General features: G+C 41.5%; 2 long non-coding RNA genes across 7 annotated transcripts; one reads left to right on the forward strand and one right to left on the reverse strand.

Moving 5' to 3' along the window:
• Nucleotides 1–2,763: 2,763 nt before the first annotated feature.
• On the reverse strand, nt 2,764–55,935 carry LOC111929056 (uncharacterized). 6 transcript variants are annotated; one of them, XR_015287312.1, is made up of 7 exons: nt 55,631–55,794; nt 54,791–54,916; nt 54,179–54,275; nt 52,825–52,903; nt 52,517–52,607; nt 52,223–52,399; nt 40,413–41,469 (listed from the first exon to the last, which is right to left on the reverse strand). It is a non-coding gene; the product is annotated as an uncharacterized LOC111929056 (long non-coding RNA). The 6 variants fall into 6 exon arrangements; XR_015287313.1 differs by lacking the exons at nt 40,413–41,469; nt 55,631–55,794 and adding exons at nt 49,063–49,283; nt 55,860–55,935; XR_015287311.1 differs by lacking the exon at nt 52,517–52,607.
• Nucleotides 55,936–58,322: 2,387 nt separating this feature from the next.
• LOC111929057 (uncharacterized) lies at nt 58,323–59,992 on the forward strand. Its single transcript, XR_002864491.2, has 3 exons — nt 58,323–58,401; nt 59,758–59,818; nt 59,921–59,992. It is a non-coding gene; the product is annotated as an uncharacterized LOC111929057 (long non-coding RNA).
• Nucleotides 59,993–72,089: the final 12,097 nt, after the last annotated feature.

The following is a 72,089-nucleotide window of genomic DNA, read 5'->3' on the forward strand; positions in this document are numbered from 1 at the left end:
AACTGGCACGCCGCTGCCTCGGACTTCCTCCACTCCCCGGCCCGAGAGGAAAAGGCGGCCAAGTCTGCGTGTTTCCCACAGGCTCCAGTAAGCGCATCCTGTGCGCATCCTGTTCCTCAGTGCTGCCCGAAATCCCATTCTTCTGCCTGTGCACACACCAGGGATTTTGGATTCCCGATGTTGTCGAGGGGCTCTTGAAGCTGGGAGCTGTTACTCATGCAAAAGTTTTTGTCCTGAAACTTGAAACCAGGTGAAACCTCCTCGTTGCCTCCTTACCTCCCTTCCTCCAGGCAGCCTTGCAGAAGCCTTTGCCAAGTTTCGGGAGCATCTGAGCACACCTGGGTTGAGCCTCAAAAGCTGAGGAAGGATGTGAAGACATTGATGGAAATCATGCAAAGCAACACCAAACCCCCCCCCAAGAGATTTCACGCAGCCTCTGATGTGTTCCTAGGCTACTAAAGCAAATATAAGTGATATAACTTCCCAGGTTGTACAAATGTTGCTCTCAAAACTGCATTTTGGGCCACTTCTGCTGCTAGCTAGAAACGCATCCAAAACACACCTGTATTCCTCTATTTGCAAATTGTGTCATTAAACTGTAATTTGTTGTATTAAGCACAAGATCAGGTCATAATATCTTTTTCTGGGAACCCCTGCACTTGAGGCCCACAGCAGAGTCCACGTGCCCTGGGCCTAATCCTTTAATTTTCTGTCTGATTCCATCCCAGAATACTGACTGCATCCTCTAACTCTTGCCTGAAACCTATAGATCCTGCTTAACCTAGAGTATTTTTTCTTTCACCTTTTTTTAAATTATTATTCTTTTGTTTTGTAGTCATTAAGTGATAAGAGGTACAAACCCACATTAAAAAGGGAATTATCTAAACAGAAATTATACCCTCAATCATAACCATGGCCAAGGTGTGGGTGGTCAGCTCATTTCTCGCTCTTTCAGAACAAACCACATGTCCTGAGAAGGGCAAAGGAGCTACACAAGTCTAAATAAGAGAGGAAACTCTGTGTAGTGAACAGAATTTCCTCAGGTTATTAGTCATTTATTGAATAATTAGCATTATATATATGCTATTTCTATAACATTGAACACAAGCACAGGGATTAATTCTTGTCTGTCTTTATTACAGGATATTTAACCAGAAAAGAAAAAAGTATAAGAAATTTGAAAACTTGTTTTTCAGCACTAAAAATCCCACCTGCCTAGTTCATTGCCAGCTGAGCTACAGCAATCCAAGTCAAGCCAGATTCCTTCTCTAAGAGTAAAGCTGGGATTTTTCACAGTCCACTTTCTTCTTTTTTTTGTTTTCTTTTTTTTACACCAGTAATTGATTTTACAGAAGGAAAGAGTTGACCATCATCAATCACCGCTTCACACTTTGGGCAGGGAGAGCAGTTCAGACCCATCACTTCCTTTACCTTTGTCTGTTTGTGGCCTTCCTTCAACATCACACATCTTCACTCACCCTCCTGACAGCATCAGCGCTCATCTTTCTCCCTCAGGATCGGTGCCTACATGTTCTGTGACACCAAGGGGGGACACTTTTTTCACTCCAGAGTCCCATAGTGCCACAGCACAGAGGTTCAGCCAACCAAAGAAGCTGCTATGGGGCAGATCCCCAGGGAAAGTCCCATAGAGAAAACGTGGAATTTTAATCCATCTCTGACTCATATCCATACTGTAACTCCAAGTCCCTCAGTCTCCTTGCACTGCTAAATCTGCTTTAGCTTGCTGTCTCTGAAAAAACAGGGATGGGACACACTTGTGCTCAAAAAGTGATGCTCACTTAGACAACAGCACAGCTGATGACAACTGACCCAGAGCCGCAGAGATCTGCTGTGAATTGTAGTTTTTGAGGGTTTCCTGGCATAATCTCAACTCCATTACAAGCACATGTGTGCATCTCTTCCCGTGTCACTAAGAGTGGCTCGGTCTGGGAAAGCCAGGTTGTAAATGGCATCCCACTGGGAGCCAGAGCTCGCTTGCTTGCTTTCCAACACAATAAGAATGGGTCAGACAAAGCATCCTGATTTACTCAGGTGGAAGGACTTTTTCAGAGAGGAATGGAAAAGGAGTGGGTGCGGTGGCTTATGCTAATTATCATCTATTTATTTTGGGAGATAAGCTACTTATACATGGTATGTTTGGTTTGGATTAACTTGGGCAGACACAGAATGACTGTCCACAATTTGACCTTGACATGAGTAACTGGCCTTTGGCAGAAAGGGGGGACATTGACAGATACTGCCTGAAGAAAGGGATCAGTCACAACCCAAGTGCTGCACAAGTTGCTCCGGGCAACAACTCAGAGCTGGGAAACACTGGCTGGAAATGGCAAAGGGAGGAGGGGGAAAAAATATGAACTGTGGTCGGAAAAATCGGAAAGCAGAGGAGCGAGGTTGACCAGGGGTACAGACACCTCCTGTTAATGTAATTTGTTTTGGAATGACAATGTTTGTACCGAGCTGAACTCGAGGACAGGAAAAGGCAGACAATAGCACAAAGCTGCTGCATTGTTCGCCCCATGTGCTCTTTTCTTTCCCCTTGGCTTACCCAGCTGATCATTATGTAACCAATCAACTGGGCTAATTTTCAACCTGTCCAGGATATTCTCAATTATGTATTCTTCATAGAATGTCATGGTTTATTTTTAAAAGGCCCAGAATATTTCCTGTGATTAATGTCTGGATTAGTCGTTGTTTTACAGGGTATATAGACTTGGGTAACAAATCTTAATCCTGACTGAAAGAGCAGTTCAACACGAGCAAGCTTTTAATTTAAGTATCTTAACAAAGGGATTATATATTCTTCCCCTTCCTTACAAGTCTTCAGAGGAAAAATACAGCAATGGCAGATGAAGTGGGGCATGAAGCACATTGTTTTCTGTTCTGGGAAGGTTTGCTTAAAACCAAGCAGATTTCAAAATGACAAAACAATTTTTCCTGGCAAGTTTGGTATCAGGCTTTGTTTTGCTAAACCTGATTATGTACTTTGGCTGCTCAGCACAGGCATACGTTCCAAACCAATTTAGTCCCTGCTCAGAATGAGTCTCCTTATTTGTCCAACAGCTTCGGAAATAATTTTTTCATGCTGACATTGAGTGACTGTTTAGCACACACTGCAAAGGTATTCCAGGGACAACAGACCTCTGCAGCAACTGAAGGTCCAATTCAAAACTTTTATTGTTTTTCTTCCTTTTTTTTTTTTTTTTTTTGTTTTACTCTTCTGTTCAAGCTGCATTAATAAAGCTCATCTCTTTGTTTTTAAACCTGCTGGCCACATTGCACACGTTCCAAGGGAAGAAATGTCAATCAGAGGTTGCAAAATAGCACAAAGGCGGACAAAAGGGTTAAAATTATTTGAAAAAAAATACAACCCTCATTTCCATGAATTAGTACAACATAAAAGTCTTCATATGTGCAAAACTCACAATTTAAGGCGGGAAAGATGCCCAGATCCACATAAAGTCTTCCACATCCTCTTATAAGAATTTGATTGTTCTGTTTAGACACTTTTAGTGGTCTGTCCAGTTTCTAATCCTGAATGGGAATATTTCTAATGTTGACTTCACACATGCTGGACTGGTGGGGAAGAATGATGCATAGGTCTCAATAGCCAGAACCTCCTCTTCATATTTAGCAGAAAACTTTCTCAGACTCAGGACATTCTCATGTTGGCAAAACTACCAAAATCTTGACAGACAGCACTGTATCTTTTACAAACACCCCTCCACTAGCACTAAATACTCCCCCTCACTGGCATTCATACAATTCCCTTACAGTAAATATTTAGTGGACATCCTCTTCCATTCCTCCTGAGAGAAATCTGCAAGAACACAACACAATTGTATCTGACATGAGAGCAATGCATCTAAACATGGAGGAAATGAAAAACAAACAAGAAAAAATAATAGCCACCAAAACTATAGCCTGGTTTGAACTAGAGGTAAGGAAACCAGTTTCTCTGGGGCCAGTGAACTGGCGCTAGAGGAGCTGGGTCTCCCCATGATGAGGAAATTACGGGTTGCCAAACTGCTCAGCTCTCCACCTCTGCTGTGCTCCCCAGCCACAGAGAACACATTTATTAGCCTAGGAAAAGCTAGGCTGGGCACATTTCTAGACACCAAAGACTCAGCTCAACTAACGACCCCTTCCCTGGCAATTTCATTGTCACAGCAGTCACCATCGGGCCTTATCAATGGGTTGGACAGGCCACCCAAGATAACCCATAATAGGTAGGCAGAAGCAGTGCATACCAATGCTTTTAGCTATGCACAGTGACAGTGAGCAAACAAACTCTATTGAACATTTTGGCCAGTGCTAATATGACTCGGCTAATGTGACAGGTTAACCTCTCTCTGCACAGAATCACCCTTCCTTGTAAATGAAAATAAGTACACCAACCTGCATGCCTCAAGGAAAAACTTTAGCCAATAATGATTGTTGACAGATTGGCACTAGAAAGTAGCACACTCTGCTTTTCCTCACTCAGTGGGAATGATAGATATTTCAGAGGTTCTGATTGTTTTTCACCCTCATGAAGCAGAGAGGACAGGCAGCCCCAGCACAAATAAAATTGCTCCCTTTGCTTTCAGACACCTTAGATCTGTTTCTAAATGGGAAGTTAGGTTTCTAATTTCTTTGATTTCCATGACAAGTGGACTGAAAGTTCTCTTAAAAGTGAAATGAACACAAATCTTTCCCAGGATACTGGGAAGTCCCCCCACAACAGAAGGGTGGGGAGTCAGACATCTGCTATGAAGAGCAATAAGAAAACTTCCCTCCTTAACTTGTACCAAACTATCTGTTGCTGAAGGATGAAGACAGTGCAAAAGACGTCCTACTATCCTTAGCTCTACAAACTGGTCTCTTAAAGAGCAACCTCCAGAGATTTACAGCAAAGCTGTGCAGTTTTACATGGGTCTTCTGCAATAGGAAAATCACTCTCAGCCTATTTTCATGAAAGCCATTTACTAAACTGTGTCACATTTACATTCCTCTCTTCTCTCCAGAGCCATAGAGGGCAGAGTAAAGAGATCAGAATAAAAGGTGTCTAAAACAACAATCTTCAGCAGCAGTGCCTACACATGTCTTTGTAGGAGATTACAGGTTTGATTAATATTTGAGGCCTCCCCTCATTAACCACGGTGCCTTCTGCCTCCAGGTACTGAGCTGAGGGGAGCAGGCCAGTCACACTGACACACAGTTTCTCAGATGTGACAGGTTTCTGCTGCTCATGTGTGAACTCACTCCAGGATCTTGTAACGCAATCAGGCTGAAATAAACTCCTTCCATCCGAAGTAATGGATTGTGTTTCTGCAGGCTTAGGAAGGAGAAACCTGGAACAGATAATCTTCTGTTGCTATCACAGCAATCCCACCCTGGGCACCCTCAGGGGATATGACAGGGCTTCACTCTCCATCAGCTCCTGGTTTACAAAGGCTGGGTGGTCAGCCACAGCACCTGCTGCCCAATGCTCAGCATTTCCTCTGCTCCAGGGAAGATCATCCCCAGGCTATGTCTTCTTCTCCCAAAAGACAGCACTTGACCAGGCCAAGTCCAAACTGATGTCTTGAGGGCAGCTATCCAAGGACAGAGGACTGACAAACTTAACTTTTAACTCTTAACTTTTCATTACATCAATAGCTCCTTGACATCTTCCAGGATGAGTTGGAAATTGCAGTGAACTACAGATAACACCTTGTGTTACATCCAAGTGCTCCAGAACAACTGTTGTCACCCAGGATACCTGCTACAGTGCAGTACATTTATCTTAGTTTATCTTCAATGTGATGTAGGGAGGGACATTTCACTAGCAAGTGATGAAATTCGTCAAGCCTTTGTGTAAAAGCCTTTCAACCACATGCCCTACAAACTTGAGAGAGATTTTACTTTCTGCTTGCTTTAATGATTTTGCCGTGTTGCTAATAGTTATCAGTAAATTGCTTCCTCAAAAACAATTGGGTTCAGCCAGCAGGAATTGAAAATGCTGCTGTAAGGTGCAAGATGCTGCCTGTCTGAATACAAGCAGCCAAACTGTGAGAAGACATTCAGCAGGACTGGAAATTTTTGCTTAAGCAGGACCATACACAAGAAACTCACCAAACTGCAAGGGCTGCTTGTGAAGATGAACAGGATGGGCTTGCACAACCTTGCAATAATTTTCCATTTTCTCCTGGTGCAGCACTTGGGCTCAAGGCTGCCTTGTTAATTAAACACAATTCCACTCCACACCAAACACATATTTTCTTCTAAGTATTTGTTTTTAAGCAACTCCAGAGCTTGGGGCCTGGGGAGGCGAGCCTTGCAGAGACCTTTTGTTGATCCCCAGGTAGGATGTTTAGCTCTCCATCCATGCAGCCTGAATTCCTTTCTCACCACACCCAAGGTCATTTTAATGAAAATTCCTAAACCCATGCCAGGGGGATAGAATTGCTCCTAATCCTTCAGCAACACGTCATTTGATCCCCGGGCCCACTGGGGTTATTATTGTGTGTCTGCAGAGCACAGCAAAGCAGACAGGAGTAGAAAAATGGCAACCACTGCAGGAGATCCCCTTCCCTTCCCCAACCTTTCTTTCAGATCCCCTATTTTTTTCTTTTCTTCCACCAGAGCACATTCACTGCCTGCCAGTTTTCAAGGGATAATGCCATGTTTTAAGTCACCCTCTGCCATTCCCTAGAAGCTGCACGCGTTTTTAATGAAATTAATGAGGAAGTTTAATTTTAAAGGCAGATTGTTTCCTCTGGTTTGCATTTTGAAAGGAACTGCATGTCTGTGTGGTCCATGCCTTAAAGTATTGTACTGATGGTTTACATCTGTGTTCAAGCAATGTTTCAGCATCATGAAAAACAACAAAACCAAAATTAAAGTAAAATTGCATTTTTGGCAGGATGCAGAGGAGGGGAAGAGAGCTAGTGAATCCAGTACAACTTCATCCGTTTTTCCGGACTTTTTTCCATGATGCCACAGAGGCCTGTATTCTATAGAGGAAGCTTTTGGTGGGTAAGGTTTATTTTTTCTCATGTAGTTGCCTCCTCATAGCCTATCTGGGCATTGATTCCCTTTCCCTATCATGGTGAGATCTGGAAATCCACTGTGTCCTTGCCTTAGTACGCCCCAGGCCTCACACAAATCTGCCTGCCTTTTCCTGTTAGCATTCCTTGCTTTCCTGGCACAGACATTTCAGAGCTTTCCAGCCCAGCCAAGTAAGATGAACACTTAGAAATTAGCAAATTTCCTCCCCAGTATTTAAGTATGTGTAGGACTGGGCTCACAAGCTATTTCCTTACTCTCTCATCTCTTCCCCAAACATGATAATTTCTGCCTGGTTCCTGTCTACCACCTTTTCACTAGCAGAACTCAGAGTGGGGCATAGCAGAGAAGAGCATTCCTATCTCCAAGGAGAAATTTGGCTGAGCTCACTGGGCATACAACAGCTGAGACAGCAACAGAAAGGAAAATCTTCGGTCCAGGCCAGGAATACATCCCAGCTTGCTCTAGATCTGATCTGGACAACAAAGGACCAGGGCCACAGAGCATCTCCACTCTTCCAAAGAGCTGCCTAACTCACACTACTATGGGGTGAGAGTATTGACAGCATTTAGAGTATTTTCCAAGATACAAAAGTGTTGCCAAAAAAATACTTTAAAAATTGTTGGTACAAATTACAGGGAAGCAAGACAGTGCAGCAAAAAAAAGTATATATATGTATATATATATATATATATATATAGTCTATGCACACACAAACCTGCAAATTTTATATTGATAAAAAAATTGAAATGTACTCATTTCTGCCTAAATTGGTGGGGTGGGAATGTGCAGCAGTTAGGAACCAGGTGAATACCCAAGAACTACCAGCCCCATGTGTATTACCATGCCCTCTCTCTAATTTAGCTGCAGTCACTCTGAACAATTATTATCCTGTAAATCATTCTTCATTTATATGATATACTTCATCACTAGCTACAAAGATAAGTAAATAGGACCAAATCTACTGATAAATCAAGCTAGAGCCAGGGATGATGTAAACACACTTGCTGTGCCAATCCACCTTCTTCCATCCTGATCTGCCATACTTTTGTTATTCTAGGCCTGGGCCTGATCAAAGATGCTTCCTTGTGCCAAAAGATTAGGTAATAACACACAGATACATATAAAATTTTGGGGGGAAAAAAGAATCATAGTCAAAAACATTAATCAGAATTATGTTTAGGAAAAAAAAAAAAAAAAAATATCAGAAAAGTGTTGGGGATATCACTTTGGACAATATATAAAAAATAGATTTATATATTTTTAAGGCCATTTTATTTAACTTTTTTCAGGGGGTGGGTTGCATTTGTTTTTTTAGGATGGGGCAGTCTAGCTTGTATTATCCTGCAGCCATTGTGCAGCATGATAGGAGACTGATTGATTGATCACAACTCAGCTTGTCAATGACCAGCATCATAAAGGCAGAGGTATCCCCTGCAGAGGAACTGTGCAGGCAGACTTGACTGATGGATTGAGTACAACAGAGTCCCACACTGGTCTGAATTGTAAAAGTTAATGCCACACCATGCAGGGGTCCTGCTGATTGATAGGATGTTTGACTGGCTGCAGCCCAATCCCACAAGGATCACAATTCTGGGGGTTTATGGAGCACTGAATTCCCCAACCTGACAGAAAGCTGGGCTGCAGCTCATGTGCCTCCCTCACACCCAAATCCCAAACATCAATTTGTGGCAGGTGAGCATTGGCCAGCTTTCTACTGGAGAAGTAAAATGAAGAGATGTCTTCATGTGGCACCTGTCTGGGGGGTGGTTGTACAGCCTTGGGGACAATGTCCTGCTAATATCACATGTGCAATGTCACTGCTTTGTTCACAAAGGTGCGTTAGAGAAGAACTCAGAACTTTGAGATGCCACCCTTTTCCTCTCTGTTGAGTGAGTCCTTAGCCTTCAGACCACATTTGCCTCAGTATAAAGACTTTTATTGTGGTAGAATTAGGGTAGCCTTGAGCCTTCCTGCCCTGCTGCATTCATACCAAAATAAAACATGAAACTGCAGTGGGCAGGAAATACCTGTGTGTACACACTGACCAAGATCTGGTACGGTTTTAGTCTGAGGAAATTCTACATCATCCAGTGACAATGCAGAGGAAATTTCCAAAATTATCTGAAGCATGGGCTCTACAGCAAGGAGACATGTTTTGAAGCACAAGGTGCTTTCAGGTTTGATTTGGGATCCAAAAAATCTTGGGTCCATTAAATCTCATAGTTTATTGCTGCTACTATGCTGTTATTGTGAAAAGTGATTATTTCAATCTTATTGGGATCTTTTCAATCTCTTTCAGTTTTAATGTTAACTTTCTATGTATGCAGTCAAGAAACATCTAGACCTTTGCTCCTTTTCAGTAATTCCCTTATCAATTAGTGGTAGCTTAATAAAAAATTATGCAACCAATTTATTCACTCAAATTTGGGACAGGTAAACTTACCTGCTAATAAGAAAATAGTCTGTACTATTTATAGTCTTAGACTTATTTATAAGTCTACAGACTAATAAGTAAGTCTGTCATCTTCCTTTGGTACTTGTTTTGCATGGAGAAAGGAAAGTTCTCAGGTGTGATATGTGGGAGCCTTTAAATATTTGGAAGTGGAAGTACAGGGCCCAGAAGACTTTCACTTTTCTACTCACAGCTAATATCAACTCAAGTCTCACAAAGTCTCTGCACTAAATTTGCTGATGTGCCAGATGTACTTTATAGTCATACCTTCCAAAAACCCAAAAAGCAGAAAAATTACATGTGTCAGTTCTGCTCATTTTTGGCAAGGAAGTGGTGCAGGACAAAAACAGATATTGCATATGTATAGTGCAAGTACAGCAATACATGGCTGGAAACCCTTCAAAGTAAGAAAGAAATAAATGAAAGAGGCAAATGCAGGCTGAAATTAGAGCTAAACCCTACGAAGCCTCTGAGATTGCCTGAAGTCACAGAGATCATGCTGCTGGTGGGGCCACTGGAGAAGGAACATGAGGAAATCCCCAGCTGGATTTTTTGGGCCATTCCATTACATCCCCAAAAAGCCAGGCAAAATCCCGAAGAATGGCAAGTTGGAAGCCACAACCATTCATTCCCCCACGGGGTAACATGCTCCACTTGGCAAAGGAACAACAGCTGCACAAGCAGCAGAGGGAATGGCTCTGCTCCAAAAGAGCAAAGCACCTCAGGCCATTTTGAAGAACTGGGATGAGCGAGATCCTCAGAAGATCTCACAAGGAAGCCATGACAACACGCCCCTGTCACCAGGTAAACAAAGACAAGCTGCAGTTGGAAAGGTTACAGGAGTTAGATGGAAACAAGAAAAGTCAAAAGGACCAGACCAACAGGCAGCCTCCCTTCCTCTGGGATAGGAGGTCATGGCCAGGACCATGGAAAAGCAGCAGCTGGTGGAAGGAGGAGAGGTCTTCATGGAAGGCAGCAAGAAGGAAAACCATGCCTACAGTAAGAGCTCCTGGTGGGGTAGAAACACCCATATCCAGTTCTGGCTTAGTGCTGGGACAGGAACAAAGCGCTGCTATGGCACTGCCCAACTCCTGCTACATGAGAGAGCACTGCCCACCTTAACCAGCCCACAGGATGCTCCCCATGCCAACACTTTTTGCACAGATCTCTTAAATTTGGCAGAAGCAGCCCTTTACCACATGTAAGGATTTTCTGTTCTGGGGAAATTCCTCCCTGGACACAGGAGAGGTCTCCACCTGGCTGTTTGCTGCTTGCAGAGACACATTTTAATGATGAATTAGGATTAGTGGGATCGCTACAGATATTTTCAGATATTTACCTCAGAGTTATCTAGTATTGACACTTTTTAATTTAATATGCAAAAGACATAGCATAGCTCTGGCTGGCATCCTCTAGGATCCCACTTGTAGGAAAAAATTATTAGTTGCCTTTCAGAGACAAACAACAGCACAACCACTGTTGTTCCTCAGCATGCTGCAGTGGCACACAGGCAGCCAGACAGGCACAGCACATTGCTTTCCCACCCATTCCAAACACGGGAGGATAGGAGTTTTTGTCGGAGGGATTACAGTTTAAACATCTGGAAGTTAAACATTTCCTTACTCAGTTAAATCTATCCTTTTTGTTTAGTTACATCCCCTCCTCAGCAGCCTCATCCAGTTGACTGCTACATCACGAGTTCCAGCTGTTGCCTGAGCTCATGATTCCTGTACTGCTCATCACCCACAGGAAAAAAATCACCCCACCTCCAAAAAGACACTACAGCCTCTGGGTACTGCAAGTCTGACACAACTTAAATGGGGAGACAACATGTTCAGTTGGAGCCAGCAGGTCTCAGCTGGCAAAAGTACCTCCACAAAAGTAATAAGGAACCACACATTTGCTGCAGGACAAGCAGTCAGTGGTAACCTACTAGTAGAGTATACAGGTGCCATGGCAGCCTCTGAGTTGCAATAAGTTTGTGAGTTCCACCTATAATACCAGTAAACCCTGATGATATCCTAGAACTCCATGTCTTTCATCATTTTAATAGCTGGAGGGGGAATTCACTTTCATTTGTCTGGAGCAGAGGTTGGACCACATGCACCTGTTTTCAGGGTTAAGAAACTCAGCTAGGATCTCTTACTATACAGATACATGTTTCTGTTCTATTAAAAGTTCACACAAATTCTAATAACACATGGTGCATGGAAAACTCCTTAGGGCAATTTTCCAACTTATTTATTTCCACTGACCCTTGCCTGTGAAACACAAAACAGCAAAGACTGTATGGAGGGGAATGAATCAGGGTGCTAAAATACTTGCTATTGTCATGGAAAGATGCACATATTTCAAGCTCTGATGCCTGGAAAAATAACCGTTCATTTTGAAGTCATCGCCCTTCAAACCCTTCAATTACTGTCACTGACAATCATGATTTATGTAACCTCACTGAAGTGGTTTAGATGCCTGCATGTTTAGGAACTTGCATGGTTTAAAGAGAGAAAAATACATACTTAAGTATTAGAGCCTTTACAGCAAAAGCAAAACTTAGACTTTAATTTTTCAGGCAATTTTTCTGGAAACATTTTTGCCTTTACAACCAAAAGGTACCAAAACAACCTTACTTCAAAGTCCATGTTCCAACACGTGTCATGCAGAATCACTTTTTTGGACATGGAGAAAACTGTGGGCAGTTTTACATTATTGCACTGAACATTCACAAAGGAAATGTGACAGAATCTACCCAGCTGATGGGCAACTTCTTTGGCATGAGTCAGATGCACTCTTACCTCCATGCTTGTATTCCATTCCTCCCACTGGCAAGAGAAAAAAAAAAACTTTCTCCATTTGTGTATGGACACACACATTGGTTCCACCCTTGACTCATGCATTGCTCTCGACTCCTCCCAGCCCAGCTGTCCAAAGGTGCACACAACAAAGCCCAACTAATTGCAAAGATTCGTTTTGCCAGAGTAGCTCAGCCCAACACTTAACCAACACACTTTGCATCATTCCCTTGTTACAGATACTGCTGTTCTCTCCTACACAATAATGTTTCCCACCAAGCTTTGGTTTTGTAGCTGTTATTTTCCTCAGTGGAAGATCTGAGATAGCATGGCAAGCTCTTGTTTCACATACTACTAGATGGTCCTGAAACAACCAGAGGCTTTTGGCTTTCAACAAGAAGCTTACAAACCCTTTTCTTCCCCAGTAAATCAGGTTTCTCATGCAAACCCTAGCAGTTGCAGGGCTAAATATATATTCTTCCTCTCAGCTAACATGCCACATAGTCTAGGAAAACTGCATTCCCCAAATTGGGAGTTAAATATAATCAATTATTCTGGCTACCCATGACAGTTGGAAAAGCTTGTTTCTGTATCTCTTACCCAGTTCTGAGCCAGGACTTCAATCTACACCCCTAGATGATTGATCATGTCTGCCTGGTTCTAAAATCTGTTTCTTCTCCTCTGATGGTTCTGCACTGTACAAATATCCCAGCATTCCATGGACACCCAGATACCACATGAATACCTTCATGGTGTCTCCCTTACTCCCTCCCTTTGGCCTAAGCCCATGTCTTTATCCTGGACATCTCCAACTACCTCTTTTGTCAGCAAGTTATTTTCCTTGTAGCTGGATCCATCCGAACCCCAGCCTCAAGGTGATTAGAAGCCTGGATATCTTATTTAGAGACACAGACTCCTTGGGTAGCAGGACACCCAAAAACTGGGCTATTTAACCTCTTCTGTCTGTCTGTTCTGTAGCTTCATTTCCTTCCAGCCCTGCTCCCTTTCTAGCAGAGAAAGGAAGACCTATGATAAAAGTCCAGGAAGAAAATCGATGAAATTAACGATTGAAACCTGCTTTCTTGTTAACTGCAGGCCCATAAAAGCAAAAGAGGTATTTCAGCAACTAATATATTGTTGGAGCACCCAACACTTCCTTTCACAAATGCCAGACAAAAAAAATAAAAAAGCTTTCAATCTTGCTGAAAAGAAAATAAAACCAATATTATTAAAATGAAATCAAGAATGCTTTACCACATCTTCTGACACTGTTTAGTGAAGAGCTTTATGCTGGCTATGTAGAGCAAAGGGGGCTTCCCTGAATGGCATTCAGAAAGAATGTCACCAACACCTGGGTGGGGCATGGGTGGCCTCCCCTGAAGATATTTTCCTTCTCTATTCACGTAGCTCCTCTGTGTTCTTCATTCCTGTAATTTAATCATTAAACAAACATCAGAGACTTCCTACTCTACCCCAATGCATCACAAGGCTGACCCTTCCAAGAGATGTTACTAGCCAAATTACGTTTTTCCTCATCAGGTTCATTTCCAGTACAATCATGGGGGTGGGGAGATCAGCACTTAAAAGCAACTGGTAAAGTCAGACTTTTAGCCAAGATGTGCTGCCAGCAGGTGCCATTGGCAACTTCCACATCAGTGGAACTTGCAGTTGTTTCATTTTTTCCAAAGGAAGTACTTGAGAGAAGGAAAGGAAGGAAGGGTGACATTCTGTTAACCAAATAAACACTGAAGGACAATGACAGAGCTTGAGAGACAGAAAAAGGGAAGTGATTCAAGGATATGACACTCCTACCTTTTTTCCCACACCTTTGGCTTGCATTTGACAAAAGCTAATTTAATGGAGATCACAAGTTCTGATTTTGATAACTGACACAAAATAAGGTAAGTGATGGATTGCAGTCACATTTGGATGCTTCTACATAACCAAAAATCACCACTTTAATTGCACAAACAGCAACATCATCAACAGTGTTACTAGAAGGATCAAGTGCCAGCCAGCCTTCAACACTATACAGTAAATTCTCAGAACAACAGATGTCAGGTAAAAAAAAATTAAATGCATTTTTCTGAAGATCTTGAGGTTCAACTTCTTTCTAATTTAGGAAGGAAAAAATCCATAAAAATAGATTTGAAGACAAAAGTTTAACTCAATACATATGAGCTTTCTTTTTCCAACTGCCTAAACACCACAAGGATTCCACACTTCAAAAATATTCTGAAATTATTTTGCTTCCTAGTGATAAAAAGGCACTTCCTCTGTGTCTGCTGAACACTTCAGTGGAAACAGTTTCATAACCCTCCCCTGTTTCACCAAAATGGAATTTTCTGCAAGAATGATCCTAAGGGAAAACAAGTGAAAAAGAGCATGTAAACTGTATTTCTAAGTTGCAATGCCATCTGTCAGTAACAGCAGGATCTGAGGGAAATTGTTTGCTGAATATTCTGGCAAGCTTGCTCCTGCCCATTCTGGGAACACAGTCCTTTATAGCTGCTGTGCATGTAATGAATCTCTGTGGTCATTCTGTAGGCATCAGCTAAACAAGAGCACCAGTGGGAAGGGAAAAGATGGAAAATGCTTGGGGCAAAGACCAAATGATCTCGACACAACCACTTTCCACAATTGCTTTAGCAAATGAGTTTATTCAAAGGCATGGTAGTAGGAAAGGAAACTTTTATACAAGTATTTTTTTATATGTTAGCTAAAATTGAACTAAATCATTCACCTCAAAGACAGGACTTCAATCATTCAGTTACACTCAGATAATCAACACAAGGATATGATACCACAGAGTCATAAATTTCATAGCCTCAAAAACTTGGAACAGCTTGGAACAGATATTTCAGCCTGAGAAGACATTGAAGATTTCTTGAACAACATACATCATAAAAAATATTCTCCTAGATAATTTTCTAAATAACTTCAAAAAAAAAAAAAAAGAACTGTAATTCTTAATAGCTCATATTCTGAATCATAATTGTCCTCTTCTGAACTACTTGTTCACCAAACATTACTTTCAATACCTAAGAGAACATCAATGAGAAGGGCAATAAAGAAGGAGAGGAACATAACACAAATATTCTCAAATTAGAAGATGCCAAATTATACCCAAGGCAACAGTGCAAGGTACTGAACTATCTTTATGAGTAATTCCACCCACTCAACTCCCTCACTGGCAGGCTCCCTATTTCTGAAGGAAGTCTGTGTTTTCTGTATTTTCCTAGAAGTGATAAGAAGTAAGAGCAGGATTTGCTGTAATCAGAGGTAAACTGCACATGTTCCACATCAATACTCTCTAAGACAGAAAAACACCACCATTGTTAGATGCATCTTTCAAGTGACAAGAGCTCATTTATTCCCTTTTCAGTGCAGGTTTTCTCTGAGGAGAGAAAACCCAAAACAAAGGCACAGCTCTTATGCAGAGCTGTTATTGGGAATGCTCATCTGAGAGAAAGTCACACAGTCCCATGGAGGATAATTCTGCACAGTCCCAGACCATTTCTATCTACCAGGGAGAATCACTGCACCTTCTCTTCATATGACAACAACACACAAGGAACTAGACCCAAGAGTAGGAGCAGATTCTGTCACTAGGCTGACATACAGCAATACTGTCACAATAATTTCACCCCCCTGCATGATTGTTTTCCCCGTAATCAATAGCTGAATTCTCTGTGCTCAAATAGCCTTTTCAGAAGCCTTCTACTGTAAGCTCCTCTCCTCAGAAAGTGTCCTGAACTTTCAGGAGTCATTTGGCCAGCAGAAAAAGAAAACTGGGTTCAAAGCTGTAAAACAGCAAGTGCCATGTCAAGAACAAGAATCTGTAGCAGGTACTGTGACCTGACTGGTTTACTTATCAGTATCAAGTGCAACTACTAGTCCCAGAGATAACATTATTGAAATTCCAGCAGTGAATGAACAACATGCTGAAACTTGTTTCCTCACACAGTTTATCACTAAGTAATTCTTACAAGAAATTCAACATGCTTCTGTTCAGAATTGGAGTGTTTTTACTTCGTAGGCTAAGAATTTATTGTTCCAGAAGCAAAGTGCAAGCCAGCATCTGCAGGGAAAATAAGCTTCTCCAGTTTTGCAGGACAGAAAATCCCCATGAGTGGAACCTCTGTATTTCCAGTTTCACAAGTGGCTGGAGCAAAAAGAAACAGTACAGATTTTCAATTGATTTGAGAGAAACACTTCTGATGATAGCCATTCATTTTTACCTTCCATATAATGAGCCGTAATTTGCCTTGAATTCACAATTGGAACTTTAAAACAAAACACCCAGAGTTCAAACATCTTTACTTTCTCTGCCAAGAGATGGTTTAGACCATTACAGATGGTCCCAAGAAGGAGCATGTCTGCAACAGTATTTCCCCTGTCAATAACTGCATCTCTTAAAGGAATTCAATAAAAAGCAAAGGAGAATGAAAATTAAAACTGGGGAAAGCGAGTCTCCTGGGAGGGGAAGTGAGAACAAAACCATGCAGGCTTATGCAGCCAGCCATCTGCAAAGCTGAAGGTTTCACAAAGAAAAAAAGCCTCTACTGTTCCTGGATCAATGACTTCCCATTTACAAGCGAGCTCACTCTGAAAGACATTCAAAATGGCTCTCAAGGAATCCATGCCAACTGTGGGGTCTGTTTTCTCGGCTCTGTCCCCCTCCCCTCTTTCTTTCCCAGTCTCAAGGATGTAAGCATTTATCAGTCCTGTACCCCTGCCAGCATACACTGGAACGAGTCAAAGGGACCTGGCACTGAATCACAGGGATTTGTGTTGCTAATAAATACAGCAGGCCCCATCCATTGTTGATTAATTTTGACTGAAATCTAAACAGCAAACAACAAACACTCTTCTGAACTGCTTTGGTACCCATTAGTTTGATGTGTTTATTAGACAAGACTGTATTCTTTCAAGTTTATTAACAACAGATTAGAGTATCTGCAAACAAATATAGGAGTTTTATTATTTAAAGGTGTGGGCAGTGTATCATCTTTAGGATTTGACAATAAATATGCTTTTTGTTTCTGTCCTAAATTTGATTTTACTTGTTCTTCTTCAAACATTCACAGGCCTTTGAGTTAAGATGACAATAAATTAAAACGCATCATTATTACTTAGATGGATGACAACGCTAAATTTAAAACAATCAAGGTTCAAACCAAGGGCAGTTCAAAAGGAATAAAACAAAACCTTCCTTGTTTGGTGCACTGAAGTTAAATAATAATTTCTGCCTCAAGGGAAATATGATTCATAACCAGTAGCTGACAATATCACGAAAACCCATACTATTAGATTTTGCATCTTAAAGTTTTCCAACCCAACAAAATTCCAGCCTACTAATAACTATGCACTCCCAAGAGATTGGGATGCAAAGATACAACTTCAGTTGCTGAGATTTTAGCGTGGAAGGTCAGTGTGAGGTGCCAGAGCAACTGCAGGAGCCAACAGTTCAGACTCAGCCCCGACTTAGACTTTGGGAATAGAATTCTGCATCAAAACCCTCCATATTTGAGGAGAAATTAATACTGAAGTAGTGCTAAGCTCACCAGTATTTTCCATAACACATTATTATTATTCATAATAATAATAGTAATAATAATAATAATAATAACAACAACAACAACAATATTCTTTATCCTTTTTTTTACCAAGGCCAACATTTTTCTTTTCTACTGATTGCTACCGTACATCAGTCAGATGTGTGCAGTGAGGGGGCTCTCATACCTAAGTCTTATGTTACTCCAGTTAATTCAAAACTCAGTAATAAATAAGACTAAATAACTAAGAAAAATAGTCAGTGTTTTCCAATAGAAGCAATCTTATGCTTCTAACAGAAAATTTAGTTTCTCATCATGCTGTTCTGTTACTAGTTTTATTAGAAATTTCTGACTCCCCAATAAATAATCCTCAGTGATAAACAGTGATGAAAAGTTTGCTCCACAGATCAAAAAGTCAAGTACCCAAATAGCTTTTCAATTTAACGGGCTCTTTCAAGCATTATTTCAATGTGCTGTGTTGTCATAACAATATTACCAGTGCCTGTTACTTGACCATAAACTCATTCAAGAGGAAAAGTCATGCTGATCTTACCAGGGCTTAGTAGCCTGCATTGTAGATTCAAATTTCAGAATTTATTCATCTAAAGAAGAATACCTAATAGAAACTTTATGGGACTGAGGAGTTGTCTATTCTATGTTGTCCAAAATGTTTGGAATTTTTTTGGCAGAAAAATCTTTCTATATTTTGGAAAAACCTATCTTCACAAGCAGATGTGAATGTCATTACAGACAAGAGCTCATAGGAGGGCTTTACATTACAGGATTATTTAGTAGGGAATTTTGCCACCATCTCCACTCTGGCTTTTATTTCATACAAATCATTTCATGTGTTCCCATTTAAGAAAGTTGAAAACAAGCATTCATCCAACTTTTCTTTAGCTCCTTTCTATGCTCTACTACCAAAGCCTATAATTGCCATAAATCTGGTTGAATTGCACTGGAAAATAATCTTTTCACATTTTGACTGGCACACAAAGACAAACTACCAACCAAAGCTCACCAAATATTTGTTAGATGTATCCAAACAGCTGTAAATCTAATTTTAATGTTTTATATCTCTCCCTGATCTCAAATGAAATATTTTCACTGCTTTTTCCCATATTATTTTAACATATTTATGTCCTATGAGCCAGGCCACTCAGAATCATTGGTCAATGTCAGTTTTTCCATGAGTTGGTAGAACTCGAGCCTATAGGAAAGCTCTCCAGACAGATTTCAGAAATCCTGCAGACTACATCAGTCCTACTGATTTGAAGGACTGCATCTTAAAAAATACATCTTCTGAAGTTCTTTTGTTCAGCTGTGTTCCAGGACCTGCTGCAAGGTCCAAGAGAAAGCAATATATTAAAAGCCAAGCACCTCACTGGGTTTTTCAAGGAATTTCCAAACCAGATATCTTGTCTTTAACTTGCCTTCTTCCTAAAGCCAATACAGTCACAGAAGAAAGGAGGATCAATAATCAAGTCATGAGATATTGATTGGTTAATTACAACAAAATACCTGGAAGATGATAGTCACATATCGACAGTTTCATGGTGGGGAGGGGGGACAGGTTCACATGAAGGATTTTGATTGCTCAAGGAACCCAACTGCCTTGATAATAGCAACAGCTTGGTTTAACATTATCTCTGGTTCTGTATTACATCTCCTTTCCTAAATCCTCACCCAGCCTCCTGACTTCTTCATGCACTGCTTTGATTTTCTTCGTAATAAATCAGCGAAGACCTCAGACTAACCTTGAACAGAAGGTGTCTAATAGTCTCCTCTCAAATGGATCAGAAAGATATTAACAGGTTAAGCCTAAGATAGTGCCATGAAGCAGAAGAATTCCCACTCCTTTTAGCTTTAAAGAGGGAATTTTATGGGGTTTTTTCATGTGTAGGTCAATTTGGTGTGCACAGCATTAATTTTGAAGGAAGCTAACACTGCTAATGAAGGATTTTCCAAATAGCACAAAGGAAGCATTTAATTACTTTTGGGCCTGTTGAGCCCAAAGCCTAGTAAAACAAGTCAAAAGTGAGTTGAGAATACTAAAACAGCATCTGTGTTTCACTCTGATACCCTTAGTGAGATGGGGAATTTGCATAACATTTTAATGTAGAGTAAAACTGCAACTCTTGAGGTTAAGTTCTTTCAGCAACACACTGAGACAAACACCTTACAGTTAACCCTACTAATGATCCTACGTAAAAATTTAAATAGGGATAGGATTAGACAGGAAATTCCTCTTTTGCATGGTGAATTAGGAAGATCTAAAAAGATCTGCAGTGCCTGCAGAGGCATTGAAATTACAGCTCAGATACAAGAAATACTGAGCTCATTATGTCCCTGAGATGGTTACTGTGGTGCTTCATTCAATGCCTGGGTTCTAAATGTCCATTTTTACACTCTTGTTTGCAGGGATAATTCACATGCCACTTGTTTCATATGGCTGTATTTCCACGTGTTCTGTTCTCAGACTAATATATCAATGCCTGCAACTTTATATCCTTTTATTCCTCTGTTTACTAAACCCAGAAAAAAAAAAAACCTCCAATATGTCCCATAAAGTCTTATGTTGGTTTCTAAGCCACTTGACAGAAATTTGTAGTTATAGAAAAGGCATTTACATCATCCAGCATTCTCATGGTAACTAGTGAGAAATAATTGACTTAACCTGGTTATTTGGGGGTCTGTTCACAAAATTATCCCAGTTTTTGTTTGTTTGCTGAGATCAACATTTGGTAGGAACCAGTTCTAAAACTAACATGCAATTTTTTTACTTGCTCTCAGATCAAAAATATACTGTTAATTTTAATTACTACCTTTATAAATATTTTCCTGAATCAGAAACTGTGGCACAGCTGAATAACGTCAAGCTCATTTTATCTGGCACTTCTTTGCTCAAAATGGGATTTGAGCAAATCTCAAATCTGTCTTGGTGTACCCCTAACCAAAGAATTTGAGGATTTGGTATGTTTAAAACCTATCATGGGTACTTTTACCCTGAAAATGTGATTTAATAGGCAATAATGAACAACCAGACATTTACAGGGCAACTGTATGACAACCTATTTTATACTTTAATTCAGGAGCTTGCATTTCCTGTACAGTCAGTGGAGAAAAAAATTCTTCAAAAAAAGGGACTGAATGCCTTTTTCTTTGTTTAAAGATAGACTACCATTCCCCATTACTTCACAAACCCTCTTCCTGAGAACAAATTTTTACCTTTTTGTGTTCCAGCTGACCACTGGGTTTTTTGTTTTGGTTTTTTAGTGCTGATTACGTTATTTCATAAAGAGTATTTCATTTAAGTATCAGCATCCTCAGCTTCAAATTAATAAATGTCTCTTTTGCTATCTGTGCAACCCTCTTCATATTATCCTACGGTGTTGTTCCCATGAGGAATTCCTTGGGGCTAATAGCTGGGTTGTCAAACCTCTTCTCCTGTACACGTTCTACAAATTCTTGCAATATAATATTGATGTTCACTTATCTTTTTCTCCAAATATCAGGCATTGTCTTGCATAGATTATCAGAGCTGGCACTGTTCCATGGGCTATCCTACAAGCTGCAGTTTTACAAGGTATCTGTCCTTTTGTATCCCTACTTTTAGTATCAGGGATTTTTCTGTCAAGCCCTGGCACATTTATCTTTCTCTAGGTTTAAAGCCCTTAGTGTTTATCAGCAACTTGAGGGAAGTTCTTAATGGCTCTGCCCATCCAGTTGCTTTCAGACAACCCTTTCCATCTTCTCTGATCTTTAAAAAGAATAGTTAGGTTCAGTATTCACATTAAGCCTGACTAGTTGCCTGCAGTGGTACAGAAAAGGAATAAAAGTATCCATTAGATTTTCATACACAGGGGAGATCTATAACACCTGCAATAATTGCAATGGTACAAAAGGGGCCTCAGATTGGCTTAAAAGCAGCAGCAAAATCAGTTTCAAGACTTCAGTTGCAGGTCCCAAATATCTTATTTCTATCTTATTGAAGATAATTTCAGGATTTGGGAATGACTGTTCTAGGTTCTGTACAAACCACAATTATGGATACTGCTCCCACTGCAGATTACATAAGGCAATAAAAAAATTTAAAAATAAAGAAAAAACCAGACACCTTACCAGACCGAAAAATCCCATACTCTCATTATAGGCTTATTTGGAAGTAGGGTTAATCAAGGTTTAATCAAATTCTGAATCTCTCCCACCGAACTGTGCAGAACCTGAGAGGAAAAGGACTTGAAGTTGGTTCCTGGTCACCAAGCACCTCCCTCTACAGAACATTCCCACCATGGTGTCACAGACCTGACTGCAGGGGGATGGACTCAATAGCCAAAAGCACGGAACAAAACCAGAAACCCCTCACAGGGACTGAAGTACATGTACCTATGAAATAATTTCAGCCACAACTTACATACTGCTTACATGTGCTACCCAGGCAAGCCCACAAAGGAACGATACAGCAAAGACTTTATTATGGAAGCACAGATTTTATTTTAAATCAAAAATTTTTTCCACTGCTTCTGTCTGCCTGTAAAAACAGGCAAGGTAGCAGTACAATCTGCTACCTCATTCTGGAAGGAAGAAAGGAAAACTTAGAATTTCGTTCAGCAGTGATCTGTCATTTATATGGTCTCCCTCTGGGTGTAATACTCTAATGACAATCAGAAAGACAGTTCAATAAAGAAATGGAAGCTGAGGCTGTATCACAAACTGTACTTCATAAGCTATCAAACTTCAGACCTCTATATTTCAATTAATCACCATCCATCATATCATATGTACATTGGAAAAGGCATTTTAGACTTCATATCAGTCACCATAATTAATTTAAAGAATTAGAGTCATGACATGCAATATAATTAAAAGAAGCAGGCTTAAAAAGAGTTGAAGGGGAAGGTTGTTGGGTTTGAGTTTAGGGGGTTTTGTTGGGTTTTTTTTTAACAATGTCATATTCCAGTAACTTTCCTGTTTCATCCTATTCCATCTCAGCCTTGGAGGTTACAGACTTTGCTTCAAAGAATTTCTTGGCACTCTCATAGTCATAAAACAAATATTCTATAACTTCCAAGATCAAACACACTTTGGCGGGATGCAAAATAGCTACCTCTGCTCCAGTTTGGGCAGACACGCTAGTAAAGGATTGAATTTTTGCCTCTGCACCTGAGCAGCACATGATGTATCATGAAATATGCAGGTCTTCATTATGCCTGCCTCTCAGACAGACTGCGTGTCCTTTCCTAGAACTGGAGTTAACATCTATTGGAATGTGTTTTTTCCAAGAAGACTCAAACTTGTCACAGGATCCATAAGAACCACTTGTACTGCTGGAACTCACAGAATGCTCCATTTTAATATTGTAAACTTTGATTTTAATGAGTTCCACTCTCACAAGCAGAGAGTGTCTGCTAAGGATTATGTGCCAAAATGCTGTAATTTTTTGAAGGAAGAACTTCTTATCTGGAAAACTCTTTTAGATTTAGGAAAGAACAATAGTTGTGGATTTGTGGCCAGAGTCAAGGGGACTGAAGTGATACCAGCAGAAAAAAAAAAAAAAAAGCAGATATGAATAAAGCTTGTATATCTTCAAGTACAAATGTCTCCTATCCTCACTCTTCTTCACTGTTTCCTCAGTAAAAGTGGACAGACAAGAGTGTTAGGATGAAAGACAGTTAGAAACCTTAATATAATAAAATAATGTAATATAGTAGAGCACAGCATAATATATTATAGTATAATATAACGTGTGTGTATAAACACATAGAAACACATCTCTTCTAGTGCTTCCAAAATACAAATTCAGAATTTTGTTCTATATAAAATGGCGACAGGAACAGAAGCAGTTTTTAAGTTTCCAAACTGAAAATTCAAATACTGGTTCCCAGCACAGTTCCTGCAGGAGTGAGTGCCATGGGGAAAAAAAAAAAAAAAAAACCAAAAAAATTCACAAGTTAGTATTCAAAGCAGGGCTTGAAAAACACACAGCAAATGAGTCACAGGCCATGTTAAGGACAAAACAATAGCAAACAATATAGAATTCAGTAAGCACTGATATTCTTAATGATGTTGGAATTAAGTAATTTCTAGGGGGAAAGCGTGGGCTAACAGTTTTGGCATTCTGCAAATTGTTGCAAAATAAAGCAGTCAAATGTTCTTAAATACTGTTTTGGAGCAAGAACACAGAAAGAGAAAACAGATTGATGCTCTACTGACCAGTTTATTCTCTGACTTCTATCACTTTCCAACATAATTTAAAACAATGCAACTACAACATGACTTCCTCTCTATATTATCAAGACAACCAAGTACAGTTTGATATAGATTATTAACCTGTCTTTACAGAAAAATTGCTATAAAGAGGTAAAGCAAGCTGCCTAATAAGGCTCAGAGAAACTGAGCAAGCAAGAGCAGAAAATATCCAGTTTTCCTGAAAGCAGAGATCCTTAATGAGATTTAGTGCTTTGCCACTTATTAGTCACATAAATATACAAATTCTGGTTTTCCCCCATGGTTACTGCTTCACTTATCCATACACCATGCTAATAAATAGGTTTTACATGTCAGGAGGAGCTCTAGGATTGCCAAAGGGAATGATAACTTTAATGATAACTAGACACCATTAGGTGAGGAGACAGGATGAGACAGGGCTGGATGAGAGGTGTCAGTGCTCAGGTGAACTTGCTCTCCTACATAACTTCCAGGCTTTCTTTAGAGTTCACTTTCTTTAGAGGGAAAATCATAAGGTGATTTTAAAAAGAACCCAAACCCCAACAAAACCAGCCTACTCTCTATGAGCAAATATTATCATCTTTCTTTATTACAGTAACCATTAACAAAGACCATGGTGGATCTGTTTTACTGAGTATCCAGTAAGAAAGGTGGTCTTTTCCCCAAAAAACTTTATAACCCACATAGACCAGAGACATCTGGACAGGCAGGGCAGGTTCAGAACATTTTTCATCCTATCAACAGCTCTCAGCATCTGAGGGCCACAATCTCACCTTTTCTGCTGAAAGCAAGCATCTTCTTTAACACTTTACTTATTTTATGGAACCACACTGTTCTGCACAGATGTTCAAAAGACCACAGGTAGAGAGCTGCTGACCCTCAGCCCACCCTCATTGCAATTTCTCTGAGACCTTTTATCAGAATGATATCCTTCATATCTTGTGATGTAGAACAATGGATCTTGCTCCTGTTTCTCCTCAGCACTCTACACTTCCCCACAGCCTTACTCTTTGCAGAAGCTCTTAAGAGGTGACTGGCATTTAGATGGCAGAAAAGGTCAGGGCTGTACCACACAATGCAGCCATGCACGGGGCACACCAGCTATTGAAACATCATTGCCATAAATCAAACACCAGCACAGCTTGTTCCAGGAGGCCGTGGAAACTCTGTGCTTGAAGGAGTTTGAGGTCTGACTGAGCAAGGCTGGGCTGGACATCCCCCTAAAATGCCAGGTTATGAATCCATGATACCTGCTACTTTCCAGCTTTCAGCAGTATCCTGATCCTGAATGCTTCACAAGCAACAGCCCTGATTTTACAAGATCACATCAAAGTCAATGTGGTCCCTGGATGGTGATTTACTCATACTGAGCCAATAGAATTGAGACAAGATCTAGAAATAATAAGAGCTTACATAGAGATCATTCCACCTGCATTGAATATTACTATCTCTGGGGTTCTGAAAAATAAGATTAATATTTTCCAATTGAAATTTACAATGGGAGCTTAGCAAGCCATCAGCCTTGGATTTAAGCAGGTTATATGACAAGATAGTTATTCACATGAGTTCTGTCACTATCTTTGTTGTACACTTTGTACGTTTTTTCTTCAATCTCTTACAAAATGGACTGAATAAACATACTTCTATAGACAAACAAACTCCAAGGAACACAAAACATACTCCCCATTCATCTCTTCTCACTCTTTAACCAGTCCTTTTTCTTCACTGATTAACAGCAGTCATGCACATGCATCTTCCACCACCCCTTCCCCTCACTCTTTGCCTTTTCTCACCTCTCTTGGTCTATTTTCTGCCCAACTGTCAGGGATAAAATTATCTCTATAATTCTCTCTGCCTTAACCATTTTCCAGTTGTTTTCCAGCAATAGTTTCTTCCCTTGCCTGTCCCTTTTGAGTTCTCTTGCCATATGGTACTCATCTGGAATGTCTTCAGAATTTTTTTTCATTATATATAGTCTCCTTTTTTCCGCTATTTTGGAATTTAGACCACGTAACACTGGCAGTTATTTAACTCTTGCAAAGCATATACAGCAAATACAGGGCTTGTAAAAGACAGTAAACATGACAAAGTAGTATTTTACTTTTAATCACAACATTGCTACTCTGTGGGTACATATAATACCATTTGCAGCTGTCAGATTTGCAAGCTGAGGCAGGTGAGGCAGAGGTAAAAGGTCAGTGCTCCTTATTTTGATAGAAGCAGAGGGAGCCTGACTTCTTTTATAGATTTTATGGGACTGTCATTCGTAATTCCATTGAACATGACATTTATCTGTCTGTTTCCCCATTTCACATCCTCACTGTGCTGGCTTTGTAAAACAGACCTGTCAAATTCTCTCCTCACCTTCAACCTTCCTCCAGTTGTAAACTGTGCAGCTGTACTGCACAAAACCCTTCTAAATAAAGCTAGAGCTTATTCAGTAGAAAGAGCCATGACCAATTGGAACACTTTGCATTTCCCTTAGCTTACATGAGTAGCAAAATGAGAAAAACAAACAGAAAAGATAACTGTGCTCTGTTAAAAGATAATCCCTAAGTATAATAATTGTCTAGCAAGTTGGAGTGCCATGGCAAGCAGAAACCCAATCAGCATTTAGTAATTATGTCCCCATTTATCTATGAGAATTATGTTCTGCCATCGCTTCAGGGCCTTTAGAAACACTCTTATTCCCCAAGGCTTCAGCTATATTTATAATGCAGTATCCCCTACTATTTTCCCAGTGTTATGGCAACAAAGAATACAATATTCAGAGTGATCTCAAGTTCTGACCAGGCCAGGCAGCAGGCTTTGAGTGGCCCTGTTGCACTCGGAGGGCGCAGGCCGGGTGTGCGCGTGTCTCTCGTTGTGCATGGGCACACGTCGCCCAGCCGGCAGGAATAGCCTGCACAGAAAAGGCTCCACAGGATGGAGGAAGGGAACTAACAAAACTGTGTTTGTTTCTTCTCTAAACCTCCTGGCTAGAGGCACTTAATCATAGTATAGATTAGACTGTGCTGACTCATTCAAAAAAGAACCTGAAATTCAGGAAAGCTCACTTCCTTCCTACTTTTTTTTTTTTTTAAATAATAGAGTGAAGCTTGACTCACAAGGTCATTGAAAGCTACAGAAATATTTCTTTCCACCTCAATAACCAAGAGACTCCTATGCAAGCTTCCACATTTTTTAATGATTTTTTTGCACATCAGTAAACACAGCAAGGTTGGGACCCACCAGAGCAGGCTCCATGTTCCTAACAAATATGTTTTTATCTAAATGGACATTCAGCTCTTGCAGTGACTGCAGTTTTCCATCACATTCACTTTGCACCAGCCAGCAGAGCAGAGCCCTTTCTCACATTGCCATAGTCCTGGTCAGGAGACTGCAAGGTTTTGTTTTCTCACTCAAGATAACTTCTGGAAGTAATTACTAATAGATGAAACCAAAGTTCAGCTGAGCTGTTAAGTGCTCCACTGAAAGTTTTCCAAAATTAGCAACTGTCATGAGTCCTAAGACTTAATAAGGATTCTCTGAGATTGTGCTTCCACAACCGTGCTGCTCAGCTACTGTCTTGTCAGCAGTACCACAAATGTGTTGCCACCTTGTCATTTCTAAAACCTACTAGAAGTGGGTGAGGGAGGAATTTATCTTCCTTTTTGTGTGTTGCACATATATGCACATGTCAAAAAGTCATTGGGCCATACCAGCACTTACTATAGACAAGGAGGGAAACAGACCAGCAGCATCAGGGCCATTCTGTGTTCACATCCCACCTCTCCTTTAAATGTTCACACTGCCTCCATCTCTGGCAAAAATAAGCTGTTCCACCTTCATAGGCAAAGGAAATTCACATAATTTAGTCAGAATATAAACTTCTACTCTTGCCCAGCAACGTATCTCGTTGTGTTTACCTCTATTCATCCAATACAGCGCACATAAAGAAAGGGAAAATATTACTTTGGTAGGGAGTATTGAAATACAAAATGTCTGTACACTTCTTGAATAATTTTTCCTGGATAATCATAAACCAAATTTCAGAATCTACATTTCAAACCATTTCAAAACACTTTGTTCACACCTTAAAAGGAAAGGGGAAAAAAAGGGAGGGGAAGGAAAGAAGGAGGAGAAGAAGAGGGATATATCAATGGAATTGTGCAGCTAGGTAAGTAGTTCTCATCTGGATCTGAGTACATCCAGATACACTCCAAGTGCCAATTATGCAGTAAGCTTGATAGTAAATCTTGCACAGGAGTGTAAGAGCCACATACAAGAACTAAGACTTCTTCCCTTAAGAAGTGGACTATAAGCATAAACAAGTTTCCTAAAACCACCAAGCAAATAACAAGCACACAGCTCTATGAGCAAGACCTGAGCATGGCTCTTGCAGGTTATATCTCTCTGCTTTCACCCAACTGGCTTTTTTTAAATTACTTTCTACCATTGTCTGAGGGACTTAGCTGAATTATCTGGAGCCGGGGCGGCGGGGGGGTTGTTACATCCCGCTTGTATAAAAGACCCATTGCCCTCTTGTGGCTCCCCCACATGGGAGTAGACTGTGTCCACAAGGAAACTGAGAACAGCCCAACACAGTCTTTTTGTACCTTTTGAGATTTGCCTCACGGAAGGAAACGTTGGCTTACATCCAGGCCCATGATTTACTGTAACCTTCCAAAGGAACATCCAGTTGACTGGAGCGATTTATTAGCCCTGCCAAAAAAACAAAGGCAGGCAATATTTCTGGCATGTTCTGTTTCCAAAGGCCCAAGCATAATAGAAGGGATTACGTCTCTGTTTGCTATTTCTACATTCAGAACCTTAGATATGTTGTTCAGTTCTCTTAAGCTTATTTGTAGTTCAACATTTTTGATGTGACTCGCTGATGTGTCAGAAATTGAAACCCCATCATTGGAAGGAAATTGTTGTTATCCTCCCAAGTAAGAAATGCAACTACGTTTGGTCATACAAGCCTTATTATACACACCTTCTCAAATACAGAAATCATACTATACTTCTGTAGAACCAAACATGAAGCCTCCAAAGACTGAGAAAGTTACCTCTTAAAACCAAATCAGAATACGTTAAAATACTCACTAATTCAGTATACAGGCACATGTGTAAGTGGCATGAAATGGGCAGCATCATGAGACACTGGAATCTCCCTTTTAAGTAACTCAGTGTGATTTTCAGTTCTGTGGGCTCTGATCAGCACAAAGATTTGTGTCAACAGGTGTGAAAAGTTGTTTCTGTTTATCTCTTCCCTCCTCATATCTCATCAAGGAACTCTTGATACTTCTCTTGGCACACCTAGCTTCTCTGCAGCTGTCCCTCACACAGAATCATCCACCTTGCAAAAGTGTTTTCCAAGTGATAGCCATAAAACAGCAAGATAAAGTGAAAAACAGCAACATGAAGACAATCAAACATTTTTTTCCATACCAATGCTGAATTCACACAGTAGACACATATAACTAAGAATTACTTTATGTTATCTCCATAGTAAAATTTCACAAAATATTGTCACACCAAACACATTGTTCATCAGATTTCATGTCATCTTATTCAGCTGCAAGTTGGTCACACTTAATCACCATGACCTTCCGGAGGATCAGAACTTACTCATCTCAGTTGCTTCACTTCCATTAGCTGACCATATTAACAATATGTACAAAAGCACCATTGAAATGCCTGGATTAATCTGTGGGGCCAAGCTAAAAACATTTCAAGTCCACCCTCTTACATCAACTGAAAAGTCTGATCTGAAAAATAAAAAAGCTTGGAGTTTACAATGTGTCAAAAGAATCAACAATTAATTTTTGCTTCTTAAATTTCTACTCATCACTGCCCCAAAACTTTAGACACAGAACTCTGTAAGATGAAAGAAAGATTGTATTTAGACATACTGAGTTCAAAAATGCAAAAAACAAGCACAAAGTAAGAAACAAAAATAACAACAAAACAAAACCAAAAAACCCACCAAACAACAATTAAAAAATTTTGAAAAGAGATAGACAGTTGATGAGCATACAAGTCAGGCTTGGTTAGCAAGGTACTTAGGATACAGCATGCTGCTGGTCAATCTCACTGTGATTACAAACCTCAACATCTGACTCTCAGAGTAGATGCAAATTTGGTGGCAGATGTTTGCAAGAATTACAGAGGATTGTTTCTGTAGTTAAAAGTGATTAAGGCAAGTTGTTCATTTTGCCACATTTCTGTCACCCTTCCATTTTGAACCATCACCTTTCTACCTCTTATCTGTCAGTCTTGGACAAGACAAGCCATTTGGCAATGGCTTACCCAGTTAAACCTACTTCAAATGTGCCCTCATCATCCCAAATTCCTGATCCTTCTATCCATTCTCCACTTCCAATTCAGAGGTCACAGAGTTTAGCCAAGGCTGCCTCACGTATTTTGCTTGTCTAGGCTCAACCCAGATATGACCATGGAGACTGAACCTCCACATGGCGTTTTGCCTTCCTATTTTGCCCTGGTGGCTGCCTCCAGCCCTGCAGAGTGATCCCAAACGAGCATTGCACCTCTCCAGCACACCTTAATACCATCCAGAGCCCACAAAATGGGAACCTGCTAAAGCTTAGTTGAGAAGAAGGGTATCAATAATGCCTTCTCTATTCCTATCCCAATGAATCCACACCCAGGATATAAACCACTCACAGTGACATTTCCTATGCCGTTCTGTCGGTGTTAATGTTACCTCCTTCCTTGTTCTGGGAACACAGCCTTTGGAGAGAGAGTCTCTGCAATCAAAAGTCAGTTGCTAACACCACAACTTTCTTCCAGCCTCAACACTCCTTTCATTTATGAATATTCATCTGTTTCTAGACAGGAAAAAGTTTAATTTTGCACAGTATAAAATAGACCAAGGCAAGGTTGGATGGGGCATTAAACAACCTGGTCTAGCAGAAGGTGTCCCTGCCCATGGCAGAGGACTGGAAACAGATTCTTAAGGCCCATCCCAACCCAAACCATTCCGTGATTCATTCTATGACCAAGAGCTTGTCTCAATTTTAAGAGCCTGATTACATCCATTCCCACATTCCAGCCTTAAAGAAGAGAAAGAGCACACTTTGTGCTAAAAATGTCTCAGCTCATACATTTCACTCTTGAATGAAGCTTTTGACAAAGGAATCAAGGATGCTAGGCGCTAGTTGGTGCTAGTAAATCGAGACAACCTCTTTCCCCATCCTTTATTATTCTTCTTTTTTTTTTTGTTTTTGCTTGTTTTTGTACGAGAGTCCACCTTCATTCCCTAAACAAACAAACCAATTTGCAAAACACTCTGTACCAAAGGGGCTGCAGACAACCATGAATTTAAGCCAGCTTAACATCCTGAGCCACACTTGAATTCATAACCTACAGGCAGATGACTTCATACGCTTTACCAACCCCGCACGCCATCTGGTCCCCGCTTGGCACTGCCTTCTAGGAGCTCCCTGCCCTGTGGCTCTCGCACAGCTGTTGTGTTTCACAGCCTCAGAACTAAACAGAATTTCTGCTGTGATTACCCCTAACTTTCTGTTGCTACTCAATACGCCTCCTGACATTTCCAGGCACCATGACTCAGTCGGTTTCAACAATGTCCTATAGACATATGGCAATAAATAGCAAATTTTTCCAGAAAGTAACAAAGAGCACCCAGATTCCCGAATGCCCTTTTCAGCTGCAACTAGAAATGAGCACTGTTCAAAAGACTCTTAATTTTGTGGAAACATGCATTGAAGTTCTCTGGATTTCAGATCTGGCCAAGCTGTCTCTAAAGTGCTCACCACTGAGCTTCGCAGGAGCATCTCCCAGGCTAAAATCAAAAGACCCTTTTCCTTTAGCAGGACGCTGACACAGCTCTTGTTCCCCCCCATAAAATGGCCTGAGGCACATCTTGGAGCAGTACCTGTTCCATGCAGGAGAGGGCAGCGATATACACGTGTGCACGCTTGGCAAATAAGTTGACAGGCATTTGGACACACTTCCTTTGAGTGTCTGACTCCCCTGGAGGTTCATGATCACACCGTTAAGACAAGGAAAAATTCCATTATGCCATAGGACAACCCCAAAATGAATGCAGGTTGATTGATGCTAAATTAAAGGAATCAAAAGTGTGAGATGGAAAAACAATTGTAAAAGGCACAGGATACGCTGGTGGAAGAAACAGGTTGAGGTTGGGAGAAAGCTGAGATCCACAGCAATTAATCCCTCCTTTAAGAGCTGACAGTACAAAATTATTTAAATATAAGCACCCACAAACGTTAGATAGGAGAAGGGGGAAAAAAAAGGAGGTTCCAAAAGCATCTAAAGCTGAAATCTGCCAGCCACTCTGTCATTGAACTCTGTAGCACTTTGACATCTAAACACCAGCATGTGTTCAGATCTGGAGTATGTTTCAATAGGAAGTTAGTGACACTCGGAAAACCTGAAAAGATTTCCTCCTAAAGCTCTGTTTACTAAACTTTTGTGAACACCTTTACTTCTACTTTTGGAAAATATCCCAACTTCTTCCCATAGCAGAATCATTTCCTGGAGACATTCATGTGGATTATGGATTTTTTTAACTTTTTGCATGGAATTCACAGAGAAAACTTGAAGACAAAAATAATACTCTTCAATATAAACCACCAGAAATTTAACAAGCATGATTTCAAGTGGACTACTTCACAAATTGAAAGGAGCCAAGATGAACTAAAACCAAGGAAACACTCTCCAGGCACCTCTGGTGTGCCCAGTGCAAGCACCACCAAGATATATTTAATACACAACTTACAGAAAATTTAATAACAAATTGATTTAATAACAAATTTCTACTCAGACAGTTTATAGGGGAACCTTCACAGGTGCACCAGGAAACCCTGCACATCCCACAAAACCTTCTTAAAGGTGAATTTTAACAGCTGAGGGAGGCAGGAAAACCCAGAATCCAGGAGTGCTGGCCTCACTGCTAGGACAAATGCAGCCCTTGAGGCAAATGTGTTCTGCACAACTCCAAAAATTGTCACTCAGAAGTAAAGGAAGGAAAACTGGAGCTGTCTTGATGTTCACCTGCCTTGTACATGGGCATGAAGCTGAATGGCACAAAGCTAAGTGAATGTTTAAGCTAATGTTAACAGCCTACCCATTTAAAACAAAAATACAGTAAAACAAAAGCCAAAAACAACCACCAGCAAAAGGATACAGTGAAAGAGCAGCTGAAATATGCAAAGAGTATACAAAAAGATCTCTATTTCAGCAACTAAACTGTGGTAACTAGAGCTGTATCAACAGTACCTCTTAGTGGCCACAGTAATCTGCAACCAAAAAGAGGGAGGGAAGGGAGGAAGGAAAAAAAAAAAAAGCAAGTCATGAGTAGAAACATAAAGGAGATCAAGAAAAAAATAGAAGGAACTGGTACCCTATCCTGGAGTAATGCTGCAGACATTGATCCAAAGATAGTGGATTTTCCCTTCATCTTTCAAAGAGGATATCACTCAGCCTGTGTTCTGTGTGCCACATGCCTGCACTTTCCTGAAGCCCTGCTAGCAAAACTCACCCTGGCCTTGAAAACTCATATTTAATATGCTTAAAAGTGTAAAATCCACTGGAAACATTTCAGATATGTAAAGTGAGATCCAAACTAAGGTAAATAAACTTCATGTTTCCTTCCATGTGGGCTAGGGAAGGGGAAAATGGGGAATGGGATAAATCTATCCATTTACAGTGTACTTAGACACTTAAAAATAACAAAGCATATTTTTGACATCCCTCGTGCTTCACTTCTGCAAGCTGTGAAGGATTGCCAGAGAGCTGGAGCAATGACTTGTGGCCAGAAAAAGATGGAATCTGAAGATGACAGAGGCAGGGGTAAGGGAACACTTTTCCTTGTCCTGCCTGGGCCATCAGTACATGGATCAAGAAGCAGGAGGCACGGCCTCCAGAGCACGCTGCTAAGGCAGAGCCTGTAGGCACGGGAGATAAAGAATACAGTGGCTATTTTGGGAAGATCACAAGTGTACACTACATTACAATTAAAGTAATGAAGAGGGGGAACAGTGAGAACCCTAAGTAAAATCTTCCCAGCAGATGTAGCCACATAATTAGTGAAAGATATGGAATTAAAATCAAGCCTGCTTCCACTCTTCACCTCAACAAGACAACCCAGGATACCCTTTCCCAAGGTCAATGTTATCGTGTAACATCTTCCTAACTTGATAAGTTTGGAATTTAAATTGAACAAATTTGGATTTCCTCAGTTTAATACAGAAATAAACAAGCTGACCACTAGCAAAGTTTAAATTAGTATTTCTTTGGAAAATAGGAGAATTTGAATGTCCTCTACCTATCATTTAACTGCAGGCTAGAGTGCTAAATTTCCTCTGACTCTACCTCATGCCTGTAAATCTTCCAGCCAGTCATTAACTGCCTGGTAAAGGACTGGCACCTCATATATTGTCACTTAATTATGCTATGCTACATTGGGCTTCCTAGGAGGCACTCATTTAGCACAAAAACACCTCTAAAGAAAACGATGTAGACAGACTGCCCGAGCCAGAGACGATGAAGAATGCTGCTGACAGGGGAATAGAAATGACAACTAAAACAGCCTTTGGAACGGAAGGAGAAACCGTAGCGACAGGGAAAAAGAAACCAAGCATGGACATTTGAACCATCAGATAAACAGCAGCTGACAGGACATTTTAGATCTGGAAGGAGGGGGCAGAGGAGAAGGAGGAGAAGTGCACCAAAGTGGAAATAGAAAATTACCCTCCTGAATGAACGAGATGTGTTTGGAATGAGTCACAGGGGAAGGCGAGTGCAAGCATCAGCAAGTTGAGAAGCTGACTGCGCGGTACCTTGCTCCTGAACCCGGTCCTGAGAAACGAGAGACGGCTGAATAAACACAATGAGAAAAACAGCCTGTTCTCACTTCCTACCTTTGCCACGCTGAAATGAAAATGTTCTCTGGGCACAGCCCAGAGCACAAGGAAGGCACCACCACCGCTGACTTCAACACTGGACATTCAGCACCTCAGAATTGCCCTTCCTTCTTCTCACTCCAAAGGGATGCCTGGGTCCTTCCTGCTGTGGAAGGAAAACTAGCCCTGCTCTTGCACCATACACATTGGCTTCAGGACCTATTGCCAAAAAAACCCGGACCAGAACTGAACATAAAGGAGCCAGATCGGCCAAGGATGTGAAACAATACCAATGCTGCCACGTGGCAGTAACACACACACACAACTTCCCTTAGCCACTAGAACCACTGTGGATGCTGCCATGGATGGGGCATTTACAAAGAAGTCTGTGGGAAGGCAGAATTGTATCTTTGGCTGCTCCACAGCCGAGAAGGATTTGGAGTATTTATGTTAACAAATGGCTGCAGCAGAAGCTTTCCTCCCCTCCCACCTGGCTGAAGTTTATTTCCCCTCCCCTTGGTAAGCATCAGAATTTCTCAGTCCCAGTGACATCTACCAAACTGGAAACCACCACCCTTCAAAGCACAGTTGCAACTGCTGTGCTTGGCAGCTTTACACTTAACTCTGGCGTCACTCAGCTACATCAAGCCATGGGACACAGTCAGGAATTACGTGGAAATTGCCAGTGATGGCTAACATTGAAGTAAGATCTTTTTCCCCCACAAAACCAAGTTTTCATATGATATTACCAAATTTAGGGTGGTGCAAATCAAGGTGGAAATTCAGGTTCAGAACCTAAGGTGCATATACTCATAGCCCTAATTGGACTGAAGAAATGGTCTCATTTTTTTCCCCCCTATTTGTTATTGATTGATAGTTTCTACTTAGGAAGAAATCCCACTGCCTAAGAAAAACACAAATAATGTGGCAAGCAGTGAGAAACTTGGTTTGGTCCACATCTTTGATTCATCTCTTGAAGACTGATCAGGAAAAGCCTGCCTTGAATCCATGGATAGTAAGGAATTAGGGATGCAGCCTGTCTGCATAAAACTGTATGTTTGCTACCATCACTGCAGACGAGGAGCCTCCTCAGTGCTGAAGGTGTTTGCTGAATGACTTTGTGTTGGTACCTGTGCAATGAGGCAGGCACTGTTAGACAAGCAATTGCCTTGCCTTATGTGCTACTGAAATAATTGCTACAAATGGCGCTTAAAGGATTTCTAAAGCAAGAGGCAGCACTGGTGTGCGTTCCTCTGAGCTGAAGAAGTGACTTGAAATCTATCCTTTCCCTTTCCTTATCTCCACATCACTTTGCCAGCAAAGGTCAATTACATGCTCACAAACAACCAGCTCATAGAATTTGCACTATTAGCGAAACCTTAGTCACCAGTTCCTGCTGCCTGCAAGTATAAAAAGCAGCAGCACTGCAAGGCTGTGTTAGAGCTGGTCAGGAAATTATACCCCCACTTCCCAACCCACACAAAAGCATTTTAGGAAAATGAACAATTTCCAATTTAATCGAAGTTTCCAGTTTACATGCAGAGTTAAATTTTGCTTGGTTTTGGCAAATAAGCCCTTTCCTCAGTTCAGTAAGTTTTAGTGTTTTTTGAAGACAGCCTAGAAATTCAACCCAAGTGGAAAGTTTTCATTTAGGTTTTTCATTTCATCAGAAAGTTTTGTTTCTCCCATTCCACAGACTTTTGACCAAATTAACCAACCAGCCTCACAGGAAGTCTCTTTCAATACACAGGACTTCTACCTTCTTATTTATTATGACACACTCGGTTCACACTGTACTGCTCACAATCAAGAATCAACATCCTAAATATTTATCCTGGGCTTTTTTTCACAGTATTACTTGTAAAGGTTGATATCAACTTGTAAAGCTTATTCTAAAACACTGCAAATAGGCTTTGAAACTTTCATTGTACATGTCATGGAACAATGCTGATACCAACATTTTGGACAGCTTTTTACATGTACTAACAGTACACAAAATCTGAAGAGATTAGCATCTCGCTGCAAAACTAAAGGCAGATGACAAGGCTTCAAATAAATTACAGCAGCATAAATCTGTTCTGTTTTCAGGTCACTGAGATCTCTGGACACACCCAAGGGCTGTCTTTGTTTTTTTTTATTATAGGGAAAGAGAAGAAAAATTCACACAAAGGTGCTGCATACAAGGAGTTTCCAGATCTTAGAGTAGTTCCACTTTTAAAGAAGGTGAATATATATATATACTTTTTTTTACATACATACATATATATATATAGGATGCAAACACAGTAATTGCCAGTCAGACTTTGTGTCTATCAGAAGATATTTGTGTTACTTCAGGGGACAGAAATGTCCTTTAGTACCTGGTAGTTTTCAAACATAACTGTCAGAAAATGTGCAAATCAGAATCTACAAGTTTTAGCAATTCAGAATTAGATTTGTCTGATCTCCTCAGTGCAACTTTTACCTCCATTTTGCTTGTAACCCCAGTCCACAAACCTCTGTCAAAACTACCAAACTGAAAATGGAGTAAGATAACAAAAATCAGAGCAATAAACTGTTCTGTGTCTACTCCCTAACATGGATCCTAATGTCATGGATCCCTATCCTTTTTCCATAAATTAATGTCCAAGACACCCCAAACTGCAGCTGAGTGTTGGAGGTAGGCAAATGTGTTGGCCCAGCAACTTCACAGCAGGATGGGATCTTCAGAGCAAACACATGCTGGGCTGGAACTTACTGTTAATGGGACAAATTCTCAGTGGGAAAATCCCACCAGCTCTAATGGAGCTACATCACATGGGGATTTGGCCACATTGTTTTTATGTTCTTTCCTCTGCTGCTTCCTTAACCACAGTTTAAGTCTCAACTTTTACTAGAAAATTTCCACTTGGAGAAAATCCAGGCCCTGTTTCTAAGGAAAGATAAGGACTGTGGCATTAAATGGTGTGAAAATAAATCATCTTCCACAGTACTTCCCTCAAAGTCTCACTGTGCCCATTAGAAGACCAAATGATACCTGTGGTAAATATCTGAACTTAACTATTGCCTGTGATGGATACACATAAAGCAGTTTCTGCAGTTTTTATAGAAGGCAAAAAAATATATATTTAAAAGAGATTTAACAGTTGCATGCCAAGTTATATGTTCTGTAAAATACTGTTTTATGGAATATGCTCAGGTCATCCCAATAGGGGAGAAAAATCATAACTATTTTTCCTTGCTTTGTTTTGAAACAGTAAATATTGTCACCCTGAAGGCCATTAAAGTGCTCACTATATAGAGACTACTTATTTCAGCAGCCATAGTTAAGCTGCACATATATACTGTGCTTTCTCCTTGTATTTATCAATATCCTACAGAAAGCTGCATGTTCCTATGTAAGAGCACATTTTATTAATCTATGCTGAAAAATACACACCTCATGTTTGGCAAAAAATTAGCCAGGTAATCATTTAACAAACTGCACCATATTTCAGAATGGTCCACAGATACAAAAAATACACTTTATCCCTAAACATGGTTTAGCCCAAGTCTCCTCGTCTCAGCAATAAGAGATTTATTAGGTATTTCCAAAAAGGTTTCTCTATCACAATTCCTAGTCAAACACACCAGGAGGATAACACATTTAATGTTATCACTCAGGAAATATCATGCCTTATACCAATAAACCAGGACTTTCAGGGACAAAAGGAAGGGGGGAAGATAGACCTTTTTAAGCCTTTAAAGATTTGTCAAATAAATCTCATTATTATAAGAAACTTGACATTATAAATGAGCTTTTGATAGAATATCTCACTGGGTACTTGCAAACTCTGTAATAAAAATCAATTTAGACTTTCCAAAAGACTACTATAAAGTGGATATGAATGAGAATTAAGGACAAAAGACAATTAAATCCTGTCTCTAATACATTCTAAAGAGCAGAGTGCTGTAAATTGAGTGTAAAGCAAGTTGATAATGGATTTATCATGCTTACCTACTCATAACATCAAACTGGTTGAAGAAGAAGTCCTCTTGGAACCCAGATCAACCAAGAAAACTGCACAAGTAGGAGTATTTTAGTGAAATGACAGAGTAATTACACTGCATTTTTCCAGAAATCAAAGTGGCACTTGGGCAACAGAGATTTTTACAGCATATATTCAGTGGTCTCAGAATAGACATGCTAACCCAGGTTCTTTATTCGGTTTGAGGAGTCTTTGTTTTGTCATCAAAATAAAAATAGTAGTAATAAGCCATTGTTTTGTGGCAATATTCCTATTTGTTCATAGCTGAGGATGTTTTTATCTGGTAAAAAAACTAAAATAACCTCACAGTGAGTAGAATGTATAGGCTTGTACAAAAGTATCACCTCACAAAAGCAGAGATGTCTCTGTGCTCAGGTTCAAACTGAACCTCTGTGGGAGTTCAAGTGCAAATTATGTAAAACTCGTTGGTTAAAGTCTGCATTCCCACATTACTACACAAAGCACAAGCGAAAACAAACTTGCACTACAATTCAGCACCACAATATTCCGAGACTGGCCAGTCCTGGGGTCCTCCTCACTCTTTGCATCAGGAACTATAGGAAACAACAAGGTACTGTGGGTTATGGAACCATTCTCCTAGAACAGTCTGATTGGAAAATACTGTGCTTCAGCTAAGCTCTTGCCAAACCCCAGACTGACACATGCCCCAGGGGCTAGATCAGTAGCACAGACTTAGCAAACCACCTGGAGACATCTTCATGACTATGGATTTTTTTCTTCAGAAACCACCAAGGCCACATTTGAAAGATCCCTACCGTGATTAAACTCCATGGTGCAACCCAGACCAACAGAATTTGAACATGTGCAAGCAGATATTTCTGCTCTGGTTTTCCCTTACCCATTCCTCTGGTATCAAGTATCATGCCTTGCTTTGTGCCTCAAGGCTTCAGGTAAAGTTAAAAATCTAGCCTGAGGATCAGTCTTTCCACTGATAAGAGAAATTTCAGAGCCTGTATTTGCATACCACCTGGAAGAATACAGTCCAGACCAGGGTATCCTCACAGCATCCCCTTCTACAAGATGTATGCTAGACCTTCCCTGAGACCAAGAGCCAGGAGATAACCTTGGAAAATATTTCGGAAGGAATTTGGTACCCGAGTCCCTTTTGGGGAAGGAGCAACCCAGGGGACTTGCTGCAGATCAAAGCTTCCAGCCATGATTGCTCTAAGTCCAGGATATGCAACAAAGAGCACAAAAAAAGTGCTCTCATATGAAGTTTGTAGAAAGAGGGGTGTTTGAAAAGCTCAGGTCAAAATCAAAACCAAGCTGAACTTATCTAGTTTAAAGCTCTTCTCCACAGTCAAATAGAAATATAAGCCTATCATGTGTGAATGAATTCTGAATTATTTAAGCTGCCTAACAAATTTAAAATGAAAATCAAGCACCCCTGCGAAAAAACTAAGAATAGTGTCTGAAGTTTCACAGGAGAAAAAACTTTACTTCCGAAACTTGGAAACAGCCTTCGGTATTTTTGGTTCTTTTTATCACCTCACAACAAACAAATCCCTTTGATTTTTAATAAACCCAGTTGTATTTTCTACAATTTGCATGACTGACAATTCTTAAAGCAAACAACACCAAAAAAACAAAAAAAAAAAATCATCAACTTCAAATACACCAAGCTCAAAATAGAATTTTGGAGAAGATCATTTTTATATGGAAGTCATCAAATCACAGAGAAGACTGTTTTTGCAGCCTGTTGTTCTCCAGGGCTTGTTCTTTGAGCAACTTTTCCAAGAACAACATTGGTTCTGTTTGCAATTCATCTCTCCAGTGAGCATTTTTAAACTTGAAGAAGTGGCAGTGGGGAAAAAAAAAATAAAAAAAAAAGGAGAGGCCAAAAGACAAAAATGTGGACATATTTAAAGCAGGGGTCCTACAGGAACGAGAGGGTTCAGCTTTGCGTGCATGTGAATGTATTTTAGATTTGAAGGAAGTCTCGCTTACAAGGCAAAACCGCTGGCGGTGTGAATTATATGAGTCCAACTTCCTCCAGTTTGGCAGGGTGGTGAGAGCCCTGCGGAAGGCAGCCACTGTGGTTTGACTCTCACTGATAATAGCCGACCCTCCCCTCCACCCCCTGAAAACTCAGCTCTCTAAAAATAAGAAGGAAGCAAAAGGAGAGCATTTCCTTGCCAACGCCAGTAGCTGGGAGGCCTGGAATGATGCCATTAGATACCCTGCTATTTATTGCCCATTTCCACCCCATAGGAAGCTTGGGGAAGTAGTTGCCAAATGAAAAAAAGAAGGGAGAAAAATAAACCTTCCTGTTTGGCTTAACATTTGACAGGACAAAGATAATTCTAGCTCTACATTTTGCACGTTCTTGCCCACAGTTGTCTTCCTCCAGAGGTTCCTTCTGAAAACAAACAAGGATTTTTATACATCACTGCTTTCAAAGCAAATACAGGAAGTATCTTCTCCAGTCTCCTTTGCTGCTTCACTCCCTCTTCTCTGGGCACTTTCATTCTGGACAGCATAAAACCAGAAGCATTAAAATATATATGCTCATTAGTTCAGTTTCCTTGAGAAATTACTTTTTCATCAATACCAAAAGTTTTGCAAGTTAGTTGTAGTTTTAACAAGTTGTCTTAAATCAAAGACACATCTCTGGGGGAAGCAGTGGGAAAAGAGCAATTAAATGAAGATAACATTATTTGTTATGTCCTCTCTGTCCAGACCAGAGAGGATTCAAATTGGTTTCCTGTCTGTCCAAGGAAGGCCATACCCGCGAGGTTAAAAAGGTACTTCAACACCTTCTCCTGAAGCTGTTCCACTTTATTTTAATTGAGGATTAATTAAAAGGATCAAGACAAACTATCACCTGGTGGAGCTAAGCTAGTCACCTAACCCAGGCTCTCCAAAGCCTGCTCCTTTGAGGAGTTACAACTTACATCAGAAATGACAATAAAACAGAAAAACTTTCAAAGCTGAGATTAGCTGAGTGTCTGGAGACCTATTTTAAGTGTCTGGTCCGAACTGAAGCTGGCTAAGAAATGGTCCTGGTAGAACTTAATTCCAGTGCAGAAGCAGTCCAAGCATTGATGTGGAAGAGTAACCACCCACCTACTCCAGCCAGGCCACCAGTCTGAGCGATCAGGACTGGGCAGATTGAATCCTGCCTGATCCACAGCCTACAAACATGCCACAGGACAATAGAAACTGCATATGGTGGGAAACATGTGAAAATGCAGCACCCCAGGACAGGGTGGGAAGCTTGTTTCTTGTCCTGCTAACATTTTTAGGATTACGACAACAAATTCTTCTGCACCAGGACACAAAAGAGGAGACAGAGTGGGAGATGTACCCTCCAACCCCTCCTCTGAAAAAGAGGCATCCACACAGGACAGCCAAAAAGCCCAGTAGTCAGAGCTTGTAACACTGAAGGAACAGGAACCTGAGAATCAAGACCTCATGTTTGGCAGGCACATCTCCTGCATTCCCAGGAAAAGCTTTACCCTCCAGGGTATTGGCTATTCTGAGCTCTCTGCTCTGGCTTTCTGCAGGAACTCAGTGCCAGATCACAGAAATTTTTCCACGCAAAAGTTTCATCCAAAGTGACAAGTTTCCATGAAAAGTTTTGATGAAAAAAATGTTTTCTTGGAAAATTCCTAGCAAGCTCTAATCTTCATGTTAAATCATGGCCATGGATTTACAGCAGTGTGCTGCACACATGCTGACTGCAGCCTAGTAAAACTGCACTGAGTTCTGGTTCCTCCTCCACCCCTCCTTTGGGACATGTAAAATCTTGCAGCCTCTGGGTCCTATATAACCTCCTGGTCAAAAATGTAATAAGTTTTTTTTTTTCTTTATTGTTATTAATCAAACTCCTGTTATTTCTCAGGAGCAAAGCATCAAGACCTGCGTTTTGTAACTTTCCCTCTTGTTTTCACCTAGTCACACCAAGACATTCCCCCAGCAGGGATCATCTCAGATATCTTCCCTGAATGGTGTGGCACAGATTTTACAGGCACAGAAGGCTTTCTGTTACTTGCAAAGGATTACAAGCAGCTGAAAATTCTTCCCTTGCTCCCTGCTGTTTTGGAAGCACAGTGCCATCTTTCAAAATACGCAGGGACAGTTGAAAACAGTGATGAATTTCCCTCCAATGCAGTGCACAATATCATGGAAGCTGCTTCTGTAAATACAAGTGTTTGAATTGCAATTCTCAGCTTTAATAGGATTTCTGCTTGCATAGAAATTAAATTATACTCTCTTGGCAGCTTTCCATTTCAAGGGGAAATGACATCTTTCTTTCACAAGCAATAAAGATCAGGAGGCTGTTTAGCCCCCCACACTTCAGGTTTTTAGATGGATGGTTTCCAGTTTTTTCCAAAAAGTCCAAAACCTTGCCACTCGCGTTCCCATTATTTCCTCCTTTCAAAGGACAGCACTGAAGACTCAGCACAAAGCTACCTCTGATTGCGTGTTATACATACTAGAAACTCCAGATCCATGTTAAATTTGGGCTGAAGCACAACACAGTTGTCATACTGACAACTAAAAACTTATGAAACTCATACATTTCTACATGCAACAGACAAAGAACAGACACTGATGGCTAATCTGTCTTGAATTATCTCATATTTGATGTAGGCCAAGTGCAAGCACGTGGACAGTTCCCCTGGAGCAAGTGTTGTGCAGTAATGTTGTTTCACAGCAACTCATCTGCATGCTAAACCTTTTCACTTGGAGCTATGGCTCAGTCAAGGCACAGTGTCGACCTGACCTTGACAAGAAGGAGATGAAGGAATCGTGAGCCCTCAGCCTCTGAGCAGAGATTTCTTCCTGGACAGGTATTAAACCCAGGAATGTTTATTTTTAAATATACCTCTGAACAGTCAGTGTGCATGTGAAACAAACCTAGGAGGGGAATATATATGGGAGCTGTTCAAGTTCCACATACAACCAACACCACTGATTCTACACAGTTTTCTCTCACTTGAAGATAATCAAGTCTTGTGATGCCAAAGCTTCAAACACCATTCTCTCCCAGCACTAAATCCTGAGAAATCAGTGTCAGTAGAGAGCTACTACAATACGCATGCTGCAGATGGTGCAGCATGGATTGGTGATTGCCAATGGACTGCAGCACCTCCCAGTTTCTGGGCAGTACAACAGAATATGGAAAAGAAAATAATTTTTTCCTCCAAGTCTCTTTTCCTTGTGCTGTCAAAACATCAACTACTCTGCCGTCTCACCCTCCCTAGCTGATAGCGCCCTGCACTTTTACACTGTTTGTACTTGCTCTGCTTAGAATTCAATTTCCTCTGGTGATCTGCATGCAGGCAAATATTGCCCAGGGCACTAATGTATATTTGTTCTTCTTGAATTGCACACAGAAATATTGTTGCTATGCGGCCAGCACAAAACAATCCAGAAGTCACCTGACATCCTCCATCAAACATTTAGGAGTCATCAAACTTAATTTCCCCTTTGTGCCATAAAACACCGAGAGGAAGCTTTAATAGATTGTATTATGTAACGGTTCTATAAAAATAGCAGGCCAGCACTGGAGCACTTCCTTCCTGAGGCCCAATAACCTATGCTGAAAGGATACACACTGGTTTCCCTGGCAACCATGAGAGATGACACTAGGGGAAAAACAGCAACAAAAGGACCATTTTTTGCTTAGTAAAATAAGGTCTGGCTTCAAGCTTGTGATACAGTGAATACAGAGTGCCTGACAGAGAGAGAACTGGTTAATAATTCTGCTCAGGTCCCAGTGACCTTGCAAGGCTGTTAATGCTTTTCATTTCTTCTTCTACTGCCTATGAAAAAAAAAAATACCACAACCACAACAGCAAACTCACTTCAGCAACTATTAAAGTTTTAAATCTTTTTAAATTACAAAAAAAAAAAAAAAAAAAAAAAAAAAAAAAAAGAGAAAAAAAGACATTTGATGCAGGACTGTATCAGAGATTGATCTGACCTCCTAGCATTTCCACATTTCTCCCATCCACTTGCATAGAGATCAGGATTTTCACATTTTGGTTCCAAAGACTCCTTTCTATTTCCAAGCCTGCCATGCTGAGTACTCCATTGTCCAGCAGACAGCTGTTTTCAAGACAAGGCCTTTAAGGCCAAAAAAAGAAACTCCCTCCCCAAAAAAATCTCATGGTGATACAACACCACGCTAAAGGAACAGCCCAATGAGCTAGAACACTTAACAAAATCATCTCTCTAGCCTTATGCAGCCCTTCCACAGCCCCACACTCCCACAGGGAGCCAGAGAGAAAAGTGACAAAAATGATTTTTGTTTCAGTCCAACCATAAGGGCTGGAAGTTTCCTTATGGCATAACCACGTGAGATTATTCTTGTTGCCTTCAGCTTTCCCTGGGCAATTTTTAACCCTTGCTTGTTGCTGCTGAGGCAGCTCCCACACCAACAAGTTGCTTTCTTCCCTTGCCCCTCAGAAACCTCTGGCACATTAGAGTATTACACTGTGCAGTGGCAGTGGGTAAATGCATGTTTTTGAGAAGATTTTAAAAAAAAAAATAAGAAAAAAAAAAATCACTTGTTTTCTCTACAATCTGGAAAGCAGCTGTCTAAGGCTCATTTCCCGCCTTTCTGAAAAAAAATTCCCTTCCTCCTCCTTGTCAGTCAATAACGGGAGGAAATGCATTTGAACAGGAAATGTAGTAGTACATAACTCTCCTGCTGAGCAACTCCACCATCTTGAAGTGATCCCAGGCTCTTCACGCAAGCAAGAGAAATGTAACATGGCCTGCTGAGGAGGAAACCCAGGAATAGAGACACTACAGCAGCAGGTATCCTGGCTGGAATGCTATTTCTGTCATTATAGCTCCCTTGCTAAAAGCGTGTCTTCAGTCTTCAAGTGGATATTTGGATATTCCTCTTCATTTCCTCTTGGAAGTGAAAAGGTGTTTGCTGTGGCTGTATTTCAGCAGGGGATTAAGTCACCCCTATGTGTTACCTACTTCACAGGATCACACACGTTCCTTTAGACCTGTCCACACTGGGTGAAATTCTCCCACATGCACGAGGCCAAGGCATTACATAACTGTTTAGGAGGTTAAATAGGATTTGAGGGGTGTGTAAGGCACTGGAGCTGGATAAATCTCCCTCAAGATGATTTAATTCTGACACATTAACCCTTTCAAACACATATATATGAGGCCTTTATGAAGTGTCCAGTTTAGATGGAAATTGGTGAGAGAAATTCTTCTGCCACCTTCAAGGCAGTTTCATGCAGACTCATGCACAAATTCAGCCCAGTTCTGACTGGGAGCTGCTCACCAGGGCACTGGGACAATGCTCTGTGGCTCCCAGCCCTAAAGTTAGCAATGACACAAGACTCCACAGCAAGGTAGCAACAGACCACAAGGACAACTGTCACAGTGAAGTTCAGCTCCATTAAATCAAATTGCCTAATGGGATATTCTCTAATCTAAGATGGAACAGAGCCTCTGAATGGTGCAGCAGCAGCAGCGAGGGCACCTGGCACAGAGCCCCAAGAAGTGAAGAGCCCAGCACCAGCACAGTGCCTGTGTGTCCCCATGCTCGTCCAGTGGCACACAGCTGTGTTAGGGAGGCAGATGGAAATTCCCTCAGGTGTCCTACAGCTCCTGCTCCTACCTGGGGGCTGCCAGCCCAGCAGCCACATTTGCTGACTTCGTTTCAGCCTTCATTAACTTGGAGAGAAAACCCTCTCTCTATCAGAAACGCCTCGCTCGCTGCCCATCGAGCAGCAGCCAACAGTGCCTGCTCCTACCCCTGACAGGATGCCAGCTCAGGCACACTTTACTTGCAACCCAGTTACTTAGTTACTATGCTAATTAAGCACCTAAGCAAGTAGTGCATTAATGTGTCAGGATTTCAAAAGTTAATATGAGCTCACTGGGCATTTCCACTTCCGAGTCACAGCAACCAGCACAGGAATAATTAAACCAGCTGCAAGCGCCTCCAAAATGTAAGGCTCATGCAAGACAGACTGTTCATCTGAATTTTAAGGACAAAAGCAAACAACATATCTCCCTCAGAATGCTTTAAAACACTAACAGAGGGCGCACAGTCAGAGAGAGTTAAGCCTACAAAATTACACCCGATATACTTAAGACAACAAAAACACAGGGAACATGCAGCAGTCCTGAAGCAAGCTGTAACGAGGTGAAACAGACACCTGAGAGCATGCCAAGGCAGGTTAGTGTTGCCAATTAGAGCATGCTGAACTTGCAGCCACTAGTACCTGCTCGCTGCCCCAGACACACTGCTGGCAGCGGGCTGTTAACATTTAACCAGGGCCCTGGGGCCGCTGCGCTATCTTGGTGAGCCTGTGGAGACCTACACAAGCTCCTTGGCTTCAGGCTGCACCTATGGGGTCAACACACACAACCATGGAACTCCTGGAAGATGACACTAGCAACTTCCTACAGGATCTGTCCAGCCAGGAGCTAGGCCTGGAATGCAACAATTAGGCTTGTACTGATCCTGGTAATGACAAAAGACAAATATTTTTTACTCTCATATTAGCCATTTTCCCAATTCCCCTATGTAAATTTTAGCTTTTCACCACACCTGAGAGAATAGAAGCCCCAAAGGCAGGTGGAGCTTTTGACACCTTTAGGTTTGAGAGAGGGCAAGCCTCCAAAATAAAGTGCATGTCAGGATCAGGTCATTCAGATTTATATTTTAATCCTTCCAGTAACAAGGTCACAGCTGTTTAAAACAGGTGCCCATGCTGTAATATTTTCTCCTGTGGAGAAGGAGGTTATGTATGAAAAACTAAGAGCTTCCACGCTGTGTCAGAACAAATCACCCATCCCAAGAGCCTGTCCCCCAGTAGTGGTAGAGAGCAGATCTCTCACAAGGAGCAGAAGAACTGGGTGAGCACACACGATACCTCCTGGCAGTCTCCCAGCAGCCAACCATTTGTGGATCAGAGACTTCCTGTGCCAGACTCCTTTTTATCTATTTAGTCACCCTCAATTAATTTCTCTTTCATGAACCTGTCCAGTTGACCTTTGTACCCATAAAGCACACTATCTGGTTGCTCTAAGTGGATAGACAGGTATCCGTGGTATGTGAGACAGCAGCATTTTACTGCTACTGAAGAGAGGAAACTACAAACCAAGAGCTTTTGCAAGGCTGCCTGCTTAATGCAGCTCGTGATTTCCTCAGCACTGCCCCCCCACCACGCAGGCTACGTGATGGAATCAATGAGGAGAGATAAAGCTGGACATCTCAATGCTACCAGATTTGTAGGGACACAGCCATTAGAAGCCTAGAAACAATTCAGGATTCCAGGGGGTTTTCTGAGGGCTGAACTCAGCCTCTGAAGTATCTTAAAGGAAGCAGGAGTTTGCAGGAGCATCCCTATTTAAAGTGCAATAAAGGTGCCTCTGCAAGATGCATCAGAGGATGACATGAAGAAATCAATTTCTCCAAATCCACAGGGAAGAAACCAGTGACTGAAATCATCAAATAGCAATCTTTAATTAGTGCCTCACTGAAAGCTTGTTGTGATGACACATTAAATGAAGACAGGGAAAGAAATGAAGCAGCATAGAAACAGTTCAGACACGCTACCATGGCTTTGAAGCCAAAGTTCCATCAATTCGCATCACAGCAACATCTCATAAGACAAAAATAAACCCACCAGAACCATCAAAGCAAGTTACTGTCTCTTGGCACTACTGAACTATTCACCCATAACCCTCCTCACTGGTGTGCCAGCAAGAACTCCAGTACTTAAGTCCTACTTGAGCACTGAGAACAGCCTTTAAGTGGCACTGAAGTGAAAAGCAAAGCAACCGTGCAGACCCCTTGGACAGGAGGGAATTCTGCCCTCTCTGCTCAGCATCTGCACCTCTCAGTGGATCACCTTCTGTTACTGTGTGCAGCAGCTAAGAAAAGCACCTTTCCCTCTGGAGGTTTTTTCCATGGTGAAACTGAGGCATCACCCAAGCTAGTCCTCTGATCACAGAGTTGCTATCCCTGTTAAACAGATTCAAAATTAAGGCAAGAAGAAAGTAGAACTTGAAGACTCTAAAAAAAAAAAGCCTGGAAGATCTCTGAAGGGAAGCCCACAGGAAGACAGATTCTTGAAGACCTCTATTTTATTCAGTCTGCATTGAGCAACTTTGAGTGTAAACCAGAAATGTACAAACATTATTAAAAATAAAATTAAGAAAAAAAAACACAACAAAAAAAACCACATCAGAGACACTTAACAAGACTCTTCTGAGAATAAAACCATGGAAAATCACCCTGGCATCTTCAGTCTCTTGCCTAGAACACAGGCAGAGAATGCTTTTGCTGCCTGCAAAAGGACAGAGAGGGGGAAAGGTCACAATGTCACCCTTGCTCTGCACCAGTGCACACACTTCATTCTTGATAGGGACGCTTGTGCTGTCTCTCTGATTTACACTCTCCAGAGACTCCTGGAAGGAGTGGAGTCTCTGGAATCCTGTCTGAGCCAGCCCAAGCACTGTAATGATTCCTAGAGTATGTAATCCAGGAATTCCATTCCTTACCATGCCTGCAAAAGCCATGGACAAGCCATGCAGATATTCACACTCTCTAAAAATAGAAATCCTTATGCCTGCAAGCACATCTCACCACCACATATTAGTTTCTATCACTGGAAGTGTTGAGGAGCACTATGAATCAAACCTGAAATAGGCAGAGAAAATAATGGGGTTTTTTTAAAATGCAAAATGAGATCTTATATGTCCAGCACTGAGAGCTGAGTATACCTAAATCACAAAAAAGCTCCATGTTCCCTACTGCTCCCAAGTATAAGCTCCAAGCAGATCCTGTGCTGTGAGCTGTTACTTCCTTCAGGCAACTCCTGCAGGGAAGTTAATTCTGTTTCCAAGTCACATCTTCAGGGCTCTTTTTGCATGTTTGCTGTCAGGCATCCAGCACATCAAGGCAAACATTTGGAATAAAGCCTTGGGTGCAAGCCACATTTGTTGCTAAATAAACAAAGCCAATGCTACAAGAAACAACCATGCTTCAAGGTATAAAGCAACTGGGTTTTTTGGCCAAAGAAACACACAGCCCCTCATTGTACCCCCTATTTGAGAAGATACCTGGGCAAGTGATCCCACTGGTGCCTGAGGCACTGATAAAGGCCAAAGGCTGGGAGCGGCCAGGAGAAGAGATAAGCCATTGGTCTGACCTAGCAAATCACACCCTTTGTTCAGCTCGTTTCCTGGGGATTTGAAACAGCTCTTCCCATTCTCTCTAAACCCAGATAAATAAAGAGTGATGGCTTTAGAGCTTTTCAAGTGACAAGAGCAGGAGGAAAGACAGGCCTATGGTAACAGGCTTTAACGGGGGTGCTATCAGCTGACATAGGGACCCGTGTATCGGCTTATTGAGCAGATTCCTCCCACAAACAGTGACAATAGCTTGTTCCCTCACATGCAACTCCAGTAAAGCTCTAGTATTTCCTATATCCATGTAATTAAAACAAAACCAACCCTACCACAACCAAAAAAAGCCAACATCATCCTGAAAAGGCCAACCTACAGCACAGGACTGGAGGGGAAGAGATTAATTTTCAGTGCTGTAACCCCCTCATGAGTCTTATCTGGTCTCAAGTATCTGATAAGTATCTGACACCCCATTACAATATCCAAGTACTGAAATTTCAGTACAACCCTGAAAAAAAAGGCAATAATAATAATGTTGCAGGCTGCATGGGACAAACACTGTGCAATTAGAGAAGAGCAAAGAGCTGGCTGCAACACAGCACTACAACCCTCTCCATGGCACCTCTTCTTACTGGTGCTACACCACCAGAAAAACAGTGGTGCTACTTGAGCATTCTGAAGGAGTGTAGATGGCATAACTGAGCTGCTACATAGTCACAGAAATATTATTTGCACTTTTCCTTCCAGATGTTCCCACACTCTCCATCTAAGCTGAACAGAACACCCACAAAAAGGTTTGTGGTTACGGCAAAAGTAAACCCATTATCAAATTTCTCTGACATTGTCCTGGAAGTTTACATTGTAAGAGGAAAATCAAATTTTATGCATCTGATTATGAACACCACACATCTCAAAGTAAACATGACCAGCCTGACTTGGGACTGTCTGGAACAGAAAATGTTCAACAACTGTAGGAAGACACAGGGAGTATTGTAAATAAACTCTAAATTCTATCAGCGAATTTTCACAGTTCTTACTCACTGGAAACAGCACTTGTCTTTAGTTTGGTTCCTTCAAGTTTAGCACTTGTCTGAATAAATGTTTTGTGCACAAATATAGCTGTACTGACAAAAATGGGTGCAATAGTCCATAATTCTCTACAGATGGATAAGGAATTCTCTCTATAATGCTTCTGGACAGTCCCTCTGTGCTATTCAACAGGTGTATCAAATATTCCCAGTTACTCTCTCACAGTCATAATAGCAGAAAAGAAAATTAATGGCAAAAATTTAAATACTACAGTATTTAGTACAGATGAAGTTATTAATAGAATTTGGACAAAAAAATAAAATGTGTTCTGTAAAATTGTGGAAGAAATGAAGTCCACATGTGGACTTCAGACCAAAAGATGTGCGTTTTGCGATTTGATGGTTTTTTTCCTTCTAGGGCTCAAAAATGTCTTTTCACTGTAAAAGTGGTTTCACAACTTTAGGGCAGATCAGTCAAGCAGACAAATACATACATGATGGCCACTAGAATTCCTGGTGGTTTCTACCAGAATATGTATCAGCAAATGGACTCCAAGATTTCAAGACAAATGGATTTGAGTCCCAACAGTGAATGACTGGTCTGCTCCCAATAAAACACAAAATCCACCTCCTTTCAGAGTTTGACCAGGAACACATTTGAATGAGATCAGTGAAGAAAAGGCATCCCAGTCAGTGTATTTGCCTACTCTGAAAGGCCTGAAACCAACTAGGATCCCAGATTATTCTAGGAAATAGGTATTTTCTCAAAGCACTTTTGTTGATTTAAACAAAATTGTTAATTTTGCTCAACTTTGAGATTCAAGTAAACTAAAAAACTCAGAATTATTCTCAGGTCAAACCCATGAGATCCAAAGAAAAAGAGCTAATTTCACGTAGTTTTGGTACTGAATCATGTGGTAAAGCTGGACTTACAGACTAGTTTTTAGGATAACACGTTTACCCAAAAACTGGATAAACAAAATCTGTGAGGACTTTTTCCACAAGTGCATTTTTAAAGAGTTCATTCCCCAGATGGGGACAACTCCCATCAGCTTGAATAGAAAACTCACCTGCTTATGTTAGGACTGACTTTGTTCTCCAGCACCTGCAAACACAAGGCAGAGGACCAACATCCTCACAGTGAGCTGAAGGTTCATACCTTTGTGGGGTCACTCTTTTTGATGAGGTAGACAGCAGTGGCCAACCAGGATGTGGGCTGGTGTGTTTTCTGAGATATTCAGCAGACACTGAGCCATATTTAAGCAGAAAAAAAGAGCACTCTTTCTGTCCATCTGAAGGACTTGTTTGGAATTACAAAGACATACGGTATTTTTAGAGGCTGAAACAAACTGACTCACACTCACCACTGCCAGTTGAGAATAAGGCACATTTACTGATGTAACCAATGTTCCACTTCAATCTGCTTTCCCATCAAACCTCAACATTTTATTTTAGCTGCAAAAAGGTTTATTAAAACCCAGTAGCCACATGATAATTCTCTCAACTGAGAAATGCAATGCAAGACCCAAAAAAGCCCAAACCTATGCAGCTGTACTCATTTTAAAAATCATTCTAAGCTGCATAGCATTCCACAGAGTTCATCTTTTATTGTGCTGTTTAAATGAAAAAAAAAAACAGTTGTTCCTCTGATTTTTTTGTTTTTTTTACTCACCCAAAATCAAGGAAGTACGGGGTAATATCTCCAACTACGTCACCAAATTCACATTGTGGATTCCTTTTGCTGTCCTTAACTGTCAGAAAATAATGATTTGTATTTGTCCTACAAATACACCTTCTCCCTCTTCCCCACAAGCTCGGGTTTTCTGTTATATGAGTTAGACACAGCTGACAAGCACATAGCTGCTTACCCACCCATTTCAGCAAGAACTGGAAGTCTAAATCCTGGAGCCTGAGCTGCATGGGGGGGTTAAAACTTGTTAGATGGAAGATGACAAACATGTTGTATTTATCAGTTGGTTGCAAAGATACTTCTTGCACACAAAGCAAGAATATCTTTGCAAGAAGATACCCAAGATAGGGTATTTTAATTTTCTCTATGTTCTGCTCCCAGCAAAGCAGCTGAGTGAATGACACACCACTTTTCTCCTAGATGACAGCAAACAAAAAGCACAGGAAAAATTTATACTGTAGTGAATCACATGCATATTTTGACTGGTGGAAGCACTGCCAGAGAATGGAAAGAAAGATTAATTTAGTTGGTTTATCCCTTCCTTCGACTTCCACGCAGACTAACACAGTGCCTCCTCACAAAGGCTGCCCACACTCTGGCGTGGCTCCAGGCAGGCACTGGTGTGTGCCGGCTGTGGATCAGACAGCACTTTGTCCTGGCCAGGATGTGGTCTGCCTTTGTAACGAGGCCCATGCAAACGGGCGCCCATCGGCCCCTGCAGCCGGCTCTGGCAAACACCACTTGCCCCTTCACTAGACATAAATGAACTGTAACTACCTCAAAGGAGAACAAACAATACAAGAAAAGAAGGGAAAACATCCAGATTTAACCAGATTAACGATAACGGCTCTCCCGAGGGAAGGCTCCCTGAAGAGGAGAATTCAGGGACTTATTAGCAGCCATTAACCACGTTTCTGGTTTGTGATGTGCCATGCAGTGAAAAGTACAAATCTATGACTTCCCCTGTAGAAGAATTTGGGAGGATTATTAGCTTCACAGCAGACAGACTAGTCACAGCATAAAATGCTGCCCCTAAAAGTTTCATGTTTGTTTTGCATCCCCAGCATCCTGCTAAAAAAAAAAGTGACAGGAAAAAATATCTGTGCTGGGCTTAGAAGCAAATGCACAGCACCACCACGACCATCACCATTCCTCTGCTGCACTAAATGCTTATTATTCATCTTGAGCCCTTGTTTTTGTCATTTTGCTTAAGCCTGGAACACATGGACTTCAGAAAAACTGTTTCTTATCAGAAATTGCTATAGTAATGTTTGTATTAAGAGAAGGAGAACAATGAACAGCAAGGAACTTGGAGTTTTTCCTCACACTTACTTACCTTAGTCCTGCCAGAATGCTGTTAATGCATGATCTTAGGAAGAAAGATCAACAGAGTTTCCGCTGTGTCTCATTTTCAGGGATGCAGGACTCCATTTCTGAAAGCAGAGAGATTAGGGTGACTGAAATCTGAAGTACTGATACTGTGCTGGGAGAATGGGTGCTGACAGCAAGCTCTTAACTCATCAGCAGATGCAGGTCTTGTTGACTGTACTTAAACTCAGTCACAGAAGCAAAAACCCCATGAAAGCAGCAAGAAACAAGGAGCAGCCGGACTGGCCTCTCTCATGATTAACACAAGATAACCACCTCTATCCATCTACAGACTCCATCACTTTGACTAGAGAAAACACAATTTCAAGGGACTATTGGACCCAGATATATCATGTTTGGGTAGTGGTGCACTTACACCAAATTAAAGCAGAGATGTGTCTCAGCAGGTGCAGATGACACGGAAATAAAAGTCCTCTCAGAACTCTGAGCTGTTCAGAAACTTAAATATCAGTACCCAGGTGTGAAAGACCACAGCTCCTCCACTTTCTTCACAGGTCTCAGGCCCAACATAAAGTATGCAGATAATAAAAAGGAGAATATCTAAGTATGTTGGACCTACCATATTTGCAGCATCCTCAGGCAAACTGATTCCTATTCCATCCTGACCTCAATCACAGAAGACATTTGAGATCACTTCCAGTAAGCCTCTTCACAAAACTTCAAATCAGCAAGGTAATACAACCACCTTTTATGTGCCAAGCAATAAAACAGAAAATAATACACTTTGGGCTATTCCAGAAAAAGAACCCCTGCTGTTTCCAACTGTATTCTTACGGAATACCATCAGTAAGAGCTCCCAACATTAAGCAGAGGTAAGTTAGCAAATCTTGTGCCAATAATTTAATCTAATTTCAACCTATGGTCAGGTATTCCTTCTTTGGGAAAACTGAGGACCCTGCATCTTCCCCAGTTTTTTAAATGGAGATTCCCCAGCTGCCAGGCAGAGACTGACTGTAAACTGCATCCAAACTACACTGACAACATCCATCAACAGGTGCTTGGCACAACCTCTCTGCTCCTGGTTTGGGATAGAGCTTCTCCAACCAGGAATGGGGTCTAGGACACAGCAAAGAGAGGCCCTTCCCTCCAGGTTGCTCAGAATGGGCTCAGTAGTGCTTCTCTTACTGCTCAGTCAATGAATTGGGGTCTCTTCGTGTACCCTTTGCCTCATTGCTTGCACTGCTGCTACAGCTGAGGGTCAAGTCAGAAGCAGATCCAGCAAAGTCTAACATTATTCAAGGGCGCTCTGAATTGGTGCACTAAGAACCGTCGTGACAGAACATCCAGCCAAACCTCTTTTTCTTTTTAATCTCAGTTATATCAACACCGGGGTCACACAATATACTAAAATAGTGTTCCAGAAAAAAAATTATCTTTGGGGTTTATAAATCTTACTTACACACTCACAAATCAGCCGTGCCTTTCTACAAAGACTCCAATTTGGCAATAACACTTGACTGTGTTATTGCACAGTCTCCAGCAACTTCTTACTTCTCATTCTCTTTCAAATGTTTTTGTCTCCCTGGAGCACCACCCCCTTCCCCAGCCAGTTCCACTCTGCTCCTAATGGAGATAGGGTTAAATTTACAAAGTGTTTTTATCCTAATTACAAGCCATTCAGCTAGTACCTTGGTCACAGCCTCAGCAGGAAATGATATGCAAAGTATACTTTCATGCATCTGACAGCCCCCAAAACTACCGGTCATATAAATTCTGCCAATTTACTCTAATTAAAGCTAAGCAGTGTCGTGTGTGCTTAAACGGTCAATCTGTCTTGAAGTAATTACACCTGAAAGCAGGAATACATCAGTTTCCTTCTCCTGGAATTAAACTCAGATGGGGCAGCTGAGAAACAGTCAAGGGACATTTGCTAATGATTAAATCCAAATCACATCTCCTTGCAGTGCTCTTACCAAGTACAAGCTGTTGCATGGATGCTGATGGATTTGTGGAGGAAGGAAGCAGATGGTACAAGGCACTTGTCAACACAGCACTGCCTACACAAGACTCTCTCTCACACCCAGTGCTGCAGAGGCTCGTGCTCCGAAGCAGTGCAGTAGGGAGCAAAATGAGATTCTGGGAGAATGTAAAAAACATACTATGCTTGCAATCACAAGAGCCAGCAGGCAGAGCTCCTGGTGTGCTGGAGAACTCCCACCTTCCACATTGCCATGTCAAAGATGTCTCTCGTCTCTTGATGGTCCTTTAGAGAAGACCAAAGATGACTTTCTAGAAATAGCAACAATATTGACTCAGTTAGGAAAAGATGAAGAGGCTGCATTGCTCCATCCAAATCCTCCCTCCTGCTCTCGTGTACAGAGCAAGGAGCACAGAAGGCAGAGAAGGAAAGACAAAAAAAGAAATCATTAACCACTAACCACACTTACACAACCATATTTTGCCATGCCACTCAACAGCAGCACATAACTCCAAATTCCCATAACTCCTGACACAGTACTCAAAGACTGTTAGTCAGAGGGATGCTTACTTTGGCCCCCTAGGAGCTGACAAATTCCGCTTTATCTCCCTGGGATCTGATGAGCCCATCCTGTCACACGGGAAGACGAGTATGAATGACAACGCAATGAGTAACTTCTTAAACAGGCAAAAAAAAAATCTGAGTTGAATATTCTGCTTGGATTCTCATCCTTTGCTGGTTCACTGACATGTGCTAAGTTTCCCAAAAGGAGAAGGACATACCACTAAGAAGACAAGCAGGAACCAAGTTTACCACTGTTCAGGAGATAATGTCATCAACATATAAAAGCTTACATAGATGCATCACTAAAAGATTAACCTAAATCCATGTTCAGCCTCCAAAACCATAGTTTGAAAAATGCAATAAACTATGAAAGGACAAGCCAAGGACCTGTGCAGTTCTTTAAGCTATCTATGATTTGTCCATCCTCAAAACAAACTAAAACAGCAATTTTTTGTCAAGTTTATACTTGCACTCCTTTTACAAGAAGTGAAACTATGTCCCCTCCCATTATCCCATTAATCACCTCCCTTATTTAAACACAATGGTTTTATTCGGGTTAGATTAAAATATTCTGAAGGATACCTATTAGGAATCAGAATTCTTTATTCCTTAATTACAATACAATCCAGACATACTCATCAGAACAGGACAGTTCTTTCTATCCCTCTGAACTGGGACCTTTCCAAAATACCAGAAACAGATCTCTTCTGGTGTACCTAAAACAATCTACCAGTACTTACCTAGAAATATTCTGGGTTTTCAAAATGCAAGCATAAACATGGCAGAAATCACTCTCTGACTGAATGTCATCATTTGTGTTTTGTTAAAATATTCCAGAAGATTAACCTGCTAAAACACCTGGGGTGGAGGGGTTGTCTTTAAAAGCTGCTTTGGCATTAAAAAGCGTACAGTATTGGGCACAGAAGAGAAAGGAAAAGACAAAAACAAAGAACACAGTTTTCCATTATCAGAACAAGGCAAAGCAGGATCAGCTGCTTTTTGAAGATAATTTGTTGTTGTGAGAGACCTCACATAGTCCCCAAGGCTGCATTTCCCATTCCAGTCTCGCTGTGGAGTATTGGTTGCAGCAGGACTGTTAATCACAGCTAATTGTGAGGACAGCACTGTGGCAGGAACAACTGTCCCCAACGAAGCCAGCTGAACCAGTAACTTCATTTTAGCTTCCTTAAGGGCTTTGGATGTTATTGATTTCAGGTCACTGGCAGGGGTGGGTAGATAAGTGCCTGCCCCAGTACTGCAGAATGTTAGGACAGTAAACTTATTGTCTTGCTTTAGCCCAGCTAACAACAGAATAAACTAACTTTTACCATTAAACTTGTACCAGATAGCCTAATCCAAGTGTAAGGCTTCTCAGCCACAGCTGTCTTGCCCTTTAAAAAAAGGAAAGGAAAAAAAGCCAAGTAAATATTCTCTATGGAGACATTTAAGATTCCCTTCCTTCCCCCCAGGAGCAGTAATGTATGTATCTTCATCTTTTGGACTTTTTCCAAAGTGCTTAACTTTGGAATTTACATATTATGCTTGCCACAGCAAGTGTCTCTTTAGACTAACGCTCCTCTCCCATACAGGTCTAAATTCTGTCACTCCTTTTCCCCAGAGCTTGCAGTAATGAGTGGACAGCTTCTCTGCAGAAATTGTGGTCTGTCAGAAAAAACAAAGCAGAGGAAGTATGTATCATTTGGCTGTCTCCTTAATTTTAGTGTAACAATTCCATTTTTAGGTACAGAGAGTCCATAATAGAATGGGCATATCCGAGTTTAGCACACAAAGCTCTAAATAAGACTGCTGCTTTACAAAACCACAGCGCAGAATGGCAATTGTTTCTAGCGTGGTAACCGCAGTGATTGAGAGATGCCCAAAGTAACTTGTTTTTTAAAGGGGAAAACTTCAGTGTGTGGTGGCAAGCTCTGAAACCACCGATATAAATGGATTAGGCCGTGAGCACAGCAAACAATAGTCCCATTACTTTGGCTTAGGTCTGTTTTCACAGAGCTAGAGAGTACTTAAAAAAAAATCTCCTTGGTCTTTCCAATATCACTGGAGGGCTGGGCTGGGACAGAGACGCTTTCTGCAGGCGCAGCACCAGGATGTGCTAATATTATCAAGCCTTTTGCTTTGTTGTCGTGCTATTCTTACTTAGCTACTAATGCTCCATGAATGCATGACTGCTCTTTCCAGTCCACATAACAGCTATATTACTGGAGGTTCCAGCCTGTTGTTTTTCTTCGAAGCTAGGCTTCAGCCTTGGTTAATGTTTGCCCAGAAATATGTAATTGCGGACTTCCTCCTCATAAACCGTTCCAGAGCACAGGCTGCCATCCTTCCATGTTATTATTATCTGTGTGCCTGCAGGCTAGAGCAGGGTGTGCTCTCACATTTGAGAGGAGAGATAACCCTTTCCTTGCAGGAAAGGCACTCAATGCCTTGGACTGAGGCAGATCCTACTAAAAAGAGGTGATCTGAAAGCTTTACTGGTGTTATTTTCTGCCCTCGGATTACAGAATAAAAATACTTTTAGCACAGGTCTAGTAGGTCACAAATAAGTGTAAGGAAAGCTGAGTATCGAGTCATAGAATAATCTGGGTTGGAACTGGCCTTAATGGTCATTTAGTTCCAACCCCTCAGCCAGGGGCAAGGACAACTTCACTATCCCAGGCTGCTCCATACCCCATCCAGCCTGGCCTTGGCCTGGGAAACCTGTGCCAGTGCCTCACCACCCTCACAATAAATGGGCCTTTTAAGCCATTTAATTCACAGCACTGTATATACTTATTTGTGCTTCTTATTTTTTTATTTCTGATTATCCATGCATTTTTTTAAAAAATCCAAGTTAAAAAATACATCCTTATTTTCTATATTTTCCCCCTATCATTAAATACTGTCACCAACAGAAGGAAATAAAGAAGCCTAGAGTAATTTTTGTATAAAACTCGGATTTCAAACAGACAGTGGGATATTAGCATAAGCCTTTTCTGGAGAAACAATCAGCAAACTGAACACACTTCTCTTAATTTTGGGCACAGGTCTTCAGTGCCAGAAATGCAGCATCAGCAAGGACAGCAAAGCCCCAAGAACTAGCAGAAGGTAGGTAATGTTCAGGATTTACAGTGGTAAACATGCCCCTGTAAAGAAAGCTGCCTGATTCTTGAGCTACTGAAATAGGTTCAGGAATCTCTCTTCTCCTAGGAATTGCCTACATCTTCCATGGATACCATGAAGAATCAAGAAACTCAACTCAAGAAACATGAGAAATTAAACAGCTGAAATCTCTTCAGATGCTCTGTAGGCAACAGGTCTTCTAAGGTCTTGCCCAGATCCTTGCTGGAGATAGCCTGGCGTGCTTTCCAATCTCAGCATTCCCTCTCTGCCCTCAAACCACCCAGATTCGGGACCTGTCAGAGTATGTTAAAGCTCACATCCAGTCTGTTCGCCTGAATTGCCTCTAAGGAGAAACAAGGGTAAAGTGGAAGCCAATTTAAGCCCAGAATCTCACCCTGATATAGATTCAGGGTATGTCTGGCACATGTACCTAGTCCAGGAATTGGGAAGACCTCCTGGGTCAAGTAATCAGGCGTAGTCTAAGGAGTTCACTGTCCTTGAGTACACAGATCACAGGAAACAGGGTGGATCAGGCAGAACCTGCACACTAAACTAAACAAACCCATGTCCAGCTCCTCTGCTCAGAAAGATTAGTGAATATCTGGAGTGCAGTGAACTAAAGCAGTACCTCAGGTGGAGGAGTAATACAGTGAAAAGCCCTCACTTCCTCCCAGATTTAAATTCTTTGACAAGAGCAACAGCTGGAAAAAGTTTAGCCATCACTTAAACCAAGAGGTATCTTTATTTCTGACAACTGCTGGGTTTGAAACATGATGTTTTTAGTAGCTTTCAGATGCCTCTTCTTCCTGAGCTCACTACAAACTGTGTGACAGTTTAGAGAAGGGCTGTGTTCCACATAAAAATGAGATACAGCAGAAAGATATTTTAAAACAGAACAGAGAAGTAGTGACAGCATAGAGAACAGACTTACAGCTACTAGGTTATTTTTGGAAGGAAAGGGCTAAGCAAGTCTCAGGATAACAAGACATAGCTCCAAAGACACTGAGGATGGCCTCTCACAGAGACATTACTGAAGGGCCACGAGTTTACTCTCAAGCCAATTGCAATTTGCCATGCAAGGGCAACCTAGTCAGGCTGAAAGAACACATAGAGTGGAAATTATCTTCTGAATCACCAGTAGCTTTCCATGACTGACAGACCCACTATCAGCTCAGACTGACCCACATGACAGTCATCCACACGTCCTCGTTACAGCCTGCCCTAAGACATCCCCCTATAAACAGGAGTACATGGTTTAGCAAAATACTCAAAAAAGGTCAATAGGAGTTTGCTTCAGTAAGAAGCCATTCAAAACTGGAAGATGAGATACAGGACTGGGCCCTGGCAATCACAACATTAAAAAGCAACTAGAGTGGGATAATTTTTGAGCATGAATTCCAACAAAGCCAGCTTGTTGCTAGAAGGTTGTTCAGCTACTGAAGATTTGTCCTTGGATTCCTGCTGAAATCAATCCATAAAAATCATATTAAAGGATTAGGCATCAAGCATTTGTGTGTTGATGTGCATAAGAAATTCTTCACTCACAGACTGCTGACCTCACATTCTTAAGAGGATCTTTTGCCCCATAATAAAGTGTTCACTGTCAACAGTAATTCTTGCGCTTCATGCATCTGTTGACAAAGCCTGAACAGAAAGCTTTTCTGCAGGTAAAAAGTTTAAATGCTGTGCTTCCACAGGGCCTTTGTCCAAAGCATGATGTAGGATTTTGACATTTTGGCAAATGGCAGTGGTGGTATTTATGCTGCAAGTGAACTCTGAAACAAAGAGATGCCACACATTTACTTCAAAAGTTTGATGGCTCAGGAATTAAACAGCTCTCCTTGAATATCTGTCCTTCTGTTATCATCTGTATTCTTTAGGCACAGACACACTTCTAATAAAATTATGCAGAATAACTCATAAGCACTCAAGAGTGCTTATATTATGTCAACAATCCTCGCTTGTTGAATTAATAAATTTAGCTTGCACACGTTTTTATAAAGATGCACCATTTCAGGTCTCTGCAACACGGCACAAAGCATTGAAATCATCACCTTGCATAATCCATGCACAGCACTGAAGGGCCAAAATTACATGCCCAACATAAGCCACCTGTGTTAGTAGGGAGCTCCAAGCAAAGAGATTAAATAGAGGACCAGAAAAAACATGTTCTACAATTGCCTGACCAATTCCCAACTGCGTAAACCCAGGGAAGAACCGGGCACAGAGCTGACCCACAACTGCCTTGTAGGCTGCAGCTACTTGGCCAAAGGAGGAACGAATCAAATTCTCTCACTGCAGACAGGACTGCACTCTCTGCCTTCTTTCTCTCTCTCTCTCTCTCTCTCTCTCTCCAGGAGTACTGGTGGTCTGGCAGGATTGAAATCCCTGCAGATACACATGAGGCAGGCAAGGTCTGCCATGGTCCCTCGCTCTCCCACTGTCTTCCATGGGGACAAGGTATCTGATGTATTTTATCTTCCCTGTCCCCGGCTGTCTGCTTAAAAAATAAATCTCTACTCTGATTTCTTATTGCTGGCACCTCCAGATGTGTCTTTGCTCAGGAAAGTTGCATCAGTTCACGCTAAAGCTCTCTGCAGATGTGCATCGTTTTGCATGCCAAAGATCTGCTTTCTGCCTGCACTTAAACTAAACTTAAACTCAGCTACAGAAGTTACATCCATTGAATTGGAACTGGTGTTAGGAAAGGCCAACTTAACACAACTTGCCAGCTAGAAATTCTATCTCCAGCCCTCTGCAGATAATTTCCTAGCCAGCCCCTTGTGAAAAAGTTCTGCTCAATGGTAATTGAATTTACTGCAAGAAGATGGAAACAACAAATACAGGAATATAACAGTGCTTCATATATTTGGGTAAAATGGAGTGCTTGTGGCTTCCCCAGCTCCACAGCTTGCCCTGTTATACCTCATCTATCAGTCCCAGAAGTATCTTTTACTATTCACAGAATAGTTTACATTGGAAAGGACTCCTGGGAGGTCATCTAATCCAACTCCCAGCTCTGAGCAGGTCCAGTTGGATCAGGTTGCTCAGGGACTTGTCCAGGAAATAAGAGATTCAGTATTAAAGCACTGGGGAAACCATGAAACTTTTCAAGGAAATCACATAGAAAAGTAATTAAAGTTAACATATGGAGCCTAAAGAGAGAGGCCCCAAGTTAGACTCCAGTTCCTAGATCCCACTCCTACCTGAACCACAGGTGATGAAACCAAGAGCTTTCTGTTCTGCACATAGAGTTAAGAGATTGAGGAAAGATAACAATCACAACTACCTCTGCATGGCACAGCGTGGTCTCACCAACAACTGCTTTTGCCTTTTGGGAAATGTGTTTTTAGGACAGCTGTCCTATAAGTAGAGAGATCAGGTCCTAGCCTGATGCAAAACAGCACTTACCAGCTGACACCAACTGGGAAACTGCCTCACTATTTAATTCTGTCAAGAAAATTCTCCATAAGGAAACCTTGCATCTTCTGTTGAAATGCAAGCAACAAGCAGATTCTACCAGACACCCCTTGGTTCGTTTTGAAGCACTGCTAGCCCATACATTGGAGTCTTATTCAAAAACAAAGGACAAAATACAGGGTAACAAGCGATCAGTCACGTCTGACACGCACACTGTTTCCACAGAATTACTCATCTCTGTGAGGTCTGATACATGTTAAAGGATTTTTCCTAATTCACACACAGATGCCTTGTAAATAAATGGCAACTATTTATATGACTAAATAGTTACTTCGTAGGTATTTTGACAGAGGTGCTCATGGAGTTTCCAATAATGCCATCCTCAAAACATAAACTGCGCACTTCCCCTCCTTTCACTTGTTTTTCAGGAAATCATATTTTCAGACTTCCTGTGGCTGACACAGCCTGTGTAGGTCAGGCTGTGCTGTATCACATCCCACAGCATGTGGCAGAGTGTGAGCTTCCCACGGTGATGCTCCACAATGCAGCAGGTGAGAGAGTCAGACTGGGAAATGCAGACCAGCTTTGATTTGTTTCAGTTTTTTCATTCCTGGCATGACCTACAGTTAAACAAACTGGCTGCCAAGGGAAATAGGAAAGGGATGCTCTGAGCTTAACTGTGTGGTTAGCACATTACATCTTTCTAGGAGTTAACCTACAAAGTTAAATCCAAATGATGGATTTGGGCATCTCTGGTAGCACCATCTGCTTTCACACCCTGACCTAGCTAATCCTAATCCTGCAGGGCTTCTAGATTTTCATCAGCAGATAAATTCAGAATTTGATTCCTAGGACATTGCTTTTCCCAGCTCCTTTTTTTTTTTTTTTTTTTTTTTTTTTTAAATTTTGATGGGATTTTCAGGCTAACTTTTCTGCCTACTGCAGTTGCAAGCCTCACTCCAAGAAAATGCACTGGCTGTGATCACAGAATAAGATCTAGCCCGAGAAATCTTTCAGAAAGGCTTCTTGGCAGCAGGTAGGGAATGCAGGCATCCCCAGCATAGCCAACAGCTGTTTTCCTACAGTTCCCATATCCCCAAAGACTGGCGATAGGGGAAGAAAAGTGCATGCAGCAGGACAAGAGAAGAAAGATGAGGTGAGAAAATAATACTCCAAATGTTCACTGGAGCAAGGAGCTGGTGTCCCCCTCCAGACAGCTCAGTGTCCTAGACACCACATCACTCTATTATCTCTTTAGTTTCCCTAATGCTTCACTATGAACAGTACAACAATCTCCAAAAGAACAAACTATAAGCCAACACCACCCCACGTTTCTGACTCTGTAAGCAACCCTGCAATCTGATCTGTTCATCCTCCTTTAACAGTCAAAGCCGATCCATTACCATGCAAATGCAAAACTAAGCAGTCCTTTTATTGCAAATAATTTTAGCAGAACCATACAGCTGATAGATTCATTCCATTATTAGCAACAACTTGGGATTGTGAACTAATCAATATCCCAGGGCGCTGAGGGGGGAGACAGCAAATCTAATCAAGACCCCGCAGAACTTACACCTAGAATCCTAATTTACAGCTAAAAGCCTTGAGAATAGCAATTTGCAATTAAAAGCTGTGATTTCTGACAGCCATTTTTCTACCTTTCAGTCAACAACAATATATCACATTATACACATAATCAAATTATGTTCTTACTGCTCTACAGATCTATACATTCATCAGCACCATTTTCTCCCTGGAAGGGTGAACAAATGAGAGGCAATTCAATATACTTTGATGTCCACACCTTTGTGTGTTAGACAGTAAAGGGGGTTGTGACAAAGGGATTACAGCCAGATATCAGTAAGTTAGCCTCCATTTATCTGCATATCCCGTTCCTATTAATTACTCTGCTGTAAAAGCCAGCGTGCCCAAGGTCACTGCTGTTCCAATACTCACATCCGGCACCTGGAACGGATGCTCTCCACCTGGTCATTAATTGCCCTCCCAACAGGCTACTAACACTACTTATCTGGACCTCGTCTTCCAACACACTGGGAGAGTTGTTCCATGTCTTTCTTGCCCTGTATTTGCCAAAAAGGCATGCATGCCAGTGGAAGCTGTCACTACACCCATGAACCGTGCAGCTCTACATCGGGCTACACCCAGCGCTCTGCATTTTTCATCCATGTGCGCGCTGCAGAACAAATAATCTGCTCCTTCACTTAGGAATCCTTTGGTTCAACACACAAAAAAAATGGCATTCCTTGTGAAATCTAGAGCATAAAGGGCAAAAGCAATGCAAGGAAAACCAAGCTTTCCATCTGTTTAATATAGCTATCTGCTGAGCAAAGGCAGAATGCCCGGCCGGAGCTGGAGGGACACACGACTGTGGCACACGAAGCAACCCACCTTCCCGACTAGTTCGGTCCTGCTTGCTTCTACCCAGTTGTGCTTGTGGATTCCTGCAAAGGGAAAAGCTCAAAGCTCCTCTGTGCAGACACTCAGGCTGGACTTGCACAGTGAAAGAGAGGTAAGTGATCTCCTCTTTCCCTTTCTCACCTTGCTCCCCTTCTCCACATATTTCTCCCAAGTAACTGCTGGGATCCAGCAGAGTTTTGTTTAAACCTTCCTAACACCATGACTATGATTTAGGCAGCAAAAGGATTAAGCCTACATGCCTTAGGAGGAGGCAGAAGGAATTATTGCTCAACCATATGATTTAGTTGAACAGTAGCAGACCTGGAAAAAAGATTTTAAAAGGTAACATGGCACAAGACCTTATACACAAAGGCACTTCAAAAAACTAATAGTGCAATATTAAACAAACATGGCAAAGGACACATTTGCCTTCTTATAAGGATTCTGTCCTGTATCTCTGCACCCACATCTCACTGGCCTCAAACTGATCACCACTGGCACAACCATGGGCATTACAGTTTGCCACGCAGGATGTGCTTCAAAATCCCAGAGTTAGCTGGAAACACTGCAGCTCCATTTCTCCCAGCACATGAAATATTAGCAGTCAAGCTGCTCTTAGCACTGAATAAAATGCACAAGGCACTTGGCTTTTGTTAACAATGCTTATTTTGGATGTGCAACTCAAGCAATGGTTTAGGTCTAAATTCACAGTAATCCTCAGTACAAAACTAGGCTTAAAAAAAGTTACTCAAGTCCAGATGCTTAAAATAAAGCCTTAAGGAACAGCCCTGATTAGCTGGTGGGGTGTAAGTGCTCTACCCTTGGAATAGCTTGGCAAGGAATTGTCGGAATTCCTCCCTCCTCTTTCCTGGGGGGAGCGGATGCAGTAACAGCTCCCAAGGGGATGACACTCCCTTCCTTTCGCCTGGGCTCCCTGCGGGGAATGGGTCTGGATTTGTTAGGCAGGACTGTGAGGAGAAGGGGGGGATGTAATCCTCACTCCTCACCGGATATGGACACAATCCGAGCTCAAGTTATTGACTTGTAACCTCACCACAAAAGGAACCATTTGAATTTTTGTTGCACTGCAAGGCTTTTGCAAAGGGCTGTTGCTGAATTGTCAGTGCCCCATGAGGCCACGATCTGAGAGGAGTCTCAAACACATCCCCACTTCCCACTACAAAATCGCTTTTTAAGGGCAAAAATCCACGTAGGCAAATAACCCAAAGACATTGTGAAAAAAAAAAACCCAAAATATACATTTATGGATTGCAGGGTTTTGGGCAGGGGGAGGTGCAATAATTTTTTGTTGAACACGTTTTAGGAACTTCTCCCCTCATTCCCCAGCACGACACAATCTTTCATCACCCCACCAGGGCTGGTATAATCCTTTTCTTTTGGCACCCACTGCTTCAGGTCCTGGAGCCTCAAGTGTGGCTCACCCAAATCCTTGGCATCACAGCTGTAACTTCAGAAGGGAGATGATGAACTTAAGGCAGGTAACAAGGAGCACTTGTACACCTTTATCTTGTTCTGACACCGCACAGACAAAGCCTGACAGCGCCGGTCTTCCCAGGCTAATCAGGGCAACCTTTGGCTCAAGTCCACAGGCATTTTGCTCATCCAAGCACCCTCACCAGGTTACTCATTATGGCCCTTTGATTACAGTGCTGCATTCACCTCCACACCATCTCATAGAGCACACAGAGAAACCAGGAAAGGCGGGGGGAAAAGGCACCGTGGAAAGTAACAAGTAAAGGACAAAATCAGGACAAGTAGAAACTAAATAAATCAGAGCATGCCAGCTAGCTAAGAGAGGACAGAATCGACATCTGAAAAATGATGTGGTAAAAAAAGGGAATTATTTACTGTATGTAATAAAGAAAGTCAGGAAGCCTGGTTTAAACTGGCAGCAATTTAGAAACAAAAGGAAATGCCTTTTCATAAAACAATTACAGTGTGGAACTCAGTGCCCACAGGGGCTGGTCGAGGCAAAGCAGCACACAGGTTCAAACTGAGATCAGAGGAATGAACATCCAGGAGAAGCTACCAAGCTTCCAAGTCAGTCTCAGAAGCTGCTACACAACTCTTTGATAGAAGCTGAAAAGATAGAGATAGGGAAAGATGATTCCAAATGTATTTCTATTTTCTGAGGCCCCTTCCCCATCCCACTCTCACCGGCCTCTGCTGGAGGCAGGATACTTGGTCACAATAATCTTTGATCTAATCTAATGTGACAGCTGCTGTGTTCTCATAAATTTCACTGAGCTTCACAGATCATTGAATCATTTTCCATGTTTATTGTTACAGTGAACAACAGGACATGTTCCTTCCTTCACGACTTCTTGTTTTGCACAGATGATCTCAAAGGACGAACCCAACTCCCTCGGAACAATTCACATTCGAGCAAATATTACGGAAACCAAACACAGCCTCTTGAATATTATTCTGGTTTCACATATCAACAATGAAGACACAAGGGACTACATAGAAAATTTCCTGTGGGATCCAGTGAGCCCTGCATCTTCCTCAACAGAGTTAGACTGCAGTTTCAGTGTAGTAACCCTTTACAGTTATGCAGTGTAACATCTCTGGTGCTTCTCTTGAAGCCACTTCTCAAGAAACCACAAAGTTCACCACAATCCTCCAGGTTTACGAGGAGTTATTTCATTTGAACACAGCCTGCTCCATTTGTTTACCTGCTGTTTGGTCTCATGATGCAACCCAACATTCTTCAATCAGTTCAGAGTGCTTGTAACACAGCCAGAGGCTTTGTCAGCCATAGGAGACTCTGGGCTTAACAAACCTACGCAGCCAGACAGCCGTGAGTTATTCTTGAACAAGACCACAAAAAAATAATTAATAAAACAAAACCCCCAACACATGGACCAGGTTGCAGCCTTCTCCCTTCCACATCTTTCTGGCTAAAAAAAAAAATGCACAGAGGCGGAGGCCAGGGCCCCGCAGCTGGTCATGGAGGAGGGCTGAGCATCCGGCAAGGCAGCACAGCTGCCGGCCACATGACACACGCCCTGGTACCAGCGGCGCACGGCGCTCGTGGGCAAATCGGCTCCCACCACAGAGCATCTTGTGATTATTTGCTGCTCCGTGCTTTCTCCCACTGCCCCCCCAGCGGATTTTGGACTTAAGATCGGAAAAAAAGGCACTAGTCACGAATAATGCAGTTCCAATTACAGTGCTTGAAACGTTCAGCTCAAAAATATGTTCTCACTGTTTCCTTGTACTTGCTGTTTAGGCAGTCCCGTGGATGTCATCGCATGGACACACTGGAGTGGATGTGATCAGCACAAGTATAAAGATCAGAATTAACTCCAAATTCCTCTGCTTTCAAGGAACTGTTTAGTTTAATGATTAAAACTTCATGAGTGCTTCGATTGTGTGAACACCTGTCAGTGCTCTCTGGAAGAAAAGGTATTTGCTTGCTTATTTATTTGAAAACTCAAGCTACATACTAGTCGAAGGAATTTTATTTGTTTTTTAAAACAGAATTGAGATGACAGTTTCAGCTGAAAAGTGAAGCTTCAGTGCAAAGCCAGCACACACAGTTTCAACACCCAGCTTTTGTTCCTGTGAGCACTGACTTTGCTGCAGGGGGGGCAGTCAGAACTGAACTCTGCACTTTTAAATTTCTTACTGCTCTGCTTTTGCGGGTAGCTGTACTAGGACCCCCATGCTCTTGCAGACTTAGGAAGACTGCACACTTAAGTTGTAAAAAAAGAGAATTAGGATTTTAAGCATCGAAGCCTGCCCTCCCAGCCTCACCTCTGCCCTTAAACAGCCCATTTGCATTACCTTTTGCACAAATGTGGATTATTCACTAATTAAAATAGCACTCCCCAAGAGCTCATCAACAGTCACATCCTTTCTACCTGAAGCTCATTTGGACTCTGGATCTAACTTTCAAAAAAGTCAAGAGCTCTGTTCAAATGGGCAAGAAAAGTCCATTTCCTCAGCTCTCTCCAACATTTGCATCCCTGCTTGGAAAATAAATAATTAAGCTGTGACATGGCAAAGAACAAGCCAGGAAAACATCAGCCCAAAAGAGGCAAGTTTTGGAGAGCTGGAAACAAAGGATTACAATAGGAATGCTTATATAATCTTAATTACAGAGGATGCTTCTTCCATAACCACAATGGCATACACATGGCCTACAACTGCATATGCTGGAGAGAACAGTAGTTATTCCACTGGCTTCTCCCTGTGCTTACCTCCCTCCTACCACAGTTAACGGGGCAAAGGAAATTCATTTCCATGTCCTTCCCCCAAAATGGAAAGGTTAACCATAATTCTGAGGGGAGATGAAAGCGTTATCACTACTCCAGAAGGATATCAATCTAAATAACCCTCACACTCAGTAAATCAATAGGATTCTTCTGGTTGCATCAGACCAGCCACACAGTGTTTGCATAGGGAAACAATCAATATGAATGTCATCCAAATACGGAACTGACAACAGCAGGGAATGTGAGCTAAGGGAGGAGATGGGGGGAGGGAAAGGGGCTGCACAAGAGGAGAAAAGGAAAGCATCGAAGGTGTCGGAGTCAGGAAAACCCTTCTGAGTTTTAGTGCCTCAGCAACCTCCATTCATATCTTGAGAAATGTCAGAAATCAGGAAATATTACTTCGGGTTGCATGCTTCTGTCCTGGCCTATCAAACACGCGGAGTAGTAACAGCAAATTACTGGAAACTGCACTTTGAACTTAGCCACTGGCAAGGATCCCAGTCAAACAGAAATGTAAAAGTTCCTTTCCTCCATGGGGCCTCTTGTGTGGGGGTGTCCCCATAGACGTTCAATAGCTGGTTGCAACAGGTTGGAATGAGGCCCTGAGCCAGAAAAACAAGCCCTGACCAGTATTATTTCCTACTGCCTACGTTGTTTATTAAAAGATATTTTGACGCATCACTCTCAGCTTTGTTGGGCTGCATTGGAGGCTCGAGGCCCATCGAGGAAAAACTGGCACCATTTTCACAAAGTGTTCACGCCTCCTTTTCTTCCAGCATTCTGCCTCATGTCTGAGTGTGCACGGCTATAGGTGCAGCACAAAGATACATTTAAAGAATTGAAAACAGGCAGGCTGGTTGCTAAGCAAAGGCTCTGTATTTCCTGCAAATAGAGAAGTAATTAGATTCTAAACCCTATCAATATTTCTAGCATAGACAAAAGAAACAACATTTTTCTACACACCAGACTTTCATAACACGGTTTGGAAAAAAAAATAAATAAAAAAAAAATCCAGCCACAGAATGTTCAGGAACAGTAACTTAATGTTATTAACAACCCAGGGAGTGCCCAGTGAGTGCAGAAAGGCATTGTAGCCTTCCCCCTTCCGGAGGTGAAATGATCAAAAGATTGGCCTCTTTACAGTCTGTTATACTTCTGTCTAAGAAAACCCAATTTGCACAAGCAAATAAACTAGCTCATTATAAAACTGAGGGGTCAGCCTGAGTCAGATAAACTCCGAAGTCAGACAGCTGAAGAAACAAACTTTTATTTAAGCCACAGCACAGGTGATCCTAAGAGGAAACAGTAAATCCCCATAGAGCCACAACTTCCACATTGGGCAACAGAGAGCACGAGGAATGGAGGGGCAGGGAGTGCAATTCTCTAACGCCACATGGCTCAGCACACATTTAATCAGGAACAACAGATCCCAGCCTTGCATTCAAAGGGGGGGAAAGGCAAATAGAAAAATCAAACACTGTCGTCACAATGCAGCGAGTCAAACATTATTGAAATCATAAGGACTAATCAGTTTCTTGCCTTTTCTTTCCGTTTTTAAGAGACCGGAATTTCTTCTTATTCTCTCCCCTCCAGGAAAGAAAAACCAAACAGCCCCCTCCCTAAAAGAATCCCAACCAATCCTGTTCTTCTTTTGGACATTGCCTAGTTACCAATATCAAGCACAGGTTCCATTTTTCCCTTCCTGATGAAAGGAATAAAGCCTGACTGCATCAGGACTAGTCAAGAGGAATGACTTCAAAAAATAAAAAAATCAGGATACCTTACCAGGCATCTTGAAATTTTTTTTTTTTTTTTTTTTTCTTGGTAAGTTTATATATAACCTCCCTGGTGTCAAATCAATAACATTTTGTCCATTTTATAAGCTTGATAGGCATTTCATTTTCAAAAAGAAACAAATTTTTATAAGAAAATAACACACTTAACCTCACAGGCGTTTCTAAGAGATTCCAGATCGATAAATCCTGATTTGAATGAAACTTGCAAAGACACACACCCATACCTTAGGGAAATAAAGAGTGTTTATGACAGCTTCAGCCTGTTATTGTATGTCCTAAGGATTGTTCTGTTCATGCTGGATTCTAGGCCACTTTCTTGTTTCCTTGTTGAGTCCCCCTGCCAAGCAGAGTTACAATTTAGATTGCTGTACTTTTTTC

The sequence above is a fragment of the Cyanistes caeruleus genome, chromosome 5 (assembly GCF_971803275.1).
Source record: "Cyanistes caeruleus chromosome 5, bCyaCae1.hap1.1, whole genome shotgun sequence".
Lineage (NCBI taxonomy): Eukaryota > Metazoa > Chordata > Aves > Passeriformes > Paridae > Cyanistes > Cyanistes caeruleus.